The sequence below is a fragment of the Ambystoma mexicanum genome, chromosome 9 (assembly GCF_040938575.1).
Source record: "Ambystoma mexicanum isolate Mex_15411 chromosome 9, UKY_AmexF1_1, whole genome shotgun sequence".
NCBI lineage: Eukaryota > Metazoa > Chordata > Amphibia > Caudata > Ambystomatidae > Ambystoma > Ambystoma mexicanum.
Genome location: NC_090931.1, coordinates 509323757 through 509395845, shown reverse-complemented (window position 1 = coordinate 509395845; position 72089 = coordinate 509323757).

Below are 72089 nucleotides of genomic sequence, written 5' to 3'. Positions count from 1 at the left end.
TGGTTGCATGGTCGACCAGCACCAGGATAAACCTATTGCCTGAGGATGTTTGCGGGTCAAGGGGACCAACGATGTCGATCCCTACCCTTTCAAATGGTACCCCCACAACTGGGAGCGGTACCAACGGAGCTTGGATTGTCGCGCCAACCTTACCAGACAACTGGCAGGAGGCACAACTCCTGCAGTGACTTTCTACTTGCACCCCCATCTTGGGCCAGTAGAAGTGCATAGATAACCTTTGCTTGGTCCTCTTCATTCCAAGGTGACCAGCAAGGGGAACTTCATGCGCCAACTGCAGGAGGAAGGGTCTAACAGAAAGGGGAACCACCAACCTCCTATGGTCTCCTTCTGTAGACTCTGTGGGCTCACTGTACAGGAGTCCACCTTCCCAATAAATCCGATGCTTCCCAGGAGGTTCACCCTCAAGCTGGGAGCAGGCCTGTCTCCTTAGGCCTTCCAGAGATGGGCACTCACGTTGGCCCTTACTGAAGTCGTCCCTATCAGGACCTCCTTCAACTAACAAGTCTTTTAGTTCAGGATGGTCGTTGGGGTCGAACACTTCAGGCATCGCCACCTCCTCGTCAGGCTCGGGCGATTGACCAACTCCCTCCACCGCAGTGGTAGGCGAGCTTGGGGGAATATTCTCTTTCCCCCGTCGGGACTTGTTGACTCCTTTCGCCTTGGGTTTCCCCTTCGGCTGGGGCGGCGTATTGGACTTGGCCAATGCTGCCCGTGCTTGAGACCGTGTGTAGGGTCTTTCGGCAGTGTCTCCTACGAGCCCTAGAGCTCTGAGATCATTGCCCAACAAGACCTTTCCCGGGACGTTTCTCTGAATGCTCACTGGAATCCTAACTGCTGTACCATTTAAAGTTAGATTAACAGGGATCACGGGAAACATACGGAGGGGGCCGTCAGCCAACTTAGTGGGCATCAGAGTAGCTCTGGCAACTTCCTCTGAGTCTACCAAGGTAGAATCCACTACAGTTCGACTGCACCCACTATCCCTAAGAGCTGGAGTATCCACTCCATTGATCAGCACACTGTCTTTAAAGTAGTGCTTGGTATTATCCGGAATCCTAGCATACGCCTCTGCGACTTTAGGCTCCCAGGAACCCAGGGACACTAAAACTACCTCAGCCTCTATTCCGCTGGGAAATGAGTCTGAGGAGAAGGATGCTCCTGTAATCTCTTCTTCCTCGTAGGAGGAGAAGGCCAGATTAGCGGAGTGGACCCCCAAAGGTCTAACCTTACAACGGGGATCCCCCTTCACATGGTCAGTTGCTCCACAAGAAAAACAAGCCCCATTGGGTCTGTTTACGTAGGGAGGCTTATTATAACCAGAGTTCTGTTTCGGAGGCGAACCTCCGCTACCCTGTGAGTTCTCGTATTGCTTACCCTTATTTTTCTTTTTGTGGCCCTTATGGGAAGAAGATTTAGCAGATTCCCCACCCTCCATATCTTTGGACTTTTTCCCTTCCTCCTGCTTACCAGGATGAGTTTTGTCCTTATGGGACACTCGATGTGACACCCATAAGTCTGCTGCAATGGCCAGCTTCTTAGGATCTATCTCCTTCGAATCGGCCAAATGCTGCTTAAGCTCCGGGCAAGAAGAAGCAAAAATGTGTTCCAGCATGACCAGATTGATCATGCCTTCGAAGGTAGAAACCTTATAACCTTCAACCCAGCCAGTTAAGTTTTTCAGGGACTCAGCTACATACGACACCCAAGTACCACCTTCCTTTTTCTTATACTCTCTAAACCTTTTCAAATATTGGGTCGGAGTCTTCCCAAACTTTAAAATGAGAGTCTGCTTCAACATTGCAAAATCAGCGCGCTCAGCCTTCGACATTTCCATAATGGCACTGCAACCAGAATGGGGCAGTCTGCTGAGTAACCATGCAATCTTATCCGCATTATCAACCTCTTGAACCTCGCATGCATACTCAAACGCATTTAACCAGTCCATAATGTCATTTCGTTCCTCATACACACTGAGCAGATCTTTTGGAAACCGTGGATGAGAGGAAGCCCCAGAACCATGTCCAGGACCCTTGGACCCATTTGCGAACTGAAGCTTGGCCAGTTCCAACTGGTGATCCCTGTCTTTTTGTTTTTCTGCCTGGTCGATTTTCAGTTTGGCTATGCTGAATTCAAGCTCCTGCTGCCTAAACCGCAGCTCTTGCTTCTTGAATTCAAGCATAGCCTCCCCATCAACACTGGCAGAGGAAACGTTAGACATTACATCCTCCCTGTCCTCGTGGTCGTGATGGATCAGTGCAGCGGCAGAACCGTCGGTTCTGCCAGTGAGAGCAGCCCCACCACCTTCTGCACTGTCCTCGGAAGTTATAGCGTCAAGCTGCGCTTCTTGCCACGCCACGATTCTCTGGATCATTTCCAATTTAGTGCCTTGAGAGGAAACCCCTCTCTCCGCACACATCTTCTTCAATGTTTCAGATTTCGAAGCATTTAAGGTTAATAAAGTATTCGTTTCCATACTGTTGATAGGACTATGGCCTTTTTAACGTTATATTCAATACTTTACTGCGTGTCCTGGTTGGAATAACCTGAAAACGCCTCAGCTCGTGCGCAACACTGGATACCTTCAGTCGTATCCCACCGCTGTACACCAATTTGTTAAGACGGATTTCTGAACTCTGTCCTGGTGGCGCAGAGGTTCAGAAGGCCAACCTAATTACTTGGAACAGGGTAACCTCTGGACAAGCCAGACCAATCAAGGTAGCGATCGCGGCGGTCAAGACTAGGTCTCAAGAGGGGTGAGGGTGACTGAAAGCCCGCAATGAGCACACAAAGCAAGAGCGCTTACAAACTACTCCAAACAGTTGTTTATATCAAAAATAGATACACATTTATTATAAGGCCTTGAAACTAATAACCACAGTAAAAGCAGCAATATACAACGATATTAAACCAACACATACACTATCCACCCAATATATATACAGAATACACAGTTTCACAGCATTAGCAGCACGAAATATGTTATCCACCTGCAGGGGAAGGAAAACAGGCAGTGCGAACCAATGCGTGTGATATGTCCGCCTTCTGAGGCCCCTAACTAGATGGTAGTCCAATCCCTACGAAGAGTGGAGCCTAGCGCTCAAAAGTACCTGCACACGCCGGTGCCAATGGGCAGAAGGTGAAGCTCTTCGGAGGACGTTGAACAGCTCTGTAGGGAGCTCTAATGAAGGAGAACACGGTCCGCGACTCTAGCGCAGCCTCCACTGTGAGGCAGAAGCAGGGCGCGAGTACGGACAAGGGGTGCTGTATTCACAGCGGGGAAAAGCAAGAGGCACTGCAGGAGGGCGACCAGATCCTAGCTAATCTACTCACCGGTCCCCGAAGCAAGCAGGCCCGAGCTCCTCCTCGATAGATGCAGCTTCTGGCAGGTTCTGAAGAGCAGGGAACGTCTCGTCGTCGTGCAGAGTAAAAAGACGTCCCGATCGAAGAAACAAGCACAGTTTTGTCGCCACGGCAGGGCAACGGAACGGCCGGGTGTATTCAAGCCAAACGAGCACCGCTCACCTCTAGCTTAGGGTTGCTAAGCAAACGAAGAGTGTGAGCGTGCCTCGGACTCAGAATACCACCCAACCTGTCGGCGATTACAGAGCAGGCCTCCTTAGTAAGCTGGTCAGTCAACTGGATGGCCCAGAGACACTTCCGAAGGCTTACGGCAGGAGTTGATGAAGGTGCCGGGAATAGCTGGTCCTGCTATTCCAATAGGTCGAAGCGCCAGTACAGGCCTTCTTGTTCGATCTTAGGTGGAAAGGGCTTCACCGGACGACAGCAATGAGGAGCAGAAGTTCTTCAGGGGGTCACCAGCGATTCCTCGGTCCAGCCTCGTGTTCGCAGGATACTTGGCTCCTGTATCCCTGGGTTCGTAAGAACTCAGGAGATCGACATGGTAGTGGTGTTTCCAGCTCCCTCTTATCCACGGTTCCCTTCGCGCCAAAACGGAGGGGAGCCAATGGGAGATCCGCTCATCAACACCCATACCATACGTGGACCAATCACGGACCACAGTGGTCCCAGGCATTCACACCACCCTAGACTCTCTGGCACCCAGGATGTGTATTGGGACCAGACAGCCCATCCCACATCCTGGGGGCACTCAAACGACATGTAGAAGCCCGCGAACGCAACCGTGTTTCGCGGGAAACTACATGCCCAAATAAGGAAGGCCCCGGGTCGCCTGACCCGGGGGAAGGTAAAGGGAGCAAGACGGACAGTGGACTAGACAAAGGAGCCTCGTGGTCCGGCCATTTTGTGTAGCCGGGCCACCCTTTTGTGTTCGCGGCAAAAACGTGCTCAGAACGGCAAAAGGAGCTCAAAATAAACCAAATGATCGCTGCCACCAGCCCAGTCCCTGAATGACTTGCACCGATCCAAAAACCATCCTACAAGAGTGTCTAGGGTCTGTAGAAGGCTAGAGACCCAAGAGAGCTGTAACTTAGCTTACAGTGCCCTCTTGTGTCGTGTTGCACTAAAATGGCGACACGATAAAAGAAACTACGGGAAACAGCGTTCCCCGGTACTGACTGTCTTAAGGGCATGTCAGTTTCCCCGTAAGAAAGGAGCGAAAGCCCAGAGGAGTACAGCAGAAGGCTGCACTTCTCTGGCAAAGTCAAGAAAACAGGTTGAAAACAATAGCAAAAAGTTTAGGGGTTGCCACATGGAAGGAAAGTTCCCTACAATAACGAAATCTTTCCTAACAAACATGAGATGTGATATCCAACTCCTTCCCATTCCAATTCTGAGACCCGTCCTATAGCATGAGATATGATATCCAAGTCCTTCCCATTCCAATCCTGAGACCCTTCCTATAACATGAGATGTGATATCCAACTCCTTCCCATTCCAACCTGAGACCCTTCCTATAGCATGAGATGGGATATCCAACTCCTTCCAAATCCAATACTGATACCCTTCCGATAGCATGAGATGTGATATCCCAATGCTTCTACCAAACCTGAGACCCATACTATGGCATGAGATGTGATATCAAACTCCTTCCCCTTCCAAACCTGAGACCCTCCCTTTAGCATGAGATGTGATATCCAACTCCTTCCCATTCCAATCCCGAGACCCTTCTGATAGCATGAGATGTGATATCTCAATGCCTCTAATACCAAACCTGAGATCCTACCTCTAACATGAAATGTGATATCCATCTCCTTCGCTTTCCAAACCTGAGACCCTGCCTATAGCATGAGATGTGATATCCAAGTCCTTCCCAATCCAATCCTGAGACCCTTCCTATAGCATGTGATGTGATATCTCAATGCTTATACCAAACCTGAGACCCTTCCTATGGCATGAGATGTCATATACAACTCCTTCCCATTCCAATCCTGAGACCCTTCCTATAGCATGAGATGTGATATCTCAATGCTTATACCAAGCCTGAGACCCTTCCTATAGCATGAGATGTGATATCCAACTTCTTCCCATTCCAATCCTGAGACCCTTCCTATAACATGAGATTTGATGTCTCAATGCTTCTAATACCAAACCTGAGATCTTTCCTATAACATGAGATGTGATATCCAACTCCTTCCCATTCCAATTCTGAGACCCGTCCTATAGCATGAGATATGATATCCAAGTCCTTCCCATTCCAATCCTGAGACCCTTCCTATAACATGAGATGTGATATCCAACTCCTTCCCATTCCAACCTGAGACCCTTCCTATAGCATGAGATGGGATATCCAACTCCTTCCAAATCCAATACTGATACCCTTCCGATAGCATGAGATGTGATATCCCAATGCTTCTACCAAACCTGAGACCCATACTATGGCATGAGATGTGATATCAAACTCCTTCCCCTTCCAAACCTGAGACCCTCCCTTTAGCATGAGATGTGATATCCAACTCCTTCCCATTCCAATCCCGAGACCCTTCTGATAGCATGAGATGTGATATCTCAATGCCTCTAATACCAAACCTGAGATCCTACCTCTAACATGAAATGTGATATCCATCTCCTTCGCTTTCCAAACCTGAGACCCTGCCTATAGCATGAGATGGGATATCCAACTCCTTCCAAATCCAATACTGATACCCTTCCGATAGCATGAGATGTGATATCCCAATGCTTCTACCAAACCTGAGACCCATACTATGGCATGAGATGTGATATCAAACTCCTTCCCCTTCCAAACCTGAGACCCTCCCTTTAGCATGAGATGTGATATCCAACTCCTTCCCATTCCAATCCTGAGACCCTTCTGATAGCACGAGATGTGATATCTCAATGCCTCTAATACCAAACCTGAGATCCTACCTCTAACATGAAATGTGATATCCAACTCCTTCCCTTTCCAAACCTGAGACCCTGCCTATAGCATGAGATGTGATATCCAAGTCCTTCCCATTCCAATCCTGAGAACCTTCCTATAGCATGTGATGTGATATCTCAATGCTTATACCAAACCTGAGACCCTTCCTATGGCATGAGATGTCTTATACAACTCCTTCCCATTCCAATCCTGAGACCCTTCCTATAGCATTATATGTGATATCTCAATGCTTATACCAAACCTGAGACCCTTCCTATAGCATGAGATGTGATATCCAACTTCTTCCCATTCCAATCCTGAGACCCTTCCTATAACATGAGATTTGATGTCTCAATGCTTCTAATACCAAACCTGAGATCTTTCCTATAACATGAGATGTGATATCCAACTCCTTCCCATTCCAATTCTGAGATCCGTCCTATAGCATGAGATATGATATCCAAGTCCTTCCCATTCCAATCCTGAGACCCTTCCTATAACATGAGATGTGATATCCAACTCCTTCCCATTCCAACCTGAGACCCTTCCTATAGCATGAGATGGGATATCCAACTCCTTCCAAATCCAATACTGATACCCTTCCGATAGCATGAGATGTGATATCCCAATGCTTCTACCAAACCTGAGACCCATACTATGGCATGAGATGTGATATCAAACTCCTTCCCCTTCCAAACCTGAGACCCTCCCTTTAGCATGAGATGTGATATCCAACTCCTTCCCATTCCAATCCCGAGACCCTTCTGATAGCATGAGATGTGATATCTCAATGCCTCTAATACCAAACCTGAGATCCTACCTCTAACATGAAATGTGATATCCATCTCCTTCGCTTTCCAAACCTGAGACCCTGCCTATAGCATGAGATGTGATATCCAAGTCCTTCCCAATCCAATCCTGAGACCCTTCCTATAGCATGTGATGTGATATCTCAATGCTTATACCAAACCTGAGACCCTTCCTATGGCATGAGATGTCATATACAACTCCTTCCTATTCCAATCCTGAGACCCTTCCTATAGCATGAGATGTGATATCTCAATGCTTATACCAAGCCTGAGACCCTTCCTATAGCATGAGATGTGATATCCAACTTCTTCCCATTCCAATCCTGAGACCCTTCCTATAACATGAGATTTGATGTCTCAATGCTTCTAATACCAAACCTGAGATCTTTCCTATAACATGAGATGTGATATCCAACTCCTTCCCATTCCAATTCTGAGACCCGTCCTATAGCATGAGATATGATATCCAAGTCCTTCCCATTCCAATCCTGAGACCCTTCCTATAACATGAGATGTGATATCCAACTCCTTCCCATTCCAACCTGAGACCCTTCCTATAGCATGAGATGGGATATCCAACTCCTTCCAAATCCAATACTGATACCCTTCCGATAGCATGAGATGTGATATCCCAATGCTTCTACCAAACCTGAGACCCATACTATGGCATGAGATGTGATATCAAACTCCTTCCCCTTCCAAACCTGAGACCCTCCCTTTAGCATGAGATGTGATATCCAACTCCTTCCCATTCCAATCCCGAGACCCTTCTGATAGCATGAGATGTGATATCTCAATGCCTCTAATACCAAACCTGAGATCCTACCTCTAACATGAAATGTGATATCCATCTCCTTCGCTTTCCAAACCTGAGACCCTGCCTATAGCATGAGATGTGATATCCAAGTCCTTCCCAATCCAATCCTGAGACCCTTCCTATAGCATGTGATGTGATATCTCAATGCTTATACCAAACCTGAGACCCTTCCTATGGCATGAGATGTCATATACAACTCCTTCCCATTCCAATCCTGAGACCCTTCCTATAGCATGAGATGTGATATCTCAATGCTTATACCAAGCCTGAGACCCTTCCTATAGCATGAGATGTGATATCCAACTTTTTGACATTCCAATCCTGAGACCCTTCCTATAACATGAGATTTGATGTCTCAATGCTTCTAATACCAAACCTGAGATCTTTCCTATAACATGAGATGTGATATCCAACTCCTTCCCATTCCAATTCTGAGACCCGTCCTATAGCATGAGATATGATATCCAAGTCCTTCCCATTCCAATCCTGAGACCCTTCCTATAACATGAGATGTGATATCCAACTCCTTCCCATTCCAACCTGAGACCCTTCCTATAGCATGAGATGGGATATCCAACTCCTTCCAAATCCAATACTGATACCCTTCCGATAGCATGAGATGTGATATCCCAATGCTTCTACCAAACCTGAGACCCATACTATGGCATGAGATGTGATATCAAACTCCTTCCCCTTCCAAACCTGAGACCCTCCCTTTAGCATGAGATGTGATATCCAACTCCTTCCCATTCCAATCCTGAGACCCTTCTGATAGCATGAGATGTGATATCTCAATGCCTCTAATACCAAACCTGAGATCCTACCTCTAACATGAAATGTGATATCCAACTCCTTCCCTTTCCAAACCTGAGACCCTGCCTATAGCATGAGATGTGATATCCAAGTCCTTCCCATTCCAATCCTGAGACCCTTCCTATAGCATGTGATGTGATATCTCAATGCTTATACCAAACCTGAGACCCTTCCTATGGCATGAGATGTCATATACAACTCCTTCCCATTCCAATCCTGAGACCCTTCCTATAGCATGAGATGTGATATCTCAATGCTTATACCAAACCTGAGACCCTTCCTATAACATGAGATGGGATATCCAACTCCTTCCCATTCCAATCCTGAGCCACTTCCGATAGCAGAGTTGTGATATCTCAATGCTTCTACCAAACCTGAGACCCTTCCTATAACATGAGATGTGATATCCAAATCATTCCCATTCCAATCCTGAGACCCTTCCGATACCATGAGATGTGATATCTCAATGCTTCTAATACCAAATCTGAGATCCTTCCTATAGTATATTTGATATCCAACTCCTTCCCATTCCAAACATGAGACCCTTCCTATAGCAAGAATGTAATATCCAACTCCTACCCATTCCAATCCTGAGACCATTCCTATAGCATGAGATGTGATATATAAATGCTTCTAATACCAAACCTGAGACCCGTCCTATAACATGAGATGTGATATCCAAATCCTTCCCCTTCCAAACCTGAGACCCTTCCTTTAGCATGAGATGTGATATCCAGCTCCTCCCATTCCAATCCTGAGACCCTTCCGATAGCATGAGATGTGATATCTCAATGCTTCTAATACCAAATCTGAGATCCTTCATATAGCATGAGATGTGATATCCAACTTCTTCCCATTCTAATCCTGAGACCCTTCCTATAACATGAGATGTGATGTCTCAATGCTTCTAATACCAAACCTGAGATATTTCCTATAACATGAGATGTGATATCCAACTCCTTCCCATTGCAATTCTGAGACCCTTCCTATAGCATGCGATATGATATCCAAGTCCTTCCCATTCCAATCCTGAGACCCTTCCTATAACATGAGATGTGATATCCAACTCCTTCCCATTCCAACCTGAGACCCTTCCTATAGCATGAGATGGGATATCCAACTCCTTCCAAATCCAATACTGATACCCTTTCGATAGCATGAGATGTGATATCCCAATGCTTCTACCAAACCTGAGACCCATACTATAGCATGAGATGTGATATAAAACTCCTTCCCCTTCCAAACCTGAGACCCTCCCTTTAGCATGAGATGTGATATCTAACTCCTTCCCATTCCAATCCTGAGACCCTTCTGATAGCACGAGATGTGATATCTCAATGCCTCTAATACCAAACCTGAGATCCTACCTCTAATATGAAATGTGATATCCAACTCCTTCCCTTTCCAAACCTGAGACCCTGCCTATAGCATGAGATGTGATATCCAAGTCCTTCCCATTCCAATCATGAGACCCTTCCTACAGCATGTGATGTGATATCTCAATGCTTATACCAAACCTGAGACCCTTCCTATGGCATGAGATGTCATATACAACTCCTTCCCATTCCAATCCTGAGACCCTTCCTATAGCATGAGATGTGATATCTCAATGCTTATACCAAACCTGAGACCCTTCCTATAGCATGAGATGTGATATCCAACTTCTTCCCATTCCAATCCTGAGACCCTTCCTATAACATGAGATTTGATGTCTCAATGCTTCTAATACCAAATCTGAGATCTTTCCTATAACATGAGATGTGATATCCAACTCCTTCCCATTCCAATTCTGAGACCCGTCCTATAGCATGAGATATGATATCCAAGTCCTTCCCATTCCAATCCTGAGACCCTTCCTATAACATGAGATGTGATATCCAACTCCTTCCCATTCCAACCTGAGACCCTTCCTATAGCATGAGATGGGATATCCAACTCCTTCCAAATCCAATACTGATACCCTTCCGATAGCATGAGATGTGATATCCCAATGCTTCTACCAAACCTGAGACCCATACTATGGCCTGAGATGTGATATCAAACTCCTTCCCCTTCCAAACCTGAGACCCTCCCTTTAGCATGAGATGTGATATCCAACTCCTTCCCATTCCAATCCTGAGACCCTTCTGATAGCACGAGATGTGATATCTCAATGCCTCTAATACCAAACCTGAGATCCTACCTCTAACATGAAATGTGATATCCAACTCCTTCCCTTTCCAAACCTGAGACCCTACCTATAGCATGAGATGTGATGTCCAAGTCCATCCCATTCCAATCCTTAGACCCTTCCTACAGCATGCGATGTGATATCTCAATGATTCTAATACCAAACCAGAGACCCGTCCTATAACATGAGATGGGATATCCAACTCCTTCCCATTCCAATCCTGAGCCACTTCCGATAGCAGAGATGTGATATCTCAATGCTTATACCAAACCTGAGACCCTTCCTATAACATGAGATGTGATATCCAAATCATTCCCATTCCAATCCTGAGACCCTTCCGATAGCATGAGATGTGATATCTCAATGCTTCTAATACCAAACCTGAGATCCTTCCTATAGCATATGTGATATCCAACTCCTTCCCATTCCAAACATGAGACCCTTCCTATAGCAAGAATGTAATATCCAACTCCTACCCATTCCAATCCTGAGACCATTCCTATAGCATGAGATGTGATATATCAATGCTTCTAATACCAAACCTGAGACCCTTCCTATGACATGAGATATGATATCCAAATCCTTCCCATTCCAATCCTGAGACCCTTCCGATAGCATGAGATGTGATATCTCAATGTTTCTAATACCAAATCTGAGATCCTTCCTATAGTATATTTGATATCCAACTCCTTCCCATTCCAAACATGATACCCTTCCTATAGCAAGAATGTAATATCCAACTCCTACCCATTCCAATCCTGAGACCATTCCTATAGCATGAGATGTGATATATCAATGCTTCTAATACCAAACCTGAGACCCTTCCTATGACACGAGATATGATATCCAAATCCTTCCCATTCCAATCCTGAGACCCTTCCGATAGCATGAGATGTGATATCTCAATGCTTCTAATACCAAATCTGAGATCCTTCCTATAGCATGAGATGTGATATCCAACTTCTTCCCATTCCAATCCTGAGACCCTTCCTATAACATGAGATGTGATGTCTCAATGCTTCTAATACCAAACCTGAGATCTTTCCTATAACATGAGATGTGATATCCAACTCCTTCCCATTGCAATTCTGAGACCCTCCCTATAGCATGAGAGTTGACATCCAAGTCCTTCCCATTCCAATCCTGAGACCCTTCCGATAGCAGAGATGTGATATCTCAATGCTTATACCAAACCTGAGACCCATACTATGGCATGAGATGTGATATCAAACTTCTTCCCATTCCAATCCTGAGACCCTTCCTATAGCTTGAGATGTGTTATCCAACTCCTTCCCATTCCAATTCTGAGACCCTTCCTATACCATGAGACTTGATATCTCAATGCTTCTAATACCAAACCTGAGACCCGTCCTATAACATGAGATGTGATATCCAAATCCTTCCCCTTCCAAACCTTAGACCCTTCCTATATCATGAGATGTGATATCCAACTCCTTCCCATTCCAATCCTGAGACCCTTCCGATATCATGAGATTTTTTATCTCAATGCTTCTAATATCAAACTTGAGACCCTGCCTATAGCATGAGATTTGACATCCAAGTCCTTCCCATTCCAATCCTTAGACCCTTCCGATAGCAGAGATGTGATATCCCAATGCTTCTACCAAACCTGAGACCCATACTATGGCATGAGATGTGATATCAAACTTCTTCCCATTCCAATCCTGAGACCCTTCCTATAGCTTGAGATGTGTTATCCAACTCCTTCCCATTCCAATTCTGAGACCCTTCCTATACCATGAGACTTGATATCTCAATGCTTCTAATACCAAACCTGAAACCCGTCCTATAACATGAGATGTGATATCCAAATCCTTCCCCTTCCAAACCTTAGACCCTTCCTATATCATGAGATGTGATATCCAACTCCTTCCCATTCCAATCCTGAGACCCTTCCGATATCATGAGATTTGTTATCTAAATGCTTCTAATATCAAACTTGAGACCCTCCCTATAGCATGAGATTTGACATCCAAGTCCTTCCCATTCCAATCCTGAGACCCTTCCGATAGCAGAGATGTGATATCTCAATGCTTATACCAAACCTGAGACCCTTCCTATGGCCTGAGATGTCATATACAACTCCTTCCCATTCCAATCCTGAGACCCTTCCTATAGCATGAGATGTGATATCTCAATGCTTATACCAAATCTGAGACCCTTCCTATAGCATGAGATGTGATATCCAACTCCTTCTCATTCCAATCCTGAGACTCTTCCTATAGCATGAGAAGTGATATCTCCATGCGTATAAAAAACCTGAGACCCTTCCTATAGCATGAGATGTGATATCCAAATCCGTCCCATTCCAATCCTTAGACCCTTCCTACAGCATGCGATGTGATATCTCAATGATTCTAATACCAAACCAGAGACCCGTCCTATAACATGAGATGGGATATCCAACTCCTTCCCATTCCAATCCTGAGCCACTTCCGATAGCAGAGATGTGATATCTCAATGCTTATACCAAACCTGAGACCCTTCCTATAACATGAGATGTGATATCCAAATCATTCCCATTCCAATCCTGAGGCCCTTCCGATAGCATGAGATGTGATATCTCAATGCTTCTAATACCAAACCTGAGATCCTTCCTATAGCATATGTGATATCCAACTCCTTCCCATTCCAAACATGGGACCCTTCCTATAGCAAGAATGTAATATCCAACTCCGACCCATTCCAATCCTGAGACCATTCCTATAGCATGAGATGTGATATATCAATGCTTATAATACCAAACCTGAGATCCTTCCTATGACATGAGATGTGATATCCAAATCCTTCCCATTCCAATCCTGAGACCCTTCCGATAGCATGAGATGTGATATCTCAATGCTTATACCAAACCTGAGACTCTTCCTATAGCATGAGATGTGATATCCAACTTCTTCCCATTCCAATCCTGAGACCCTTCCTATAACATGAGATGTGATGTCTCAATGCTTCTAATACCAAACCTGAGATATTTCCTATAACATGAGATGTGATATCCAACTCCTTCCCATTCCAATTCTGAGACCCTTCCTATAGCAGGAGATATGATATCCAAGTCCTTCCCATTCCAATCCTGCGACCCTTCCTATAACATGAGATGTGATATCCAATTCCTTCCCATTCCAACCTGAGACCCTTCCTATAGCATGAGATGGGATATCCAACTCCTTCCAAATCCAATACTGATACCCTTCCGATAGCATGAGATGTGATATCCCAATGCTTGTACCAAACCCGAGACCCATACTATGGCATGAGATGTGATATCAAACTCCTTCCCATTCCAATCCTGAGACCCTTCCTATAGCTTGAGATGTGATATCCAACTCCTTCCCATTCCAATTCTGAGACCCTTCCTATTCCATGAGACTTGATATCTCATTGCTTCTAATACCAAACCTGAGACCCGTCCTATAACATGAGATGTGATATCCAAATCCTTCAACTTCCAAACCTTAGACCCTTCCTTTATCATGAGATGTGATATCCAACTCCTTCCCATTCCAATCCTGAGACCCTTCCGATATCATGAGATGTGACATCTCGATGCTTCTAATATCAAACTTGAGACCCTCCCTATAGCATGAGATGTGATATCCAAGACCTTCCCATTCCAATCCTGAGACCCTTCCTATAGCATGAGAAGTGATATCTCAATGCTTCTAATACCAAACCTGAGATCCTTCCTATAACATGAGATGTGATATCCAACTCCTTCCCATTCCAATCCTGAGACACTTCCTATAGCATGAGATGTGATATCTCACTGCTTATACCAAACCTGAGACCCTTCCTATAGCATGAGATGTGATATCCAATCCTTCCCATTCCAATCCTGAGACCCTTCCTATAACATGAGATGTGATATCTCAATGCTTCTAATATCAAACTTGAGACCCTCCCTATAGCATGAGATGTGATATCCAAGTCCTTCCCATTCCAATCCTGAGACACTTCCTATAGCATGAGATGTGATATCTCAATGCTTCTAATACCAAACCTGAGACTCTTCCTATAACATGAGATGGGATATCCAACTCCTTCCCATTCCAATCCTGAGACCCTTTCGATTGCAGAGATGTGATATCTCAATGCTTATACCAAACCTGAGACCCTTCCTACGGCATGAGATGTCATATACAACTCCTTCCCATTCCAATCCTGAGACCCTTCCTATAACATGTGATGTGATATCTCAATGCTTATACCAAACCTGAGACCCTTCCTATAGCATGAGATGTGATATCCAACTCCTTCCCATTCCAATCCTGAGACCCTTCCTATAGCATGAGATGTGATATCTCAATGCTTCTAATACCAAACCTGAGACTCTTCCTATAACATGAGATGGGATATCCAACTCCTTCCCATTCCAATCCTGAGACCCTTTCGATTGCAGAGATGTGATATCTCAATGCTTATACCAAACCTGAGACCCTTCCTACGGCATGAGATGTCATATACAATCCTTCCCATTCCAAACCTGAGACCCTTCCTATAACATGAGATGTGATATCTCAATGCTTATACCAAACCTGAGACCCTTCCTATAGCATGAGATGTGATATCCAACTCCTTCCCATTCCAATCCTGAGACCCTTCCTATAGCATGAGATGTGATGTCTCAATGCTTCTAATACCAAACCTGAGATCCTTCCTATAACATGAGATGTGATAACCAACTCCTTCCATTCCAATCCAGAGACCCTTCCTATAGCATGAGATGTGATATCTCAATGCTTATACCAAACCTGAGACCCTTCCTATAGCATGAGATGTGATATCCAACTCCTTCCCATTCCAATTCTGAGACCCTTCCTATAGCATGAGATGTGATATCTCAATGCCTCTAATACCAAACCTGAGATCCTTCCTCTAACATGAAATGTGATATCCAACTCCTTCCCTTTCCAAACCTGAGAGCCTAACTATAGCATGAGAAGTGATATCCAGATCCTTCCCATTCCAATCCTTAGACCCTTCCTACAGCATGCAATATGATATCTCAATGATTCTAATAACAAACCTGAGACCCGTCCTATAACATGAGATGGGATATCCAACTCCTTCCCATTCCAATCCTGAGACACTTCCGATAGCAGAGATATGATATCTCAATGCTTATACCAAACCTGAGACCCTTCCTATATCATGACATGTGATATCCAACTCCTTCCAGTTCCAAACCTGAGACCCTTCCTATAGCATATGTGATATCCAACTCCTTCCCATTCCAAACATGAGACCCTTCCTATAGCAAGAATGTAATATCCAACTCCTTCCCATTCCAATCCTGAGACCATTCCTATAGCATGAGATGTGATATTGCAATGCTTCTAATACCAAACCTGAGATTCTTCCTATGACATGAGATGTGATATCCAATTCCTTCCCATTCCAAACCTGAGACCCTTCCTACAGCATGCAATGTGAAATCTCAATGCTTCTAATACCAAACCTGAGACCAGTCCTATAACATGAGATGGGATATCCAACTCCTTCCCCTTCCAAACCTGAGACCCTTCCTATAGCATGAGATGTGATATCCAACTCCTTCCCAACCCAATCCTGAGACACTTCCGATTGCAGAGATGTGATATCTCAATGCTTATACCAAACCTGAGACTCTTCCTATAACATGAGATGTGTTATCCAACTCCTTCCCATTCCAATCCTGAGACCCTTATGATAGCATGAGATGTGATATCTCAATGCCTCTAATACCAAACCTGAGATACTTCGGTAGCATGAGATGTGATATCTCAATGCTTCTAATACCAAACCTGAGATCCTTCCTATAACATGAGATATGATATCCAAATCATTCCCATTTCAATCCTGAGACCCTTCCGATAGCATGAGATGTTATATCTCAATGCTTCTAATACCAAACCTGAGATCCTTCATATAGCATATGTGATATCCAACTCCTTCCCATTCCAAACATGAGAACCTTCCTATAGCAAGAATGTAATATCCAATTCCTACCCATTCCAATCCTGAGACCATACCTATAGCATGAGATGTTATATCTCAATGCTTATACCAAACCTGAGACCCTTCCTATAGCATGAGATGTGATATCCAACTTCTTCCCATTCCAAACCTGAGACCCTTCCTATAACATGAGATGTGATGTCTCAATGCTTCTAATACCAAACCTGAGATCTTTCCTATAACATATGTGATATCCAACTGCTTCCCATTCCAATTCTGAGACCCTTCCATGAGATATGATATCCAAGTCCTTCCCATTCCAATCCTGAGACCCTTTCTATAACATGAGATGTGATATCCAACTCCTTCCCATTCCAACCTGAGACCCTTCCTATAGCACGAGATGGGATATCCAACTCCTCCCAAATCCAATACTGATACCCTTCCGATAGTATGAGATGTCATATTCCAATGCTTCTACCAAAACTGAGACCCATACTATGGCATGAGATGTGATATCAAACTCCTTCCCATTCCAATCCTGAGACCCTTCCTATACCATGAGACTTGATATCTCAATGCTTCTAATACCAATCCTGAGACCCTTCCTATAGCATGAGATGTGATATCAAACTCCTTCCCATTCCAATCCTGAGATAGCTTGAGATGTGATATCCAACTCCTTCCCATTCCAATTCTGAGACCCTTCCTATACCATGAGACTTGATATCTCAATGCTTCTAATACCAAACCTGAAACCCGTCCTATAACATGAGATGTGATATCCAAATCCTTCCCCTTCCAATCCTGAGACCCTTCCGATATCATGAGATTTGTTATCTAAATGCTTCTAATATCAAACTTGAGACCCTCCCTATAGCATGAGATTTGACATCCAAGTCCTTCCCATTCCAATCCTGAGACCCTTCCGATAGCAGAGATGTGATATCTCAATGCTTATACCAAACCTGAGACCCTTCCTATGGCCTGAGATGTCATATACAACTCCTTCCCATTCCAATCCTGAGACCCTTCCTATAGCATGAGATGTGATATCTCAATGCTTATACCAAATCTGAGACCCTTCCTATAGCATGAGATGTGATATCCAACTCCTTCTCATTCCAATCCTGAGACTCTTCCTATAGCATGAGAAGTGATATCTCCATGCGTATAAAAAACCTGAGACCCTTCCTATAGCATGAGATGTGATATCCAAATCCGTCCCATTCCAATCCTTAGACCCTTCCTACAGCATGCGATGTGATATCTCAATGATTCTAATACCAAACCAGAGACCCGTCCTATAACATGAGATGGGATATCCAACTCCTTCCCATTCAAATCCTGAGCCACTTCCGATAGCAGAGATGTGATATCTCAATGCTTATACCAAACCTGAGACCCTTCCTATAACATGAGATGTGATATCCAAATCATTCCCATTCCAATCCTGAGACCCTTCCGATAGCATGAGATGTGATATCTCAATGCTTCTAATACCAAACCTGAGATCCTTCCTATAGCATATGTGATATCCAACTCCTTCCCATTCCAAACATGGGACCCTTCCTATAGCAAGAATGTAATATCCAACTCCTACCCATTCCAATCCTGAGACCATTCCTATAGCATGAGATGTGATATATCAATGCTTATAATACCAATCCTGAGATCCTTCCTATGACATGAGATGTGATATCCAAATCCTTCCCATTCCAATCCTGAGACCCTTCCGATAGCATGAGATGTGATATCTCAATGCTTATACCAAACCTGAGACTCTTCCTATAGCATGAGATGTGATATCCAACTTCTTCCCATTCCAATCCTGAGACCCTTCCTATAACATGAGATGTGATGACTCAATGCTTCTAATACCAAACCTGAGATCTTTCCTATAACATGAGATGTGATATCCAACTCCTTCCCATTCCAATTCTGAGACCCTTCCTATAGCATGAGATATGATATCCAAGTCCTTCCCATTCCCATCCTGCGACCCTTCCTATAACATGAGATGTGATATCCAATTCCTTCCCATTCCAACCTGAGACCCTTCCTATAGCATGAGATGGGATATCCAACTCCTTCCAAATCCAATACTGATACCCTTCCGATAGCATGAGATGTGATATCCCAATGCTTCTACCAAACCCGAGACCCATACTATGGCATGAGATGTGATATCAAACTCCTTCCCATTCCAATCCTGAGACCCTTCCTATAGCTTGAGATGTGATATCCAACTCCTTCCCATTCCAATTCTGAGACCCTTCCTATTCCATGAGACTTGATATCTCAATGCTTCTAATACCAAACCTGAGACCCGTCCTATAACATGAGATGTGATATCCAAATCCTTCAACTTCCAAACCTTAGACCCTTCCTTTATCATGAGATGTGATATCCAACTCCTTCCCATTCCAATCCTGAGACCCTTCCTATAGCATGAGATGTGATATCAAACTCCTTCCCATTCCAATCCTGAGATAGCTTGAGATGTGATATCCAACTCCTTCCCATTCCAATCCCGAGACCCTTCCTATACCATGAGATGTGATATCTCAATGCTTCTAATAAAAAACCTGAGACCCGTCCTAAAACATGAGATGTGACATCCAAATCCTTCCCCTTCCAAACCTGAGACCCTTCCTATAGCATGAGATGTGATATCCAACTCATTCCCATTCCAATCCTGAGACCCTTCCTAAACCATGAGATGTGATATCTCAATGCTTCTAATACCAAACCTGAGACCCGTCCTAAAACATGAGATGTGAGATCCAAATCCTTCCCCTTCCAAACCTGAGACCTTTCCTTTAGCATGAGATGTGATATCCAACTGCTTCCCATCCCAATCCTGAGACCCTTCCGATAGCATGAGATGTGATACCTCAATGCTTCTAATATCAAACCTGAGAACTTCCCTATAGCATGACATGTGATATCGAACTTCCCATTTCAATCCTGAGACTCAGACCTCCCCGTCTAACCTTCTCACCACTCCTAGCTCCCGGATTGATCATGCACTCCTGCTGTCTCTTCTCTCCCTTCTTATGCTTCCTTTCCTCTCTACTTCCTCATCTGCCCTAGGTCAGTCTCCTTCTACACCTCCACAGGGATTACTGATTTGTACCCCTACCCACTCTCAACTCTCACTCAGTGTCAAACACTCATCTGACATCTGCCATTTTCTGGAAAAACCCGACCTTGATGTCCTTGGTCTAACCGAGACATGGTTGACGGCCAGCGCTGTCTCGAGCTTTGACACTTTCCTCCCCAATGACAAGTTCCTCTCCATGCCCAGATCCAACCGTTCTTGAGGGGGAGTATCCTTGATTCCTGTAGTAAATTGCTTTCCTTTGCAGGCCGACTCCTCTCACGAATGCTTTGTCTGCATGCATGCTCTCTTTCCTGGCAATTCTCTCACCCTGGCTATTTGCCTACCCGCTTCCTCTCTCAGTGGATGGACTTCTCCATCCTAGCCTCCTACCACTCAACTCCGCCTACTTGGAGAATTCAACATGAACCTGTATGCTTCCTGACCTGGACTTTTACGAGATCTGCAACTCATGTCGCTGGCCCTACACACTGCAGGGAATACTCAGGATTTTCTGATCTCAGACCTCCCCCTCTGTAACCCTCTCAACAATCCTCTCCCGTGGTGATCAATTTCTCATCTCCAAAGAAGGCTAACTACCAGCTGTTCCTCCTCATAGGAGTTCTCCCTTTCTGTCCCTGCTCCCTGCACCGTTTCGCGTTGCAAGCACTCGCTTCCCAGCTCTCTGGTTTAGAAGCGTGTTTCCTGCCTTCTCTCCTCTTCCCGCTGCCTTCAAATCAACAAATGAGCTTCAAAAGATACACGGTGCTCAGAATGCTTTATAACACCCATTATTCAAGATATAGCTGTAACTCGCTAGACATATTGAAAAGTGCTAAAAACTAGCAAAATAGCTAGAAAATGTCCTTTCCTCGCGTTTTGGTAAAAGCGAATTCTGGTGGGTTCCCATGTTGTATGTACTGTGTCCGTGCGTTTGTTGTCGATTCCTGAAGTTTTTAACCACTGTTCTCCCATACTAGGGGGTGGGGGGTCAACATCTACTGTTCACAGGCTGAATGTATACGGCTGAAATCTTCACTGCACTATCAGCTTTCCTGACTGTTTTGGAACGTGTATTTGCCATCTGTTAATACAGTCGGCCTGTGTTCATCGTCCCTTCTAGTTTACAGGCTGCACTCCCCTGGTGATCACATTCTCCTCTCCAGAGCAGGCTAACTACCAGCTGCTCCTCATAGGCGTTCATCCTTTCTGCCACTGCTCCCTGCACCGTTTCGCGTTGCATGTACTCGCTTCCCAGCTCTCGTTTAGATGCGTGTTCCCTGCCTTCTCTCCTCTTCCTACAGCCTTCCAATGAGCTCCACAAGATAGTGTTCAGAATGCTTTATAACACCCATTATTCAACATATAGCTGTAAACCGCTAGACGCATTGAAACGTGCTAAAAACTAGCAAAAACAGCTAGAAAATGTACTTCCCTCCTAGCTACCGGATTGATCATGCACTCCTGCTGTCTCTTCTCTCCGTTCTTATGCTTCCTTTCCTCTCTCCTTCATCTGCCCTAGGTCAGGCTCCTTCTACATCTCGGCAGGCATTACTGATTTGTACCCCCTACCCATTCTCAACTCTCACTCAGTGTCAAACACTCATCTGACATCTGCCATTTCCTGGAAGAACCCGACCTTGATGTCCTTGGTCTAACCGAGACATGGTTGACGGCCAGCGCTGTCTCGAGCTTTGACACTTTCCTCCCTGATGACAAGTTCCTCTCCATGCCCAGATCCAACCGTTCTTGAGGGGGAGTATCCTTGATTCCTGTAGTAAATTGCTTTCCTTTGCAGGCCGACTCCTCTCACGAATGCTTTGTCTGCATGCATGCTCTCTTTCCTGGCAATTCTCTCACCCTGGCTATTTGCCTACCCGCTTCCTCTCTCAGTGGATGGACTTCTCCATCCTAGCCTCCTACCACTCAACTCCGCCTACTTGGAGAATTCAACATGAACCTGTATGCTTCCTGACCTGGACTTTTACGAGATCTGCAACTCATGTCGCTGGCCCTACACACTGCAGGGAATACTCAGGATTTTCTGATCTCAGACCTCCCCCTCTGTAACCCTCTCAACAATCCTCTCCCGTGGTGATCAATTTCTCATCTCCAAAGAAGGCTAACTACCAGCTGTTCCTCCTCATAGGAGTTCTCCCTTTCTGTCCCTGCTCCCTGCACCGTTTCGCGTTGCAAGCACTCGCTTCCCAGATCTCTGGTTTAGAAGCGTGTCTCCTGCCTTCTCTCCTCTTCCCGCTGCCTTCAAATCAACAAATGAGCTTCAAAAGATACACGGTGCTCAGAATGCTTTATAACACCCATTATTCAAGATATAGCTGTAACTCGCTAGACATATTGAAAAGTGCTAAAAACTAGCAAAAATAGCTAGAAAATGTCCTTTCCTCGCGTTTTGGTAAATGCGAATTCTGGTGGGGTCCCATGTTGTATGTACTGTGTCCGTGCGTTTGTTGTCGAATCCTGAAGTTTTTATCCACTGTTCTCCCATACTAGGGGGTGGGGTGTCAACATCTACTGTTCACAGGCTGAATGTATACGGCTGAAATCTTCACTGCACTATCAGATTTCCTGACTGTTTTGGAACGTGTATTTGCCATCTGTTAATACAGTCGGCCTGTGTTCATCGTCCCTTCTAGTTTACAGGCTGCACTCCCCTGGTGATCACATTCTCCTCTCCAGAGCAGGCTAACTACCAGCTGCTCCTCATAGGCGTTCATCCTTTCTGCCACTGCTCCCTGCACCGTTTCGCGTTGCATGTACTCGCTTCCCAGCTCTCGTTTAGATGCGTGTTCCCTGCCTTCTCTCCTCTTCCTACAGCCTTCCAATGAGCTCCACAAGATAGTGTTCAGAATGCTTTATAACACCCATTATTCAACATATAGCCGTAAACCGCTAGACGCATTGAAACGTGCTAAAAACTAGCAAAAACAGCTAGAAAATGTACTTCCCTCGCGTTTTGGTATATGCAGGGTACACGCGTCTAAACCAGAGATCAGGGAAGTGAGCATTTCAGTAGTATACATTCCGCCTGTGAACAACACATTTTAATCCTCCCTTGTATGGGAGAAGAGTGGTTCAAAAGAAGAGGATTCGACTGAACAAACGCACGAACAGAGTACAAAATGGGAATCCACCAGAATTCGCATTTACCAAAACGCGAGGAAAGTACATTTTCTAGCTGTTTTTGCTAGTTTTTAGCACCTTTCAATACGTCTAGCGGGTTACGGCTATATGTTGAATAATGGGTGTTATAAAGCATTCTGAACACTATCTTGTGGAGCTCATTGGAAGGCTGTAGGAAGAGGAGAGAACTGAGGGAACACGCATCTAAACCAGAGAGCTGGGAAGCGAGTACATGCAACGCGAAACGGTGCAGGGAGCAGGGACAGAAAGGATGAACGCCTCTGAGGAGGAGCAGCTGGTAGTTAGCCTGCTCTGGAGAGGAGAATGTGATCACCAGGGGAGTGCAGCCTGTAAACTAGAAGGGAGATATCTCAATGCTTATACCAATTCTGAGACCCTTCCTATAGCATGAGATGTGATATCCAACTCATTCCCATTCCAATCCTGAGACCCTTCCTATAGCATGAGATGTGATATCAAACTACGTCCCATTCCAATCCTGAGATAGCTTGAGATGTGATATCCAACTCCTTCCCATTCCAATCCCGAGAACCTTATTATACCATGAGGTGTGATATCTCAATGCTTCTAATACCAAACCTGAGACCCGTCCTAAAACATGAGATGTGAGATCCAAATCCTTCCCCTTCCAAACCTGAGACCTTTCCTTTAGCATGAGATGTGATATCCAACTGCTTCCCATTCCAATCTGAGACCCTTCCGATAGCATGAGATGTGATATCTCAATGCTTCTAATATCAAACCTGAGAACCTCCCTATAGCATGAGATGTGATATCCCAATGCTTCTAATACCAATCCTGAGACCCTTCCTATAGCATGACATGTGATATCGAACTTCCCATTTCAATCCTGAGACTCAGACCTCCCCGTCTAACCTTCTCACCACTCCTAGCTCCCGGATTGATCATGCACTCCTGCTGTCTCTTCTCTCCGTTCTTATGCTTCCTTTCCTCTCTCCTTCTTCATCTGCCCTAGGTCAGGCTCCTTCTACATCTCGGCAGGGATTACTGATTTGTACCTCTACCCATTCTCAACTCTCACTCAGTGTCAAACACTCATCTGACATCTGCCATTTCCTGGAAGAACCCGACCTTGATGTCCTTGGTCTAACCGAGACATGGTTGACGGCCAGCGCTGTCTCGAGCTTTGACACTTTCCTCCCTGATGACAAGTTCCTCTCCATGCCCATATCCAACCGTTCTTGAGGGGGAGTATCCTTGATTCCTGTAGTAAATTGCTTTCCTTTGCAGGCCGACTCCTCTCACGAATGCGTCTGCATGCATGCTCTCTTTCCTGGCAATTCTCTCACCCTGGCTATTTGCCTACCCGCTTCCTCTCTCAGTGGATGGACTTTTCCATCCTAGCCTCCTACCACTCAACTCCGCCTACTTGGAGAATTCAACATGAACCTGTATGCTTCCTGACCTGGAATTTTACGAGATCTGCAACTCATGTCGCTGGCCCTACACACTGCAGGGAATACTCAGGATTTTCTGATCTCAGACCTCCCCCTCTGTAACCCTCTCAACAATCCTCTCCTGTGGTGATCAATTTCTCATCTCCAAAGATGGCTAACTACCAGCTGTTCCTCCTCAGAGGAGTTCTCCCTTTCTGTCCCTGCTCCCTGCACCGTTTCGCGTTGCAAGCACTCGCTTCCCAGCTCTCTCGTTTAGACGCGTTTTTCTGCCTTCTCTCCTCTTCCCGCTGCCTTCAAATCAACAAATGAGCTTCAAAAGATACACGGTGCTCAGAATGCTTTATAACACCCATTATTCAAGATATAGCTGTAACTCGCTAGACATATTGAAAAGTGCTAAAAACTAGCAAAAATAGCTAGAAAATGTCCTTTCCTCGCGTTTTGGTAAATGCGAATTCTGGTGGGTTCCCATGTTGTATGTACTGTGCCCGTGCGTTTGTTGTCGAATCCTGAAGTTTTTAACCACTGTTCTCCCATACTAGGGGGTGGGGGGTCAACATCTACTGTTCACAGGCTGAATGTATATGGCTGAAATCTTCACTGCACTATCAGCTTTCCTGACTGTTTTGGAACGTGTATTTGCCATCTGTTAATACAGTCGGCCTGTGTTCATCGTCCCTTGTAGTTTACAGGCTGCACTCCCCTGGTGATCACATTCTCCTCTCCAGAGCAGGCTAACTACCAGTTGCTCCTCATAGGCGTTCCTCCTTTCTGTCCCTGCTCCCCGCACCGTTTCGCGTTGCATGTACTCGCTTCCCAGCTCTCGTTTAGATGCGTGTTCCCTGCCTTCTCTCCTCTTCCTACAGCCTTCCAATGAGCTCCACAAGATACAGTGTTCAGAATGCTTTATAACACCCATTATTCAACATATAGCTGTAAACCGCTAGACGTATTGAAACGTGCTAAAAACTAGCAAAAACAGCTAGAAAATGTACTTCCCTCGCGTTTTGGTATATGCAGGGTACACGCGTCTAAACCAGAGAGCAGGGAAGTGAGCATTTCAGTAGTATACATTCCGCCTGTGAACAACACATTTTAATCCTCCCTGTATGGGAGTAGAGTGGTTCAAAAGAACAGGATTCGACTGAACAAACGCACGAACAGAGTACAAAATGGAAATCCACCAGAATTCGCATTTACCAAAACGCGAGGAAAGTACATTTTCTAGCTGTTTTTGCTAGTTTTTAGCACGTTTCAATACGTCTAGCGGTTTACAGCTATATGTTGAATAATGGGTGTTATAAAGCATTCTCTTGTGGAGCTCATTGGAAGGCTGTAGGAAGAGGAGAGAACTGAGGCAACACGCATCTAAACCAGAGAGCTGGGAAGCGAGTACATGCAACGCGAAACGGTGCAGGGAGCAGGGACAGAAAGGATGAATGCCTATGAGGAGGAGCAGCTGGTAGTTAGCCTGCTCTGGAGAGGAGACTGTGATCACCAGGGGAGTGCAGCCTGTAAACTAGAAGGGACGATGAACACAGGGCGACTGCATTAACAGATGGCAAATACACGTTCCAAAACAGTCAGGAAAGCTGATAATGCAGTGTAGATTTCAGCCGTATACATTTAGCCTGTGAACAGTAGATGTTGACCCCCCACCCCCTAGTATGGGAGAACAGTGGTTAAAAACTTCAGGATTCGACAACAAACGCACGGACACAGTACATACAACATGGGAACCCACCAGAATTCGCATTTACAAAAACGCAAGGGAAGTACATTTTCTAGCTATTTTTGCTAGTTTTTAGCACGTTTCAATATGTCTAGCGTGTTACAGCTATGTGTTGAATAATGGGGTTATAAAGCATTCTGAACACTGTATCTTGTGGAGCTCATTGGAAGGCTGTAGGTAGAGGAGAGAAGGCAGGGAACACGCATCTAAACCAGAGATCTGGGAAGCGAATACCTGCATCGCGAAACGGTGCAGGGGGCAGGGACAAAAAGGAGGAACGCCTCTGGTAGCCTGCTCTGGAGAGGAGAATGTGATCACCAGGGGAGTGCAGCCTGTAAATTAAAAGGGACGATGACCACAGGGCGACTGCATTAACAGATGGCAAATATACGTTCCAAAACAGTCAGGAAAGCTGATAATGCCTTGAAGATTTCAGCCGTATACATTCAGCCTGTGAACAGTAGATTTTGACGCCCCCCTAGTATGGGAGAACAGTGATTAAAAACTTCAGGATTCGACAACAAACGCAGGGACACAGTTCATACATGGGAACGCATCAGAATTCGCATTTACAAAAACGCGAGGAAAGTACATTTGCTAGCTGTTTTTGCTAGTTTACAGCACGTTTCAATACGTCTAGAGGGTTACGGCTATATGTTGAATAATGGGTGTTATAAAGCTTTCTGAGCACTGTGTATCTTGTGGAGCTCATTTGTTGATTTGAAGGCAGCGGGAAGAGGAGAGAAGGCTTGGAACACGCTTCCAAACAAGAGAGCTGGGAAGCGAGTATTTGCAACGCGAAACCGCAGGGAGCAGGGACAGAAAAGAACGCCTCTGAAAACCGCGTCTAGACCAGAGAGCTGGGAAGCGAGTGTTTGCAACGCGAAACGGTGCAGGGGGCAGGGACAGAAAGGAAGAAGGCCTCTGAGAAGGAACAGCGTCTAAACCAGAGAGCAGGGAAGCGAGTGTTTGCAACGCGAAACGGTGCAGGGAGCACGGACAGAAAGGGAGAACTCCTCTGAGGACGAACAGCTGGTAGTTAGCCTTCTTTGGAGATGAGAACTTGATCACCACGGGAGAGGATTGTTGAGAGGGTTACAGAGGGGGAGGTCTGAGATCAGAAAATCCTGAGTATTCCCTGCAGTGTGTAGGGCCAGCGACATGAACAGTTGCAGATCTCGTAAAAGTCCAGGTCAGGAAGCATACAGGTTCATGTTGAATTCTCCAAGTAGGCGGAGTTGAGTGGTAGGAGGCTGGGATGGAGAAGTCCATCCACTGAGAGAGGAAGGGGGTAGGCAAATAGCCTCGGTGAGAGAATGGCCAGGAAAGAGAGAATGCATGCAGAGAAGGCATTCGTGAGAGGAGTCGGCCTGCAAAGGAAAGCAATTTACTACAGGAATCAAGGATACTCCCCCTCAAGAACGGTTGGATCTGGGCATGGAGAGGAACTTGTCATCAGGGAGGAAAGTGTCTAAGCTCAAGACAGCGCTGGCCGTCAACCATGTCTCGGTTAGACCAAGGACATCCAGGTCGGGTTCTTCCAGGAAATGGCAGATGATGAGTGTTTGAAACTGAGTGAGAGTTGAGAGAGGGGAGGGGTACAAATCAGTAATCCCTGCAGAGGTGTTGAAGGAGCCTGACCTAGGGCAGATGAGGAAGGAGAGAGGAAAGGAAGCAGAAGAAGGGAGAGAAGAGACAGCAGGAATGCATGATCAATCCGGGAGCTAGGAGTGGTGAGAAGGTTAGACAGGGAGGTCTGAGTCTCAGGATTGGAATGGGAAGTTCGATATCACATGTCGTGCTATAGGAAGGGTCTCAGGATTGGTATTAGAAGCATTGGGATATCACATCTCATGCTATCGGAAGAGTCTCAGTATTGGAATGGGAAGGAGTTGGATATATCTCTTGTTATACGGAGTGTTAAGACGGATTTCTGAACTCTGTCCTGGTGGCGCAGAAGTTCAGAAGGCCAACCTAATTACTTGGAACAGGGTAACCTCTGGACAAGCCAGACCAATCAAGGTAGCGATCGCGGCGGTCAAGACTAGGTCTCAAGAGGGGTGAGGGTGACTGAAAGCCCGCAATGGGCACACAAAGCAAGAGCGCTTACAAACTACTCCAAACAGTTGTTATATCAAAAATAGATACACATTTATTTTAAGGCCTTTAAAATAATGACCGTAGCAAGAAAATCACAATATCACAATATTAAACCAACACATACCATATCATCACAATATATATACAAAATACACAGTCGCAAGCATTTAAAGCACGAAATATGTAGTCCACCTGAAAGGAAAGGAACACAGGCAGTGCGATAACGCTTTAGACTCAGTTCGCCTTCAGAGGTACCTAACTAGATGGAAGTCCGAGCCCTGCGAAGAGTGGAGCCTTGTGCTCAAAGTACCTGCCACGCCGGTGCCAACGGGCAAAAGGGGAAGCTCTTCGGAGGAAGTCAGGCAGTTCGGGTTAGTGCACAGCAGAAGGAGAACAGGTTCCGCAACTCAAGCGCAGCATCCACAGCGGGCAGAAGCAGAGCGCGAGTACGGCCAAAAGGGTGCTGTTTTTACACAGCAGGGAAAAGCAATGGGATACTGCAGGAGGGCGACCAGATCCTAGCTAAACTACTCACCGGTTCCCGAAGCAAGCAGACCCAGGCTTCTCCACGTTAGTTTCAGCAGCTGGCAGGTTCAGAAGAGCAGGGAACGCCTCGTAGTCGTGTAGAGCAAAAAGACGTCCCAATCGACGAAACCAGCACAGTTTTGTTGCCGCAGCAGGACAACGGAGCGGCTGTGTGTATTGAAGCCAAATGTACACTCCTCCCTTCAGACCTGGGGACGCCAAGCGTACGAAGCGTGGGAGAGTGACAAGGACTCGAAATACAACACAACCTGGCGGCAGTTGCAGAGCAGGACTCCCTTGTAAGCTGGTCAGTCAACTGGATGGCCCAGAGACACTTCCGAAGGCTTACTTGGCAGGAGATGATGAAGTCGCCTGGAATAGCTGTTCCTGCTATTCCAAAGGTCGAAGCACCAGTACAGCACCTTCTGGTTCGATCCAAGGAGGAAAGGGTTTCACAGGACGACAGCAGTGCAAAGGAGGATTCCTTCAGCGGGTCACCAGCGATTCCTCGGTCCAGCCTCTTGGTTGCAGGATACTTGGCTCCTGTATTCCTTCGTTCGTGAGAACTCAGGAGATCGACATGGTAGTGGTGTTTCCAGCTCCCTCTTATCCACGGTTCCCTTCACGCCAAAATGGAGGGGAGCCAATGGGAGATCCGCTCATCAACACACACACCATACGTGGACCAATCACGGACCACGGTGGTCCCAGGCATTCACACCACCCCAGACTCTCTGGCACCCAGGATGTGTATTGGGACCAGACATCCCAGCCCACACCCTGGAGGCACACAATCGACATGTAGAAACCCGCGAAAGCAACCACGTTTCGCGGGAAAGTACATGCCCAAATAAGGAAGGCCCCGGGTCGCCCGACCTGGGGAAGGTGAAGGGAACAAGACGGTCAGTGGACAAGACAAAGGAGCCTCGTGGTCTGGCCATTTTGGAGAGCCAGGCCACCATTTTGGGTTCAGGGCAAAAACGTGCTCAGAACGCCAAAAGGAGCTCAAAATAAACAAAACGATCGCTGCCACCATTCGAGTCCCTGAATGACTTGCACCGATCAAATACCATCCTAAAAGAGTATCTAGGGTCTGTAGAAGGCTAGAGACCCAAGAGAGCTGTAACTTAGCTTACAGTGCCCTCTTGTGTCATGTTGCACTAAAGCCGCAACACGATAAAAGAAACTACGGGAAACAGCGTTCCCCGGTACTGACTGTCTTAAGGGCATGTCAGTTTCCCCGTAAGAAAGGAGCGAAAGCCCAGAGAAGTGCGGCAGAAGGCTGTACTTCTCTGGCAAAGTCAAGAACAAGGTTAAAAACAATAGCAAAAAGTTTAGGGGTTGCCACATGGAAGGAAAATTCCCTACAATTACGAAATCTTTCCTAACACTCGCCCCTCCCAGACTATGGACAGGGGGAACTAATCCACCCCTGGATGAGTCTCTTGTTCAGGTCGGTAAAACATTCTGGACAACCCATCAGCATTGCTATGTTGGACACCTGGCCTATGCTCAATAGTGAAGTCGAAGCCTTGTAGACTTATGGACCACCTAAGCAACTTTGGATTCTCCCCCTTCATGTTCATTAGCCACTTTAACGGCTTATGGTCAGTCTGCACAGTGAAGTGGGTCCCATAGAGGTAGGGCCTCAGCTTCCTTAGGGCCCACACAACAGAGAAACATTCTTTCTCTACCGTGGACCATCTGAGCTCTCTGTCCTTAAGCTGGCGACTAATAAAACCGATAGGGTGTTCCTTACCCTTCTCATCTACTTGTGATAGTACAGCTCCTATCCCAGTGTCAGAGGCATCCGTCTGCACGATAAAAGGTCTTTGATAATCAGGGGCCCTGAGCACAGGCGCCTGGCACAAGGAGTCTTTTAAGCCATTGAAGGCCTTCTCACACTCGTCAGTCCAAGTTACCTTCTTGGGTTTCTTCGGAGTTGTGAGGGCAGTCAGAGGAGCAGCTATGGTGCCATAGTCTGCCACAAAATTGCGATAATAACCCGTGAGTCCTAAGAAGGCTCTCACTTGGGTTTGCGTAGTGGGGGTAGGCCAGTCTTGTACTGCTTGTACTTTACTGGGTAGAGGCTGTATCCTCCCTCCATCTACTTCATGTCCAAGGTAAACCACTGAGCCTTGTCCAATCTGGCATTTACTAGCCTTTATGGTCAAGTGGGCTTTCTGAAGAGCCTGGAGCACAATCCTGAGGTGTTTCACATGGTCTTCCCAGGTGGCACTGAAAACTGCTATATCGTCCAGATATGCAAGACAGAATTCGTCCAACCCATTCAACACATGATTCACAAGCCTCTGGAAAGTGGCAGGTGCATTCTTCAACCCGAACGGCATTACCCGGAATTGGTAAAGGCCGTCTGGAGTAGAAAATGCTGTCTTCTCCTCGGCATGTTCTTCTAAAGCTATTTGCCAATAGCCAGCAGTGAGGTCAAACGTGCTGAGGTACTTGGAGGCACCCAAAGTATCCACCAGCTCATCTGTTTGAGGCAAGGGGTGTGCATCTGTCTTGGTGACAGCATTCAGAGCCCTGTAATCCACGCAGAACCTCAATTCAGAAGTGGCTGCCTTTGGAACCAAAACCACAGGGCTGGACCAAGGACTACTAGAGGGTTCAATCATCCCAAGGTCTAACATCTTGTTGACCTCGGTCTTAATATAAGACCATACTTTGTCTGACATCCTGTATCCCCTACTTATGGTAGGTACACTGTCTCCTGTGTCAATGTTATGTTTGCACCAAGGTGTCAAACCAGGCGACTGTGAAAACAGGGGAGAAAACTGCCTAAGCAAACTTTTCACCTCAGCCTGCTGATCAGAAGTCAGGTGAGGGGCCACTCGGACACCCTCAAAGGAGCTATCTGAAGGACCGCTTTGGAACAGGTCGGGGAGAGGTTCCGACTCCTCTTCCTCAACATCTGAAGCCAGTAGCAGTGCTGCGATTTCGACTCTTGGGACGAAAGCCTTCAGCCTATTCACGTGAAACACTTTTGGAGCCTGTCCAGGCCTTCCAAGGTCCACTAAATAGTTAACCTCACCCAGGGGCTCCACCACTGTGTAAGGGCCTGACCATTTGTCCTGTAAAGCTCAAGGCCTTATGGGATTCATGATCAGGACTTGCTGACCAGGTGTAAAGTTGATGAGGGAAGCTTTCTGGTCGTACCAATGTTTCACCAGCGCTTGTCCTGCCTTCAATTTATCACTAGCCAAGCCCATCAGAGGTACCATCCGTTTTCTGAGCCCTAGCACATAATCAACTACGTTGGTAGTAACAGGGGGAGTGGGCATCTCCCATCCCTCTTTGACGATGGCTAAGGGTCCCCGTACGGGATGACCGAACAGAAGTTCGAAGGGGCTGAAGCCAACACCCTCCTGTGGTACCTCTCGGTAGGCAAACAGTAAGCATGGTAAAAGAATATCCCATTTTCTTCTCTGAGGTTCCTCCAGAGCCCCAATCATGCTCTTTAATGTTCTGTTGAAACGTTCCACCAGACCATTGGTCTGGTGGTGGTATGCAGAAGAGAACTTGTAGGTGACCCCACATTATTTCCACATAGCCTGCATATACTTCGACATAAAGTTGCTGCCACGATCCGACACAACTTCTTTAGGGAAGCCAACCCTAGTAAATATGCCAAGTAAAGCTTTTGCAACTGACTTGGCAGTTACAGTTTTCAATGGGATGGCCTCAGGATATCTGGTTGCATGGTCGACCAGCACCAGGATAAACCTATTGCCCGAGGATGTTTGCGGGTCAAGGGGACCAACGATGCCGATCCCTACCCTTTCAAACGGTACCCCCACAACTGGGAGCGGTACCAACGGAGCTTGGATTGTCGCGCCAACCTTACCAGACAACTGGCAGGAGGCACAACTCCTGCAGTGACTTTCTACTTGCACCCCCATCTTGGGCCAGTAGAAGTGCATGGATAACCTTTGCTTGGTCCTCTTCATACCAAGGTGACCAGCAAGGGGAACTTCATGCGCCAACTGCAGGAGGAAGGGCCTAACAGCAAGGGGAACCACCAACCTCCTATGATCTCCTTCTGTAGACTCTGTGGGCTCACTATACAGGAGTCCACCTTCCCAATAAATCCTATGCGTCCCAGGAGGTTCACCCTCAAGCTGGGAGCAGGCCTGTCTCCTTAGGCCTTCCAGAGATGGGCACTCACGTTGGCCTTTACTGAATTCGTCCCTATCAGGACCTCCTTCAACTAACAAGTCTTTTAGTTCAGGATGATCGTTGGGGTCAAATACTTCAGGCATCGCCACCTCCTCGTCAGGCCCGGGTGATTGACCAACTTCCTCCACCGCAGTGGTAGGCGAGCTCGGGGGAATATTCTCTTTCCCTCGTCTTGACTTGTCGACTCCTTTCGCCTTGGGTTTCCCCTTCGGCTGGGGCGGCGTATTGGTCTTGGCCAATGCTGCCCGTGCTTGAGACTGTGTGTAGGGTCTTTCGGCAGTGTCTCCTACGATCCCTAACGCTCTGAGATCATTACCTAACAAGACCTTACCCGGGACGTTTCTCTGAATGCTCACTGGAATCCTTACTGCTGTACCATTTAAAGTAAGATTTACAGGTATTACTGGGAACATACGGAGTGGGCCGTCAGCCAACTTAGTGGGCATCAGAGTAGCTCTGGCAACTTCCTCTGAGTCTACCAAGGTAGAATCCACTACAGTGCGACTGCACCCACTATCCCTAAGAGCTGGAGTATCTACTCCATTGATCAGCACACTGTCTTTAAAGTAGTGCTTGGTATTATCCGGAATCCTAGCATAAGCCTCTGCGACTTTAGGCTCCCAGGAATCCAGGGAAACTAAAACTACCCCAGCCTCTATCCCGCTGGGAAATGAGTCTGAGGAGAAGGATGCTCCTGTAATCTCTTCTTCCTCGTAGGAGGAGAAGGCCAGATTAGCGGAGTGGACCCCCAAAGGTCTAACCTTACACCGGGGATCCCCCTTCACGTGGTCAGTTTCTCCACAAGCAAAACAAGATCCATTGGGTCTGTTTACATAGGGAGGCTTATTGTAACCAGAGTTCTGTTTCGGAGGCTGACCTCCACTACCCTGTGAGTTCTCTTGTGTCTTACCCTTATTTTTCTTTTAGTGGCCCTTAGGAGAGGAAGATGTATCAGATTCTCCACCCTCCTTATCTTTGGACTTTATCCCTTCCTCCTGCTTACCAGGATGAGTTTTGTCCTTATGGGACACTCGATGTGACACCCATAAGTCGGCTGCAATGGCCAGCTTCTTAGGATCTATCTCCTTCGAATCGGCCAAATGCTGCTTAATCTCCGGGCAAGAAGATGCAAAAATGTGTTCCAGCATGACAAGATTTATCATGCCTTCGAAGGTAGAAACCTTATAACCTTCGACCCAGCCAGTTAAGTTTTTCAAGGACTCAGTGACATAAGATACCCAAGTACCACCTTCCTTTTTCTTATACTCTCTGAAGCGTTTCAAATATTGGGCCGGAGTCTTCCCAAACTTTAAAATGAGAGTTTGCTTTAACATTGCGAAATCAGCTCGCTCAGCCTTTGACATTTCCATAATGGCACTACAGCCAGAATGGGGCAGTCTGCTGAGTAACCAGGCAATCTTATCAGCATTGTCAAGTTGTTGAACTACGCATGCATACTCAAACACATTCAGCCAGTCCATAATGTCATTCCTTTCCTCATATACACTGAGCAGATCTTTCAGAAACCGTGGATGAGAGGAGGCCCCAGACCCATGTCCAGGACCCTTGGACCCATTTGCAAACTGAAGCTTGGCCAGTTCCAACTGGTGATCCCTGTCTTTTTGTTTTTCTGCCTGTTCGATTTTTAGTTTGGCTATGCTGAATTCAAGCTCCTTCTGCCTAAACCGCAGCTCTTGCTTCTTGAATTCAAGCATAGCCTCCCCATCAGCACTGGCAGAGGAAACATTAGACATCTCATCCTCCCTGTCCTCGTGGTCGCGGTGGATCAGTGCAGCGGCAGAACCGTCGGTTCTACCAGTGAGAGCAGCCCCACCTCCTTCCGCACTGTCCTCAGAAGTTATAGCGTCAAGCTGCGCTTCTTGCCACGCCACGATTCTTTGGATCATTTCCAATTTCGTGCCTTGAGAGGAAACACCTCTCTCAGCACACATCTTTTTCAATGTTTCTGATTTGGAAGCATTTAAAGTTAACAAGGTATTTGTTTACATACTGTTAGATAGGACTATGGCCTTTTTAAAGTTATACTACAACAATTCACTACGTGTCCTGGTTGGAATAACCTGAAATGCCTTAGTTCGTGCGCAACACTGGATACCTTCAGTCGTATCCCACCGCTGTACACCAATTTGTTAAGACGGATTTCTGAACTCTGTCCTGGTGGCGCAGAAGTTCAGAAGGCCAACCTAATTACTTGGAACAGGGTAACCTCTGGACGAGCCAGACCAATCAAGGTAGCGATGACGGCGGTCAAGACTAGGTCTCAAGAGGGGTGAGGGTGACTGAAAGCCCGCAATGAGCACACAAGCCTCGTGGTCACCATTTTGGCCACCATTTTGGGTTAAGCGCGAGAAACGCGGTTAGAACGCCAAAAGGAGCTCAAAACACAAGAAACGATCGCTGCCACCATTCCCGTCCCTGAATCACTTGCACCGATCAGATACAATCCTAAACGAGTATTTAGGGCCTGTAGAAGGCTAGAGACCCAAGAGAGCTGTAACTTAGCTTACAGTGCCCTCTTGTTTAATGTTGCACGAAAGCCGCAACATGGTAAAAGAAACTACGGGAAACAGCGTTCCCCGGTACTGACTGTCTTAAGGGCATGTCAGTTTCCCCGTAAGAAAGGAGCGAAAGCCCAGAGGAGTGCGGCAGAAGGCTGCACTTCTCTGGCAAAGTCAAGAACAAGGTGAAAAACAACAGCAAAAAGTTTAGGGGTTGCCACATGGAAGGAAAATTACCTACAATTACGAAATCTTTCCTAACAGAAGCATTGAGATATCACATTTCATGCTATAGGAAGAGTCTCAGGGTTGGAATGGGAAGGAGTTGGATATCACATCTCATGCTAAAGGAAGGGTCTCAGGATTGGAATTGGAAGGAGTTGGATATCACATCTCATGCTAAAGGAAGGGTCTCAGGTTTGATAGAAGCATTGAGATATCACATCTCATTCTATAGGAAGGAACTCAGGATTGGAATGGGAAGGAGTTGGATATCACATCTCATGCCATAGGAAGGGTCATCAGGTTTGGTATAAGCATTGAGATATCACATCTCTGCTATCGGAAGGGTCTCAGGATAGGAATGGGAAGGACTTAGATATCACATCTCATACTATAGGGAGGGTCTCCGTTTTGATATTAGAAGCATTGAGATATCACATCTCATGCCATAGGAAGGGTCACAGGTTTGGTATAAGCATTGAGATATCACATCTCTGCTATAGGAAGGGTCTCAGGTTTGGAAGGGGAAGGATTTGGATATCACATCTCATGTTATAGGACCGGTCTCAGGTTTGGTATTAGAAGCATTGAAATATCAAGTCTCATGGTATAGGACGGGTCTCAGAATTGGAATGGGAAGGAGTTGGATATCACATCTCAAGCTATAGGAAGGGTCTCAGGATTGGAATGGGAAGGAGTTTGATATCACATCTCATGCCATGGTATGGGTCTCAGGTTTTGTAGAGGCATTGGGATATCACATCTCATGCTATCGGAAGGGTATCAGGATTGGATTTGGAAGGAGTTGGATATCCCATCTCATGCTATAGGAAGGGTCTCAGGTTTGATAGAAGCAAAGGTTTAGAATGGGAAGGAGTTGGATATCACATCTCATGTTATAGGAAGGGTCTCAGTATTGGAATGGGAAGGAGTTGGATATCACATCTCATGCTAAAGGAAGGGTCTCAGGTTTGATAGAAGCAAAGGTTTGGAATGGGAAAGAGTTGGATATCACATCTCATTATAGGAAAAGTCTCAGGATTTGACTGGGAAGGATTTGGGTATCACATCTCTTGCTATAGGAAGGTCTCAGGTTTTTTATTAGAAACATTGAGATATCACATCTCATGCTATAGGAAGGGTTTCAGGATTGGAATGGGAAGGATTTGGATATCACATCTCATGCTAAAGGAAGGGTCTCAGGTTTGGAAGGGGAAGGATTTGGATATCATATCTCATGTTATAGGACTGGTCCCAGGTTTGGTATTAGAAGCATTGAGATATCACATCTCATGCTATAGGAAGAGTCTCAGGATTGGAATGGGAAGGAGTTGGATATCACGTCTCATGTTATAGGAAGGGTCTCAGGATTGGAATGGGAAGGAGTTGGATATCACATCTCATGCTAAAGGAAGGGTCTTAGGTTTGATAGAAGCATTGAGATATAACATCTCATGTTATAGGAAGGAACTCAGGATTGAAATGGGAAGGAGTTGGATATCACATCTCATGCCATAGGAAGGGTCATCAGGTTTGGTATAAGCATCGAGATATCACATCTCTGCTATCGGAAGGGTCTCAGGATAGGAATGGGAACGACTTAGATATCACATCTCATACTATAAGGAGGGTCTCAGTTTTGATATTAGAAGCATTGAGATATCATCTCATGCTATCGGAAGGGTCTCAGGATTGGAATGGGATGGAGTTGGATATCACATCTCAAGCTATCTCAGGATTGGAATGGGAAGGAGTTTGATATCACATCTCAAGCTATAGGAAAGGTCTCAGGTTTGGAAGGGGAAGGATTAGGATCTCACATCTCATGTTTTAGGACGGGTCTCAGGTTTGGTATTAGAAGCATTGAGATATCACATCTCATGGTATAGGAAGGGTCTCAGGATTGGAATGGGAAGGAGTTGGATATCACATCTCAAGCTATCTCAGGATTGGAATGGGAAGGAGTTTGATATCACATCTCAAGCTATAGGAAGGGTCTCAGGTTTGGAAAGGGAAGGATCTGGATTTCACATCTCATGTTATAGGATGGTTCTCATGTTTGGTTTTCGAAGCATTGAGATATCACATCTCATGCTATCGGAAGGGTCTCAGGTTTAGAAAGGGAAGGATTTGGATTTCACATGTTATAGGATGGTTCTCAGGTTTGGTTTTAGAAGCATTAAGATAAAACATCTCATGCTATAGGAAGGGCCTCAGGTTTGGAATGGGAAGGAGTTGGATATGACATCTCATGCTAAAGGAAAGGTCTCAGGTTTGGAAGGGGAAGGATTTGGATCTCACATCTCATGTTTTAGGACGGGTCTCAGGTTTGGTATTAGAAGCATTGAGATATCACATCACATGGTATAGGAAGGGTCTCAGGATTGGAATGGGAAGGAGTTGGATATCACATTGAATGGGAAGGAGTTTGATATCACATCTGAAGCTATAGGAAGGGTCTCAGGTTTGGAAAGGGAATGATTTGGATTTCACATCTCATGTTATAGGATGGTTCTCACGTTTGGTTTTAGAAGCATTGAGATATCACATCTCATGCTATAGGAAGAGTCTCAGGATTGGAATGGGAAGGAGTTGGATATCACATCTCATGCTAAAGGAAGGGTCTCAGGTTTGATAGAAGCAAAGGTTTGGAATGGGAAGGAGTTGGATATCACGTCTCATGTTATAGGAAGGGTCTCAGTATTGGAATGGGAAGGAGTTGGATATCACATCTCATGCTAAAGGAAGGGTCTCAGGTTTGATAGAAGCAAAGGTTTGGAATGGGAAGGATTTTGATATCACACCTCATGTTATAGGAAGGATCTCAGGTTTGGTATTAGAAGCATTGAGATATCACATCTCATGCTATAGGAAGGGTCTCAGGATTGGAATCGGAAGGAGTTGTATATGACATCTCATGCCATAGGAAGGGTCACAGGTTTGGTATAAGCATTGAGATATCACATCTCTGCTATAGGAAGGGTCTCAGGTTTGGAAGGGGAAGGATTTGGATATCACATCTCATGTTATAGGACCGGTCTCAGGTTTGGTATTAGAAGCATTGAAATATCAAGTCTCATGGTATAGGACGGGTCTCAGAATTGGAATGGGAAGGAGTTGGATATCACATCTCAAGCTATAGGAAGGGTCTCAGGATTGGAATGGGAAGGAGTTTGATATCACATCTCATGCCATGGTATGGGTCTCAGGTTTTGTAGAGGCATTGGGATATCACATCTCATGCTATCGGAAGGGTATCAGGATTGGATTTGGAAGGAGTTGGATATCCCATCTCATGCTATAGGAAGGGTCTCAGGTTTGATAGAAGCAAAGGTTTAGAATGGGAAGGAGTTGGATATCACGTCTCATGTTATAGGAAGGGTCTCAGTATTGGAATGGGAAGGAGTTGGATATCACATCTCATGCTAAAGGAAGGGTCTCAGGTTTGATAGAAGCAAAGGTTTGGAATGGGAAGGAGTTTGATATCACACCTCATGTTATAGGAAGGATCTCAGGTTTGGTATTTGAAGCATTGAGATATCACATCTCATGCTATAGGAAGGGTCTCAGGATTGGAATCGGAAGGAGTTGTATATGACATCTCATGCCATAGGAAGGGTCACAGGTTTGGTATAAGCATTGAGATATCACATCTCTGCTATAGGAAGGGTCTCAGGTTTGGAAGGGGAAGGATTTGGATATCACATCTCATGTTATAGGACCGGTCTCAGGTTTGGTATTAGAAGCATTGAGATATCACATCACATGGTATAGGAAGGGTCTCAGGATTGGAATGGGAAGGAGTTGGATATCACATTGAATGGGAAGGAGTTTGATATCACATCTGAAGCTATAGGAAGGGTCTCAGGTTTGGAAAGGGAATGATTTGGATTTCACATCTCATGTTATAGGATGGTTCTCACGTTTGGTTTTAGAAGCATTGAGATATCACATCTCATGCTATAGGAAGAGTCTCAGGATTGGAATGGGAAGGAGTTGGATATCACATCTCATGCTAAAGGAAGGGTCTCAGGTTTGATAGAAGCAAAGGTTTGGAATGGGAAGGAGTTGGATATCACGTCTCATGTTATAGGAAGGGTCTCAGTATTGGAATGGGAAGGAGTTGGATATCACATCTCATGCTAAAGGAAGGGTCTCAGGTTTGATAGAAGCAACGGTTTGGAATGGGAAGGAGTTTGATATCACACCTCATGTTATAGGAAGGATCTCAGGTTTGGTATTAGAAGCATTGAGATATCACATCTCATGCTATAGGAAGGGTCTCAGGATTGGAATCGGAAGGAGTTGTATATGACATCTCATGCCATAGGAAGGGTCACAGGTTTGGTATAAGCATTGAGATATCACATCTCTGCTATAGGAAGGGTCTCAGGTTTGGAAGGGGAAGGATTTGGATATCACATCTCATGTTATAGGACCGGTTTCAGGTTTGGTATTAGAAGCATTGAAATATCAAGTCTCATGGTATAGGACGGGTCTCAGAATTGGAATGGGAAGGAGTTGGATATCACATCTCAAGCTATAGGAAGGGTCTCAGGATTGGAATGGGAAGGAGTTTGATATCACATCTCATGCACATGGTATGGGTCTCAGGTTTTGTAGAGGCATTGGGATATCACATCTCATGCTATCGGAAGGGTATCAGGATTGGATTTGGAAGGAGTTGGATATCCCATCACATGCTATAGGAAGGGTCTCAGGTTTGATAGAAGCAAAGGTTTAGAATGGGAAGGAGTTGGATATCACGTCTCATGTTATAGGAAGGGTCTCAGTATTGGAATGGGAAGGAGTTGGATATCACATCTCATGCTAAAGGAAGGGTCTCAGGTTTGATAGAAGCAAAGGTTTGGAATGGGAAGTAGTTTGATATCACACCTCATGTTATAGGAAGGATCTCAGGTTTGGTATTAGAAGCATTGAGATATCACATCTCATGCTATAGGAAGGGTCTCAGGATTGGAATCGGAAGGAGTTGTATATGACATCTCATGCCATAGGAAGGGTCACAGGTTTGGTATAAGCATTGAGATATCACATCTCTGCTATAGGAAGGGTCTCAGGTTTGGAAGGGGAAGGATTTGGATATCACATCTCATGTTATAGGACCGGTCTCAGGTTTGGTATTAGAAGCATTGAAATATCAAGTCTCATGGTATAGGACGGGTCTCAGAATTGGAATGGGAAGGAGTTGGATATCACATCTCAAGCTATAGGAAGGGTCTCAGGATTGGAATGGGAAGGAGTTTGATATCACATCTCATGCCATGGTATGGGTCTCAGGTTTTGTAGAGGCATTGGGATATCACATCTCATGCTATCGGAAGGGTATCAGGATTGGATTTGCAAGGAGTTGGATATCCCATCTTATGCTATAGGAAGGGTCTAAGGTTGGATGGGAAGGAGTTGGATATCACATCTCATGTTATAGGAAGGGTCTCAGGATGGGAATGGGAAGGACTTGGATATAACATCTCATTCTATAGGAAGGCTCTCAGGGTTGGAAGGGGAAGGAGTTGGATATCACATTTCATGTTAGAGGTAGGATCTCAGGTTTGGTATTAGAGGCATTGAGATGTCACATCTCATGCTATCAGAAGGGTCTCAGGATTGGAATGGGAAGGAGTTGGATATCACATCTCATGCTAAAGGGAGGGTCTAAGGTTTGGAAGGGGAAGGATTTGGATATCACATCTCATGTTATAGGAAGGATCTCAGGTTTGGTATTAGAAGCATTGAGATATCACATCTCATGCTATCGGAAGGGTCTCAGGTTTGGTATAAGCATTGAGATATCACATCTCTGCTATCGGAAGGGTCTCAGGATTGGAATGGGAAGGTCTTGGATATCACATCTCATGTTATTGGAAGGGTCTCAGGTTTGGTATTAGAAGCAATGAGATATCACATCTCATGCTATAGGAAGGGTCTCAGGAATGGCATGGGAAGGACTTGGATATCACATCTCATGATAAAGGAAGGGTCTAAGGTTTGGAAGGGGAAGGATTTGGATATCACATCTCATGTTATTGGACCGGTCTCAGGTTTGGTATTAGAAGCATTGAGATATCAAGTCTCATGGTATAGGACGGGAGTTTGATATCACATCTCATGCCATGGTATGGGTCTCAGGTTTTGTAGAAGCATTGGGATATCACATCTAATGGAAGGGTATCAGGATTGGATTTGGAAGGAGTTGCATATCCCATCTCATGCTATAGGAAGGGTCTCAGGTTGGAATGGGAAGGAGTTGGATATCACATCTCATGTTATAGGAACGATCTCAGGATTGGAATGGGAAGGACTTGGATATCACATCTCATGCTGTAGGAAGGCTCTCAGGTTTGGTATTAGAAGCATTGAGATGTCACATCTCATGCTATAGGAAGGGTCTCAGGATTGGAATGGGAAGGAGTTGGATATCACATCTGATGCTAAAGGAAGGGTGTCAGTTTTGGTAGAAGCATTGAGATATCACATCTCATGCTATAGGAAGGGTCTCAGGATTGGAATAGGAAGGAGTTGGATATCACATCTCATGCTAAAGGGAGGGTCTCACGTTTGGAAGGGGAAGGATTTGGATATCACATCTCATGTTATAGGAAGGATCTCAGGTTTGGTTTTAGAAGCATTGAGATATCACATCTCATGGTATAGGAAGGGTCTCAGGATTGGTATAAGCATTGAGATATCACATCTCTGCTATCGGAAGTGTCTCAGGATTGGAATGGGAAGGAGTTTGCTCTCAGGTTTGGAAACGGAAGGAGTTGGATATCAAATTTCATGTTAGAGGAAGGATCTCAGGTTTGGTATAAGCATTGAGATATCACATCTCATGCTATAGGAAGGGTCTCAGCATTGGAATGGGAAGGAGTTGGATATCACATCTCATGTTATAGGAAGGATCTCAGGTTTGGTATTAGAAGCATTGAGACATCACATCTCATGCTATAGGAAGGGTCTCAGGATTGGAATGGGAAGGAGTTGGATATCACATCTCATGCTATAGGAAGGGTCTCAGGTTTGGTATAAGCATTGAGATATCACATCTCATGCTATAGGAAGGGTCTCAGGATTTGAATGGGAAGGAGTTGGATATCACATCTGATGCTAAAGGAAGGGTCTCAGTTATGGTATAAGCATTGAGATATCACATCTCTGCTATCGGAAGGGTCTCAGGATTGGAAAGGGAAGGACTTAGATGTCACATCTCATGCTATAGGGAGGGTCTCAGTTTTGATATTAGAAGCATTGCGATATCACATCTCATGCTATCGGAAGGGTCTCAGGATTGGAATGGGAGGAGCTGGATATCACATCTCATGCTAAAGGAAGGGTCTCAGGTTTGGAAGGGGAAGGATTTGGATAGCACATCTCATGTTATAGGACGGGTCTCAGGTTTGGTATTAGAAGCATTGAGATATCACATCTCATGCTATAGGAAGTGTCTCAGGATTGGAATGGGAAGGAGTTGGATATCACATCTCATGCTACAGGAAGGGTTTCAGGTTTGGTAGAAGCATTGAGATATCACATCTCATGCTATAGGAAGAGTCTCAGATTTGGGAAGGGAAGGATTTGGATTTCACATCTCATGTTATAGGATGGTTCTCATGTTTGGTTTTTGAAGCATTGAGATATCACATCTCATGCTATCGGAAGGGTCTCAGGTTTGGAATGGGAAGGAGTTGGATATCACATTTCATGTTATAGGAAGGATCTCAGGTTTGGTATTAGAAGCATTGAGATATCACATCTCATGCTACAGGAAGGGTCTCAGGATTGGAATGGGAAGGAGTTGGATATCACATCTCATGCTAAAGGAAAGGTCTCAGCTTTGGAAGGGGAAGGATTTGGATCTCACATCTCATGTTTTAGGACAGGTCTCAAGTTTGGTATTAGAAGCATTGAGATATCACATCTCATGGTATAATAAGGGTCTCAGGATTGAAATGGGAAGGAGTTGGATATCACATCTCAAGCTATCTCAGGATTGGAATGGGAAGGAGTTTGATATCACATCTCAAGCTATAGGAAGGGTCTCATGTTTGGGAAGGGAAGGATTTGGATTTCACATCTCATGTTATAGGATGGTTCTCATGTTTGGTTTTAGAAGCATTGAGATATCACATCTCATGCTATCGGAAGGGTCTCAGGTTTGGAATGGGAAGGAGTTGGATATCACATCTCATGCCATAGGAAGGGTCATCAGGTTTGGTATAAGCATTGAGATATCACATCTCTGCTATCGGAAGGGTCTCAGGATAGGAATGGGAAGGACTTAGATATCACATCTCATAGTATAGGGAGGGTCTCAGTTTTGATTTTAGAAGCATTGAGATATCATATCTCATGCTATCAGAAGGGTCTCAGGATTGGAATGGGATGGAGTTGGATATCACATCTCAAGCAATCTCAGGATTGGAATGGGAAGGAGTTTGATATCACATCTCAAGCTATAGGAATGGTCTCAGGTTTGGAAGGGGAAGTATTAGGATCTCACATCTCATCTTTTAGGACGGGTCTCAGGTTTGGTATTAGAAGCATTGAGATATCACATCTCATGGTATAGGAAGGGTCTCAGGATTGGAATGGGAAGGAGTTGGATATCACATCTCAAGCTATCTCAGGATTGGAATGGGAAGGAGTTTGATATCACATCTCAAGCTATAGGAAGGGTCTCAGGTTTGGAAAGGGAAGGATCTGGATTTCACATCTCATGTTATAGGATGGTTCTCATGTTTGGTTTTCGAAGCATTGAGATATCACATCTCATGCTATCGGAAGGGTCTCAGGTTTAGAAAGGGAAGGATTTGGATTTCACATCTTATAGGATGGTTCTCAGGTTTGGTTTTAGAAGCATTAAGATATAACATCGCATGCTATAGGAATGGTCTCAGGTTTGGAATGGGAAGGAGTTGGATATCACTTCTCATGCTAAAGGAAAGGTCTCAGGTTTGGAAGGGGAAGGATTTGGATCTCACATCTCATGTTTTAGGACGGGTCTCAGGATTGGAATGGGAAGGAGTTGTATATCACATCTCATGCTAAAGGAAAGGTCTCAGGTTTGATAGAAGCAAAGGTTTGGAATGGGAAGGAGTTGGATATCACATCTCATGTTATAGGAAGGATCTCAGGATTGGAATGGGAAGGAGTTGGATATCACATCTCATGCTAAAGGAAGGGTCTCAGGTTTGATAGAAGCAAAGGTTTGGAATGGGAAGGAGTTTGATATCACACCTCATGTTATAGGAAGGATCTCAGGTTTGGTATTAGAAGCATTGAGATATCACATCTCATGCTATAGGAAGGGTCTCAGGTTTGGTATAAGCATTGAGATATCCCATCTCATGCTATAGGAAGGGTCTCAGGATTGGAATCAGAAGGAGTTGTATATGACATCTCATGCCATAGGAAGGGTCACATGTTTGGTATACGCATTGAGATATCACATCTCTGCTATAGGAAGGGTCTAAGGTTTGGAAGGGGAAGGATTTGGATATCACATCTCATGTTATAGGACCGGTCTCGGTTTGGTATTAGAAGCATTGAAATATCAAGTCTCATGGTATAGGACGGGTCTCAGAATTGGAATGGGAAGGAGTTGGATATCACATCTCAAGCTATAGGAAGGGTCTCAGGATTGGAATGGGAAGGAGTTTGATATCACATCTCATGCCATGGTATGGGTCTCAGGTTTTGTAGAGGCATTGGGATATCACATCTCATGCTATCGGAAGGGTATCAGGATTGGATTTGGAAGGAGTTGGATATCCCATCTCATGCTATAGGAAGGGTCTAAGGTTGTAATGGGAAGGAGTTATATATCACATCTCATGTTATAGGAAGGGTCTCAGGATTGGAATGGGAAGGACTTGGATATAACATCTCATTCTATAGGAAGGCTCTCAGGGTTGGAAGGGGAAGGAGTTGGATATCACATTTCATGTTAGAGGTAGGATCTCAGGTTTGGTATTAGAGGCATTGAGATATCACATCTCATGCTATCAGAAGGGTCTCAGGATTGGAATGGGAAGGAGTTGGATATCACATCTCATGCTAAAGGGAGGGTCTAAGGTTTGGAAGGGGAAGGATTTGGATATCACATCTCATGTTATAGGAAGGATCTCAGGTTTGGTATTAGAAGCATTGAGATATCACATCTCATGCTATCGGAAGGGTCTCAGGTTTGGTATAAGCATTGAGATATCACATCTCTGCTATCGGAAGGGTCTCAGGATTGGAATGGGAAGGACTTGGATATTACAATTCATGTTATAGGAAAGGTCTCAGGTTTGGTATTAGAAGCATTGCGATATCACATCTCATGCTATAGGAAGGGTTCAGGATTGGAATGCGAAGGACTTGGATATCACATCTCATGTTATAGGAAGGGTCTCAGGTTTGGTATTAGAAGCATTGAGATATCACATCTCATGCTATAGGAAGGGTCTCAGGAATGGCATGGGAAGGACTTGGATATCACATCTCATGATAAAGGAAGGGTCTAAGGTTTGGAAGGGGAAGGATTTGGATATCACATCTCATGTTATTGGACCGGTCTCAGGTTTGGTATTAGAAGCATTGAGATATCAAGTCTCATGGTATAGGACGGGAGTTTGATATCACATCTCATGCCATGGTATGGGTCTCAGGTTTTGTAGAAGCATTGGGATATCACATCTCATGGAAGGGTATCAGGATTGGATTTGGAAGGAGTTGGATATCCCATCTCATGCTATAGGAAGGGTCTCAGGTTGGAATGGGAAGGAGTTGGATATCACATCTCATGTTATAGGAAAGATCTCAGGATTGGAATGGGAAGGACTTGGATATCACATCTCATGCTGTAGGAAGGCTCTCAGGTTTGGTATTAGACGCATTGAGATATCACATCTCATGCTATAGGAAGGGTCTCAGGATTGGAATGGGAATGAGTTGGATATCGCATCTCATGTTATAGGAAGGATCTCAGGTTTGGTATTAGAAGCATTGAGATGTCACATCTCATGCTATAGGAAGGGTCTCAGGATTTGAATGGGAAGGAGTTGGATATCACATCTGATGCTAAAGGAAGGGTCTCAGTTTTGGTAGAAGCATTGAGATATCACATCTCATGCTATAGGAACGGTCTCAGGATTGGAATGGGAAGGAGTTGGATATCACATCTCATGCTAAAGGGAGGGTCTCAGGTTTGGAAGGGGAAGGATTTGGATATCACATCTCATGTTATAGGAAGGATCTCAGGTTTGGTATTAGAAGCATTGAGATATCACATCTGATGCTATAGGAAGGGTCTCAGGATTGGAATGGGAAGGAGTTGGATATCGCATCTCATGTTATAGGAAGGATCTCAGGTTTGGTATTAGAAGCATTGAGATATCACATCACATGCTATAGGAAGGGTCTCAGGATTGGAATGGGAAGGAGTTGGATATCACATCTGATGCTAAAGGAAGGGTCTCAGTTTTGGTAGAAGCATTGAGATATCAAGTCTCATGGTATAGGACGGGTCTCAGAATTGGAATGGGAAGGAGTTGGATATCACATCTCAAGCTATAGGAAGGGTCTCAGGATTGGAATGGGAAGGAGTTTGATATCACATCTCATGCCATGGTATGGGTCTCAGGTTTTGTAGAGGCATTGGGATATCACATCTCATGCTATCGGAAGGGTATCAGGATTGGATTTGGAAGGAGTTGGATATCCCATCTCATGCTATAGGAAGGGTCTAAGGTTGTAATGGGAAGGAGTTGGATATCACATCTCATGTTATAGGAAGGGTCTCAGGATTGGAATGGGAAGGACTTGGATATAACATCTCATTCTATAGGAAGGCTCTCAGGGTTGGAAGGGGAAGGAGTTGGATATCACATTTCATGTTAGAGGTAGGATCTCAGGTTTGGTATTAGAGGCATTGAGATATCACATCTCATGCTATCAGAAGGGTCTCAGGATTGGAATGGGAAGGAGTTGGATATCACATCTCATGCTAAAGGGAGGGTCTAAGGTTTGGAAGGGGAAGGATTTGGATATCACATCTCATGTTATAGGAAGGATCTCAGGTTTGGTATTAGAAACATTGAGATATCACATCTCATGCTATCGGAAGGGTCTCAGGTTTGGTATAAGCATTGAGATATCACATCTCTGCTATCGGAAGGGTCTCAGGATTGGAATGGGAAGGACTTGGATATTACAATTCATGTTATAGGAAAGGTCTCAGGTTTGGTATTAGAAGCATTGAGATATCCCATCTCATGCTATAGGAAGGGTTTCAGGATTGGAATGGGAAGGACTTGGATATCACATCTCATGTTATAGGAAGGGTCTCAGGTTTGGTATTAGAAGCATTGAGATATCACATCTCATGCTATAGGAAGGGTCTCAGGAATGGCATGGGAAGGACTTGGATATCACATCTCATGATAAAGGAAGGGTCTAAGGTTTGGAAGAGGAAGGATTTGGATATCACATCTCATGTTATTGGACCGGTCTCAGGTTTGGTATTAGAAGCATTGAGATATCACATCTCATGCTATCGAAAGGGTCTCAGGATTGGAATGGGAGGAGCTGGATATCACATCTCTTGCTATAGGAAGGGTCTCAGGTTTTTTATTAGAAGCATTGAGATGTCACATCTCATTCTATAGGAAGGGTCTCAGGATTTGAATGGGAAGGAGTTGGATATCACATCTGATGCTAAAGGAAGGGTCTCAGTTTTGGTAGAAGCATTGAGATATCACATCTCTGCTATCGGAAGGGTCTCAGGATTGGAATGGGAAGGACTTAGATATCTCATCTCATGCTATAGGGAGGGTCTCAGTTTTGATATTAGAAGCATTGAGATATCACATCTCATGCTATCGGAAGGGTCTCAGGATTGGAATGGGAAGGAGTTGGATATCACATCTCATTATAAAGGAAGGGTCTCAGGTTTGATAGAAGCAAAGGTTTGGAATGGGAAGGAGTTGGATATCACATCTCAAGCTATAGGAAGGGTCTCAGGATTGGAATGGGAAGGAGTTTGATATCACATCTCATGCCATGGTATGGGTCTCAGGTTTTGTAGAGGCATTGGGATATCACATCTCATGCTATCGGAAGGGTATCAGGATTGGATTTGGAAGGAGTTGGATATCCCATCTCATGCTATAGGAAGGGTCTAAGGTTGGAATGGGAAGGAGTTGGATATCACATCTCATGTTATAGGAAGGGTCTCAGGATTGGAATGGGAAGGAGTTGGATATCACATTTCATGTTAGAGGTAGGATCTCAGGTTTGGTATTAGAGGCATTGAGATATCACATCTCATGCTATCAGAAGGGTCTCAGGATTGGAATGGGAAGGAGTTGGATATCACATCTCATGCTAAAGGGAGGGTCTGAGGTTTGGAAGGGGAAGGATTTGGATATCACATCTCATGTTATAGGAAGGATCTCAGGTTTGGTATTAGAAGCATTGAGATATCACATCTCATGCTATCGGAAGGGTCTCAGGTTTGGTATAAGCATTGAGATATCACATCTCTGCTATCGGAAGGGTCTCAGGATTGGAATGGGAAGGACTTGGATATTACAATTCATGTTATAGGAAAGGTCTCAGGTTTGGTATTAGAAGCATTGAGATATCACATCTCATGCTATAGGAAGGGTTTCAGGATTGGAATGGGAAGGACTTGGATATCACATCTCATGTTATAGGAAGGGTCTCAGGTTTGGTATTAGAAGCATTGAGATATCACATCTCATGCTATAGGAAGGGTCTCAGGAATGGCATGGGAAGGACTTGGATATCACATCTCATGATAAAGGAAGGGTCTAAGGTTTGGAAGGGGAAGGATTTGGATATCACATCTCATGTTATTGGACCGGTCTCAGGTTTGGTATTAGAAGCATTGAGATATCAAGTCTCAAGGTATAGGACGGGAGTTTGATATCACATCTCATGCCATGGTATGGGTCTCAGGTTTTGTAGAAGCATTGGGATATCACATCTCATGGAAGGGTATCAGGATTGGATTTGGAAGGAATTGGATATCCCTTCTCATGCTATAGGAAGGGTCTCAGGTTGGAATGGGAAGGAGTTGGATATCACATCTCATGTTATAGGAAGGATCTCAGGATTGGAATGGGAAGGACTTGGATATCACATCTCATGCTGTAGGAAGGCTCTCAGGTTTGGTATTAAAAGCATTGAGATATCACATCTCATGCTATAGGAAGGGTCTCAGGATTGGAATGGGAAGGAGTTGGATATCACATCTGATGCTAAAGGAAGGGTCTCAGTTTTGGTAGAAGCATTGAGATATCACATCTCATGCTATAGGAAGGGTCTCAGGATTGGAATGGGAAGGAGTTGGATATCACATCTCATGCTATAGGAAGGGTCTCAGGTTTGGTATAAGCATTGAGGTATCACTTCTCATGCTATAGGAATGGTCTCAGGATTGGAATGGGAAGGACTTGGATATCACATCTCATGCTATAGGGAGGGTCTCAGGTTTGGGAAGGGAAGGATTTGGATTTCACATCTCATGTTATAGGATGGTTCTCATGTTTGGTTTTAGAAGCATTGAGATATCACATCTCATGCTATCAGAAGGGTCTCAGGTTTGGAATGGGAAGGAGTTGGATATCACATCTCATGCCATAGGAAGGGTCATCAGGTTTGGTATAAGCATTGAGATATCACATCGCTGCTATCGGAAGGGTCTCAGGATAGGAATGGGAAGGACTTAGATATCACATCTCATACTATAGGGAGGGTCTCAGTTTTGATATTAGAAGCATTGAGATATCATATCTCATGCTATCAGAAGGGTCTCAGGATTGGAAAGGGATGGAGTTGGATATCACATCTCAAGCTATCTCAGGATTGGAATGGGAAGGAGTTTGATATCACATCTCAAGCTATAGGAATGGTCTCAGGTTTGGAAGGGGAAGGATTAGGATCTCACATCTCATGTTTTAGGACAGGTCTCAGGTTTGGTATTAGAAGCATTGAGATATCACATCTCATGGTATAGGAAGGGTCTCAGGATTGGAATGGGAAGGAGTTGGATATCACATCTCAAGCTATCTCAGGATTGGAATGGGAAGGAGTTTGATATCACATCTCAAGCTATAGGAAGGGTCTCAGGTTTGGAAAGGGAAGGATCTGGATTTCACATCTCATGTTATAGGATGGTTCTCATGTTTGGTTTTCGAAGCATTGAGATATCACATCTCATGCTATCGGAAGGGTCTCAATTTTAGAAAGGGAAGGATTTGGATTTCACATGTTATAGGATGGTTCTCAGGTTTGGTTTTAGAAGCATTAAGATATAACATCTCATGCTATAGGAAGGGTCTCAGGTTTGGAATGGGAAGGAGTTGGATATCACTTCTCATGCTAAAGGAAAGGTCTCAGGTTTGGAAGGGGAAGGATTTGGATCTCACATCTCATGTTTTAGGACGGGTCTCAGGATTGGAATGGGAAGGAGTTGGATATCACATCTCATGCTAAAGGAAGGGTCTCAGGTTTGATGGAAGCAAAGGTTTGGAATGGGAAGGAGTTTGATATCACACCTCATGTTATAGGAAGGATCTCAGGTTTGGTATTAGAAGCATTGAGATATCACATCTCATGCTATATGAAGGGTCTCAGGATTGGAATGGGAAGGAGTTGGATATCACATCTCATGCAATAGGAAGGGTCTCAGGTTTGGTATAAGCATTGAGATATCCCATCTCATGCTATAGGAAGGGTCTGAGGATTGGAATCGGAAGGAGTTGTATATGACATCTCATGCCATAGGAAGGGTCACAGGTTTGGTATAAGCATTGAGATATCACATCTCTGCTATAGGAAGGGTCTAAGGTTTGGAAGGGGAAGGATTTGGATATCACATCTCATGTTGTAGGACCGGTCTCAGATTTGGTATTAGAAGCATTGAAATATCAAGTCTCATGGTATAGAACGGGTCTCAGAATTGGAATGGGAAGGAGTTGGATATCACATCTCAAGCTATAGGAAGGGTCTCAGGATTGGAATGGGAAGGAGTTTGATATCACATCTCATGCCATGGAATGGGTCTCAGGTTTTGTAGAGGCATTGGGATATCACATCTCATGCTATCGGAAGGGTATCAGGATTGGATTTGGAAGGCGTTGGATATCCCATCTCATGCTATAGGAAGGGTCTCAGGATTGGAATGGGAAGGAGTTGGATATCACATCTCATGTTATAGGAAGGGTCTCAGGATTGGAATGGGAAGGACTTGGATATAACATCTCATTCTATAGGAAGGATCTCAGGTTTGGTATTAGAAGCATTGAGATATCACATCTCATGCTATCGGAAGGGTCTCAGGTTTGGTATAAACATTGAGATATCACATCTCTGCTATCGGAAGGGTCTCAGGATTGGAATGGGAAGGACTTGGATATTACAATTCATGTTATAGGAAAGGTCTCATGTTTGGTATTAGAAGCATTGAGATATCACATCTCATGCTATAGGAAGGGTTGCAGGATTGGAATGGGAAGGACTTGGATATCACATCTCATGTTATAGGAAGGGTCTCAGGTTTGGTATTAGAAGCATTGAGATATCACATCTCATGCTATAGGAAGGGTCTCAGGAATGGCATGGGAAGGACTTGGATATCACATCTCATGTTATTGGACCGGTCTCAGGTTTGGTATTAGAAGCATTGAGATATCAAGTCTCAAGGTATAGGACGGGAGTTTGATATCACATCTCATGCCATGGTATGGGTCTCAGGTTTTGTAGAAGCATTGGGATATCACATCTCATGGAAGGGTATCAGGATTGGATTTGGAAGGAATTGGATATCCCTTCTCATGCTATAGGAAGGGTCTCAGGTTGGAATGGGAAGGAGTTGGATATCACATCTCATGTTATAGGAAGGATCTCAGGATTGGAATGGGAATGACTTGGATATCACATCTCATGCTGTAGGAAGGCTCTCAGGTTTGGTATTAGAAGCATTGTGATATCACATCTCATGCTATAGGAAGGGTCTCAGGATTGGAATGGGAAGGAGTTGGATATCGCATCTCATGTTATAGGAAGGATCTCAGGTTTGGTATTAGAAGCATTGAGATGTCAAATCTCATGCTATAGGAAGGGTCTCAGGATTGGAATGGGAAGGAGTTGGATATCACATCTCATGCTAAAGGGAGGGTCTCAGGTTTGGAAGGGGAAGGATTTGGATATCACATCTCATGTTATAGGAAGGATCTCAGGTGTGGTATTAGAAGCATTGAGATATCACATCTCATGCTATAGGAAGGGTCTCAGGATTGGAATGGGAATGAGTTGGATATCGCATCTCATGTTATAGAAAGGATCTCAGGTTTGGTATTAGAAGCATTGAGATGTCAAATCTCATGCTATAGGAAGGGTCTCAGGATTTGAATGGGAAGGAGTTGGATATCACATCTGATGCTAAAGGAAGGGTCTCAGTTTTGGTAGAAGCATTGAGATATCACATCTCATGCTATAGGAACGGTCTCAGGATTGGAATGGGAAGGAGTTGGATATCACATCTCATGCTAAAGGGAGGGTCTCAGGTTTGGAAGGGGAAGGATTTGGATATCACATCTCATGTTATAGGAAGGATCTCAGGTTTGGTATTAGAAGCATTGAGATATCACATCTGATGCTATAGGAAGGGTCTCAGGATTGGAATGGGAAGGAGTTGGATATCGCATCTCATGTTATAGGAAGGATCTCAGGTTTGGTATTAGAAGCATTGAGATATCACATCACATGCTATAGGAAGGGTCTCAGGATTGGAATGGGAAGGAGTTGGATATCACATCTGATGCTAAAGGAAGGGTCTCAGTTTTGGTAGAAGCATTGAGATATCACATCTCATGCTATAGGAAGGGTCTCAGGATTGGAATGGGAAGGAGTTGGATATCACATCTCATGCTATAGGAAGGGTCTCAGGTTTGGTAGAAGCATTGAGATATCAAGTCTCATGGTATAGGACGGGTCTCAGAATTGGAATGGGAAGGAGTTGGATATCACATCTCAAGCTATAGGAAGGGTCTCAGGATTGGAATGGGAAGGAGTTTGATATCACATCTCATGCCATGGTATGGGTCTCAGGTTTTGTAGAGGCATTGGGATATCACATCTCATGCTATCGGAAGGGTATCAGGATTGGATTTGGAAGGAGTTGGATATCCCATCTCATGCTATAGGAAGGGTCTAAGGTTGTAATGGGAAGGAGTTGGATATCACATCTCATGTTATAGGAAGGGTCTCAGGATTGGAATGGGAAGGACTTGGATATAACATCTCATTCTATAGGAAGGCTCTCAGGGTTGGAAGGGGAAGGAGTTGGATATCACATTTCATGTTAGAGGTAGGATCTCAGGTTTGGTATTAGAGGCATTGAGATATCACATCTCATGCTATCAGAAGGGTCTCAGGATTGGAATGGGAAGGAGTTGGATATCACATCTCATGCTAAAGGGAGGGTCTAAGGTTTGGAAGGGGAAGGATTTGGATATCACATCTCATGTTATAGGAAGGATCTCAGGTTTGGTATTAGAAGCATTGAGATATCACATCTCATGCTATCGGAAGGGTCTCAGGTTTGGTATAAGCATTGAGATATCACATCTCTGCTATCGGAAGGGTCTCAGGATTGGAATGGGAAGGACTTGGATATTACAATTCATGTTATAGGAAAGGTCTCAGGTTTGGTATTAGAAGCATTGAGATATCCCATCTCATGCTATAGGAAGGGTTTCAGGATTGGAATGGGAAGGACTTGGATATCACATCTCATGTTATAGGAAGGGTCTCAGGTTTGGTATTAGAAGCATTGAGATATCACATCTCATGCTATAGGAAGGGTCTCAGGAATGGCATGGGAAGGACTTGGATATCACATCTCATGATAAAGGAAGGGTCTAAGGTTTGGAAGAGGAAGGATTTGGATATCACATCTCATGTTATTGGACCGGTCTCAGGTTTGGTATTAGAAGCATTGAGATATCACATCTCATGCTATCGAAAGAGTCTCAGGATTGGAATGGGAGGAGCTGGATATCACATCTCTTGCTATAGGAAGGGTCTCAGGTTTTTTATTAGAAGCATTGAGATGTCACATCTCATTCTATAGGAAGGGTCTCAGGATTTGAATGGGAAGGAGTTGGATATCACATCTGATGCTAAAGGAAGGGTCTCAGTTTTGGTAGAAGCATTGAGATATCACATCTCTGCTATCGGAAGGGTCTCAGGATTGGAATGGGAAGGACTTAGATATCTCATCTCATGCTATAGGGAGGGTCTCAGTTTTGATATTAGAAGCATTGAGATATCACATCTCATGCTATCGAAAGGGTCTCAGGATTGGAATGGGAGGAGCTGGATATCACATCTCTTGCTATAGGAAGGGTCTCAGGTTTTTTATTAGAAGCATTGAGATATTACATCTCATGGTATAGGAAGGGTCTCAGGATTGGAATGGGAAGGAATTGGATATTCCTTCTCATGCTATAGGAAGGTTCTCAGGTTGGAATGGGAAGGAGTTGGATATCACATCTCGTCATAGGAAGGGTCTCAAGATTGGAATGGGAAGGATTTGGATATCACATCTCTTGCTATAGGAAGGGTCTCAGGTTTGGTAGAAGCATTGAGATATCAAGTCTCATGGTATAGGACGGGTCTCAGAATTGGAATGGGAAGGAGTTGGATATCACATCTCAAGCTATAGGAAGGGTCTCAGGATTGGAAAGGGAAGGAGTTTGATATCACATCTCATGCCATGGTATGGGTCTCAGGTTTTGTAGAGGCATTGGGATATCACATCTCATGCTATCGGAAGGGTATCAGGATTGGATTTGGAAGGAGTTGGATATCCCATCTCATGCTATAGGAAGGGTCTAAGGTTGTAATGGGAAGGAGTTGGATATCACATCTCATGTTATAGGAAGGGTCTCAGGATTGGAATGGGAAGGACTTGGATATAACATCTCATTCTATAGGAAGGCTCTCAGGGTTGGAAGGGGAAGGAGTTGGATATCACATTTCATGTTAGAGGTAGGATCTCAGGTTTGGTATTAGAGGCATTGAGATATCACATCTCATGCTATCAGAAGGGTCTCAGGATTGGAATGGGAAGGAGTTGGATATCACATCTCATGCTAAAGGGAGGGTCTAAGGTTTGGAAGGGGAAGGATTTGGATATCACATCTCATGTTATAGGAAGGATCTCAGGTTTGGTATTAGAAGCATTGAGATATCACATCTCATGCTATCGGAAGGGTCTCAGGTTTGGTATAAGCATTGAGATATCACATCTCTGCTATCGGAAGGGTCTCAGGATTGGAATGGGAAGGACTTGGATATTACAATTCATGTTATAGGAAAGGTCTCAGGTTTGGTATTAGAAGCATTGAGATATCCCATCTCATGCTATAGGAAGGGTTTCAGGATTGGAATGGGAAGGACTTGGATATCACATCTCATGTTATAGGAAGGGTCTCAGGTTTGGTATTAGAAGCATTGAGATATCACATCTCATGCTATAGGAAGGGTCTCAGGAATGGCATGGGAAGGACTTGGATATCACATCTCATGATAAAGGAAGGGTCTAAGGTTTGGAAGAGGAAGGATTTGGATATCACATCTCATGTTATTGGACCGGTCTCAGGATTGGAAAGGGAAGGAGTTTGATATCACATCTCATGCCATGGTATGGGTCTCAGGTTTTGTAGAGGCATTGGGATATCACATCTCATGCTATCGGAAGGGTATCAGGATTGGATTTGGAAGGAGTTGGATATCCCATCTCATGCTATAGGAAGGGTCTAAGGTTGTAATGGGAAGGAGTTGGATATCACATCTCATGTTATAGGAAGGGTCTCAGGATTGGAATGGGAAGGACTTGGATATAACATCTCATTCTATAGGAAGGCTCTCAGGGTTGGAAGGGGAAGGAGTTGGATATCACATTTCATGTTAGAGGTAGGATCTCAGGTTTGGTATTAGAGGCATTGAGATATCACATCTCATGCTATCAGAAGGGTCTCAGGATTGGAATGGGAAGGAGTTGGATATCACATCTCATGCTAAAGGGAGGGTCTAAGGTTTGGAAGGGGAAGGATTTGGATATCACATCTCATGTTATAGGAAGGATCTCAGGTTTGGTATTAGAAGCATTGAGATATCACATCTCATGCTATCGGAAGGGTCTCAGGTTTGGTATAAGCATTGAGATATCACATCTCTGCTATCGGAAGGGTCTCAGGATTGGAATGGGAAGGACTTGGATATTACAATTCATGTTATAGGAAAGGTCTCAGGTTTGGTATTAGAAGCATTGAGATATCCCATCTCATGCTATAGGAAGGGTTTCAGGATTGGAATGGGAAGGACTTGGATATCACATCTCATGTTATAGGAAGGGTCTCAGGTTTGGTATTAGAAGCATTGAGATATCACATCTCATGCTATAGGAAGGGTCTCAGGAATGGCATGGGAAGGACTTGGATATCACATCTCATGATAAAGGAAGGGTCTAAGGTTTGGAAGAGGAAGGATTTGGATATCACATCTCATGTTATTGGACCGGTCTCAGGTTTGGTATTAGAAGCATTGAGATATCACATCTCATGCTATCGAAAGGGTCTCAGGATTGGAATGGGAGGAGCTGGATATCACATCTCTTGCTATAGGAAGGGTCTCAGGTTTTTTATTAGAAGCATTGAGATGTCACATCTCATTCTATAGGAAGGGTCTCAGGATTTGAATGGGAAGGAGTTGGATATCACATCTGATGCTAAAGGAAGGGTCTCAGTTTTGGTAGAAGCATTGAGATATCACATCTCTGCTATCGGAAGGGTCTCAGGATTGGAATGGGAAGGACTTAGATATCTCATCTCATGCTATAGGGAGGGTCTCAGTTTTGATATTAGAAGCATTGAGATATCACATCTCATGCTATCGAAAGGGTCTCAGGATTGGAATGGGAGGAGCTGGATATCACATCTCTTGCTATAGGAAGGGTCTCAGGTTTTTTATTAGAAGCATTGAGATATTACATCTCATGGTATAGGAAGGGTCTCAGGATTGGAATGGGAAGGAATTGGATATTCCTTCTCATGCTATAGGAAGGGTCTCAGGTTGGAATGGGAAGGAGTTGGATATCACATCTCGTCATAGGAAGGGTCTCAAGATTGGAATGGGAAGGATTTGGATATCACATCTCTTGCTATAGGAAGGGTCTCAGGTTTGGTAGAAGCATTGAGATATCAAGTCTCATGGTATAGGACGGGTCTCAGAATTGGAATGGGAAGGAGTTGGATATCACATCTCAAGCTATAGGAAGGGTCTCAGGATTGGAATGGGAAGGAGTTTGATATCACATCTCATGCCATGGTATGGGTCTCAGGTTTTGTAGAGGCATTGGGATATCACATCTCATGCTATCGGAAGGGTATCAGGATTGGATTTGGAAGGAGTTGGATATCCCATCTCATGCTATAGGAAGGGTCTAAGGTTGTAATGGGAAGGAGTTGGATATCACATCTCATGTTATAGGAAGGGTCTCAGGATTGGAATGGGAAGGACTTGGATATAACATCTCATTCTATAGGAAGGCTCTCAGGGTTGGAAGGGGAAGGAGTTGGATATCACATTTCATGTTAGAGGTAGGATCTCAGGTTTGGTATTAGAGGCATTGAGATATCACATCTCATGCTATCAGAAGGGTCTCAGGATTGGAATGGGAAGGAGTTGGATATCACATCTCATGCTAAAGGGAGGGTCTAAGGTTTGGAAGGGGAAGGATTTGGATATCACATCTCATGTTATAGGAAGGATCTCAGGTTTGGTATTAGAAGCATTGAGATATCACATCTCATGCTATCGGAAGGGTCTCAGGTTTGGTATAAGCATTGAGATATCACATCTCTGCTATCGGAAGGGTCTCAGGATTGGAATGGGAAGGACTTGGATATTACAATTCATGTTATAGGAAAGGTCTCAGGTTTGGTATTAGAAGCATTGAGATATCCCATCTCATGCTATAGGAAGGGTTTCAGGATTGGAATGGGAAGGACTTGGATATCACATCTCATGTTATAGGAAGGGTCTCAGGTTTGGTATTAGAAGCATTGAGATATCACATCTCATGCTATAGGAAGGGTCTCAGGAATGGCATGGGAAGGACTTGGATATCACATCTCATGATAAAGGAAGGGTCTAAGGTTTGGAAGAGGAAGGATTTGGATATCACATCTCATGTTATTGGACCGGTCTCAGGTTTGGTATTAGAAGCATTGAGATATCACATCTCATGCTATCGAAAGGGTCTCAGGATTGGAATGGGAGGAGCTGGATATCACATCTCTTGCTATAGGAAGGGTCTCAGGTTTTTTATTAGAAGCATTGAGATGTCACATCTCATTCTATAGGAAGGGTCTCAGGATTTGAATGGGAAGGAGTTGGATATCACATCTGATGCTAAAGGAAGGGTCTCAGTTTTGGTAGAAGCATTGAGATATCACATCTCTGCTATCGGAAGGGTCTCAGGATTGGAATGGGAAGGACTTAGATATCTCATCTCATGCTATAGGGAGGGTCTCAGTTTTGATATTAGAAGCATTGAGATATCACATCTCATGCTATCGAAAGGGTCTCAGGATTGGAATGGGAGGAGCTGGATATCACATCTCTTGCTATAGGAAGGGTCTCAGGTTTTTTATTAGAAGCATTGAGATATTACATCTCATGGTATAGGAAGGGTCTCAGGATTGGAATGGGAAGGAATTGGATATTCCTTCTCATGCTATAGGAAGGGTCTCAGGTTGGAATGGGAAGGAGTTGGATATCACATCTCGTCATAGGAAGGGTCTCAAGATTGGAATGGGAAGGATTTGGATATCACATCTCTTGCTATAGGAAGGGTCTCAGGTTTTTTATTAGAAACATTGAGATATCACATCTCATGCTATAGGAAGGGTTTCAGGATTGGAATGGGAAGGATTTGGATATCACATCTCATGCTAAAGGAAGGGTCTCAGGTTTGGAAGGGGAGGGATTTGGATATAATATCTCATATTATAGGACTGGTCCCAGGTTTGGTATTAGAAGCATTGAGATATCACATCTCATGCTATAGGAAGAGTCTCAGGATTGGAATGGGAAGGAGTTGGATATCACGTTTCATGTTATAGGAAGGGTCTCAGGATTGGAATGGGAAGGAGTTGGATATCACATCTCATGCTAAAGGAAGGGTCTCAGGTTTGATAGAAGCATTGAGATATCACATCTCATGCTATAGGAAGGAACTCAGGATTGGAATGGGAAGGAGTTGGATATCACATCTCATGCCATAGGAAGGGTCATCAGGTTTGGTATAAGCATTGAGATATCACATCTCTGCTATCGGAATGGTCTCAGTATAGGAATGGAAAGGACTTAGATATCACATCTCATACTATAGGGAGGGTCTCAGTTTTGATATAAGAAGCATTGAGATATCACATCTCATGCTACCGGAAGGGTCTCAGGATTGGAATGGGATGGGGTTTGATATCACATCTCATGCCATGGTATGGGTCTCTGGTTTTGTAGAAGCATTGGGATATCACATCTCATGCTATCGGAAGGGTATCAGGATTGGATTTGGAAGGGGTTGGATATCCCCTCTCATGCTATAGGAAGGGTCTCAGGTTGGAATGGGAAGGAGTTGGATATCACATCTCATGTTATAGGAAGGATCTCAGGATTGGAATGGGAAGGACTTGGATATCATATCTCATGCTGTAGGAAGGCTCTCAGGTTTGGAAAGGGAAGGAGTTGGATATCACATTTCATGTTAGAGGTAGGATCTCAGGTTTGGTATTAGAGGCATTGAGATATCACATCTCATGCTATCAGAAGGGTATCAGGATTGGAATGGGAAGGAGTTGGATATCACATCTCATGCTAAAGGGAGGGTCTCAGGTTTGGAAGGGGAAGGATTTGAATATCACATCTCATGTTATAGGAAGGATCTCAGGTTTGGTATTAGAAGCATTGAGATATCACATATCATGGTATAATAAGGGTCTCAGGATTGGAATGGGAAGGAGTTTGATATCACATCTCAAGCTATAAGAAGGGTCAAAGGTTTGGGAAGGGAAGGATTTGGATTTCACATCTCATGTTATAGGATGGTTCTCATGTTTGGTTTTAGAAGCATTGAGATATCACATCTCATGCTATAGGAAGGGTCTCAGGATTGGAATGTGAAGGATTTGGATATCACATCTCATGCTAAAGGAAGAGTCTCAGGTTTAATAGAAGCATTGAGATATCACATCTCATGCTATAGGAAGGGTCTCAGGATTGGAATGGGAAGGAGTTGGATATCACATCTCATGCCATAGGAAGGGTCTCAGGTTTGGTATAAGCATTGAGATATCACATCTCTGCTATTGGAAGGGTCTCAGGATTGGATTGGGAAGGAGTTGGATATCCCTTCTCATGCTATAGGAAGGATCTCAGGTTGGAATGGTAAGGAGTTGGATATCACATCTCATGCTAAAGGAAGGGTCTCAGGTTTGGAAGGGGAAGGATTTGGATATCATATCTCATGCTATATGACTGGTCCCAGGTTTGGTATTAGAAGCATTGAGATATCACATCTCATGTTATAGGAAGGGTCTCAGGATTGGAATGGGAAGCAGTTGGATATCACATCTCATGCCATAGGAAGGGTCATCAGGTTTGGTATAAGTATTGAGATATCACATCTCTGCTCTCGGAAGGGTCTCAGGATAGGAATGGGAAGGACTTAGATATCACATCTCATACTATAGGGAGGGTCTCAGTTTTGATATTAGAAGCATTGAGATATCACATCTCATGCTATCGGAAGGGTCTCAGGATTGGAATGTGAAGGATTTGGATATCACATCTCATGCTAAAGGAAGAGTCTCAGGTTTAATAGAAGCATTGAGATACATCTCATGCTATAGGAAGGGTCTCAGGATTGGAATGGGAAGGAGTTGGATATCACATCTCATGCCATAGGAAGGGTCTCAGGTTTGGTATAAGCATTGAGATATCACATCTCTGCTATTGGAAGGGTCTCAGGATTGGATTGGGAAGGAGTTGGATATCCCTTCTCATGCTATAGGAAGGATCTCAGGTTGGAATGGGAAGGAGTTGGATATCACATCTCATGCTAAAGGAAGGGTCTCAGGTTTGGAAGGGGAAGGATTTGGATATCATATCTCATGCTATATGACTGGTCCCAGGTTTGGTATTAGAAGCATTGAGATATCACATCTCATGCTATAGGAAGGATCTCAGGATTGGAATGGGGAGGAGTTGGATATCACGTCTCATGTTATAGGAAGGGTCTCAGGATTGGAATGGGAAGCAGTTGGATATCACATCTCATGCCATAGGAAGGGTCATAAGGTTTGGTATAAGCATTGAGATATCACATCTCTGCTCTCGGAATGGTCTCAGGATAGGAATGGGAAGGACTTAGATATCACATCTCATAGTATAGGGAGGGTCTCAGTTTTGATATTAGAAGCATTAAGATATCACATCTCATGCTATCGGAAGGGTCTCAGGATTGGAATGGGATGGAGTTGGATATCATATCTCAAGCTATCTCAGGATTGGAATGGGAAGGAGTTTGATATCACATCTCAAGCTATAGGAACGGTCTCAGGTTTGGAAGGGGAAGGATTAGGATCTCACATCTCATGTTTTAGGACGGGTCGCAGGTTTGGTATTAGAAGCATTGAGATATCACATCTCATGGTATAGGAAGGGTCTCAGGATTGGAAACGGAAGGATCTGGATTTCACATCTCATGTTATAGGATGGTTCTCATGTTTGGTTTTAGAAGCATTGAGATATCACATATGCTATCGGAAGGGTCTCAGGTTTGGAAAGGGAAGGATTTGGATTTCACATGTTATAGGATGGTTCTCAGGTTTGGTTTTAGAAGCATTAAGATATAAAATCTCATGCTATAGGAAGGGTCTCAGGTTTGGAATGGGAAGGAGTTGGATATCACATCTCATGCTAAAGGAAAGGTCTCAGGTTTGGAAGGGGAAGGATTTGTATCTCACATCTCATGTTTTAGGACGGGTCTCAGGTTTCGTATTAGAAGCATTGAGATATCACATCTCTGCTATCGGAAGGGTCTCAGGATTGGATTGGGAAGGAGTTGGATATCCCTTCTCATGCTATAGGAAGGATCTCAGGTTGGAATGGGAAGGAGTTGGATATCACATCTCATGTTATAGGAAGGGTCTCAAGATTGGAATGGGAAGGATTTTGATATTACATCTCTTGCTATAGGAAGGGTCTCGGGTTTTTTATTAGAAGCATTGAGATATCACATCTCATGCTATAGGAAGGGTTTCAGGATTGGAATGGGAAGGATTTGGATATCACATCTCATGCTAAAGGAAGGGTCTCAGGTTTGGTATAAGCATTGAGATATCACATCTCTGCTATCGGAATGGTCTCAGGATAGGAATGGGAAGGACTTAGATATCACATCTCATACTATAGGGAGGGTCTCAGTTTTGATATAAGAAGCATTAAGATATCACATCTCATGCTACCGGAAGGGTCTCAGGATTGGAATGGGATGGAGTTTGATATCACATCTCATGCCATGGTATGGGTCTCAGGTTTTGTAGAAGCATTGGGATATCACATCTCATGCTATCGGAAGGGTATCAGGATTGGATTTGGAAGGAGTTGGATATCCCCTCTCATGCTATAGGAAGGGTCTCAGGTTGGAATGGGAAGGAGTTGGATATCACATCTCATGTTATAGGAAGGATCTCAGGATCTCAGGATTGGAATGGGAAGGACTTGGATATCATATCTCATGCTGTAGGAAGGCTCTCAGGTTTGGAAAGGGAAGGAGTTGGATATCACATTTCATGTTAGAGGTAGGATCTCAGGTTTGGTATTAGAGGCATTGAGATATCACATCTCATGCTATCAGAAGGGTATCAGGATTGGAATGGGAAGGAGTTGGATATCACATCTCATGCTAGAGGGAGGGTCTCAGGTTTGGAAGGGGAAGGATTTGAATATCACATCTCATGTTATAGGAAGGATCTCAGGTTTGGTATAAGAAGCATTGAGATATCACATATCATGGTATAATAAGGGTCTCAGGATTGGAATGGGAACGAGTTTGATATCACATCTCAAGCTATAAGAAGGGTCTCAGGTTTGGGAAGGGAAGGATTTGGATTTCACATCTCATGTTATAGGATGGTTCTCATGTTTGGTTTTAGAAGCATTGAGATATCACATCTCATGCTATAGGAAGGGTCTCAGGATTGGAATGTGAAGGATTTGGATATCACATCTCATGCTAAAGGAAGAGTCTCAGGTTTAATAGAAACATTGAGATATCACATCTCATGCTATAGGAAGGGTCTCAGGATTGGAATGGGAAGGAGTTGGATATCACATCTCATGCCATAGGAAGGGTCTCAGGTTTGGTATAAGCATTGAGATATCACATCTCTGCTATTGGAAGGGTCTGAGGATTGGATTGGGAAGGAGTTGGATATCCCTTCTCATGCTATAGGAAGGATCTCAGGTTGGAATGGTAAGGAGTTGGATTCACATCTCATGCGAAAGGAAGGGTCTCAGGTTTGGAAGGGGAAGGATTTGGAGATCATATCTCATGCTATATGACTGGTCCCAGGTGTGCTATTAGAAGCATTGAGATATCACATCTCATGTTATAGGAAGGGTCTCAGGATTGGAATGGGAAGCAGTTGGATATCACATCTCATGCCATAGGAAGGGTCATCAGGTTTGGTATAAGCATTGAGATATCACATTTCTGCTCTCGGAAGGGTCTCAGGATAGGAATGGCAAGGACTTAGATATCACATCTCATACTATAGGGAGGGTCTCAGTTTTGATATTAGAAGCATTGAGATATCACATCTCATGCTATCGGAAGGGTCTCAGGATTGGAATGTGAAGGATTTGGATATCACATCTGATGCTAAAGGAAGAGTCTCAGGATTAATAGAAGCATTGAGATACATCTCATAGGAAGGGTCTCAAGATTGGAATGGGAAGGATTTGGATATTACATCTCTTGCTATAGGAAGGGTCTCAGGTTTTTTATTAGAAACATTGAGATATCACATCTCATGCTATAGGAAGGGTTTCAGGATTGGAATGGGAAGGATTTGGATATCACATCTCATGCTAAAGGAAGGGTCTCAGGTTTGGAAGGGGAAGGATTTGGATACCATATCTCATGTTATAGGACGGGTCCCAGGTTTGGTATTAGAAGCATTGAGATATCACATCTCATGGTATAGGAAGGGTCTCAGGATTGGAATGGGAAGGAGTTGGATATCCCTTCTCATGCTATAGGAAGGGTCTCAGGTTGGAATGGGAAAGAGTTGGATATCACATCTCATTATAGGAAGGGTCTCAGGATTTGACTGGGAAGGATTTGGATATCACATCTCTTGCTATAGAAAGGTCTCAGGTTTTTTATTAGAAACATTGAGATATCACATCTCATGCTATAGGAAGGGTTTCAGGATTGGAATGGGAAGGATTTGGATATCACATCTCATGCTAAAGGAAGGGTCTCAGGTTTGGAAGGGGAAGGGTTTGGATATCATATCTCATGTTATAGGACTGGTCCCAGGTTTGGTATTAGAAGCATTGAGATATCACATCTCATGCTATAGGAAGAGTCTCAGGATTGGAATGGGAAGGAGTTGGATATCACGTCTCATGTTATAGGAAGGGTCTCAGGATTGGAATGGGAAGGAGTTGGATATCACATCTCATGCTAAAGGAAAGGTCTTAGGTTTGATAGAAGCATTGAGATATAACATCTCATGTTATAGGAAGGAACTCAGGATTGAAATGGGAAGGAGTTGGATATCACATCTCATGCCATAGGAAGGGTCATCAGGTTTGGTATAAGCATTGAGATATCACATCTCTGCTATCGGAAGGGTCTCAGGATAGGAATGGGAAGGACTTAGATATCACATCTCATACTATAGGGAGGGTCTCAGTTTTGATATTAGAAGCATTGAGATATCATATCTCATGCTATCGGAAGGGTCTCAGGATTGGAATGGGATGGAGTTGGATATCACATCTCAAGCTATGTCAGGATTGGAATGGGAAGGAGTTTGATATCACATCTCAAGCTATAGGAAAGGTCTCAGGTTTGGAAGGGGAAGGATTAGGATCTCACATCTCATGTTATAGGATGGTTCTCATGTTTGGTTTTCGAAGCATTGAGAGATCACATCTCATGCTATCGGAAGGGTCTCAGGTTTAGAAAGAGAAGGATTTGGATTTCACATGTTATAGGATGGTTCTCAGGTTTGGTTTTAGAAGCATTAAGATATAACATCTCATGCTATAGGAAGGGCCTCAGGTTTGGAATGGGAAGGAGTTAGATATGACATCTCATGCTAAAGAAAAGGTCTCAGGTTTGGAAGGGGAAGGATTTGGATCTCACATCTCATGTTTTAGGACGGGTCTCAGGTTTGGTATTAGAAGCATTGAGATATCACATCTCATGGTATAGGAAGGGTCTCAGGATTGGAATGGGAAGGAGTTGGATATCACATTGAATGGGAAGGAGTTTGATATCACATCTGAAGCTATAGGAAGGGTCTCAGGTTTGGAAAGGGAATGATTTAGATTTCACATCTCATGTTATAGGATGGTTCTCATGTTTGGTTTTAGAAGCATTGAGATATCACATCTCATGCTATAGGAAGAGTCTCAGGATTGGAATGGGAAGGAGTTGGATATCACATCTCATGCTAAAGGAAGGGTCTCAGGTTTGATAGAAGCAAAGGTTTGGAATGGGAAGGATTTGGATATCACGTCTCATGTTATAGGAAGGGTCTCAGTATTGGAATGGGAAGGAGTTGGATATCACATCTCATGCTAAAGGAAGGGTCTCAGGTTTGATAGAAGCAAAGGTTTGGAATGGGAAGGAGTTTGATATCACACCTCATGTTATAGGAAGGATCTCAGGTTTGGTATTTGAAGCATTGAGATATCACATCTCATGCTATATGAAGGGTCTCAGGATTGGAATGGGAAGGAGTTGGATATCACATCTCATGCTATAGGAAGGGTCTCAGGTTTGGTATAAGCATTGAGATATCCCATCTCATGCTATAGGAAGGGTCTCAGGATTGGAATCGGAAGGAGTTGTATATGACATCTCATGCCATAGGAAGGGTCACAGGTTTGGTATAAGCATTGAGATATCACATCTCTGCTATAGGAAGGGTCTCAGGTTTGGAAGGGGGAGGATTTGGATATCACATCTCATGTTATAGGACCGGTCTCAGGTTTGGTATTAGAAGCATTGAAATATCAAGTCTCATGGTATAGGACGGGTCTCAGAATTGGAACGGGAAGGAGTTGGATATCACATCTCAAGCTATAGGAAGGGTCTCAGGATTGGAATGGGAAGGAGTTTGATATCACATCTCATGCCATGGTATGGGTCTGAGGTTTTGTAGAGGCATTGGGATATCACATCTCATGCTATCGGAAGGGTATCAGGATTGGATTTGGAAGGAGTTGGATATCCCATCTCATGCTATAGGAAGGGTCTAAGGTTGGAATGGGAAGGAGTTGGATATCACATCTCATGTTATAGGAAGGGTCTCAGGATTGGAATGGGAAGGACTTTGATATAACATCTCATTCTATAGGAAGGCTCTCAGGGTTGGAAGGGGAAGGAGTTGGATATCACATTTCATGTTAGAGGTAGGATCTCAGGTTTGGTATTAGAGGCATTGAGATGTCACATCTCATGCTATCAGAAGGGTCTCAGGATTGGAATGGGAAGGAGTTGGATATCACATCTCATGCTAAAGGGAGGGTCTAAGGTTTGGAAGGGGAAGGATTTGGATATCACATCTCATGTTATAGGAAGGATCTCAGGTTTGGTATTAGAAGCATTGAGATATCACATCTCATGCTATCGGAAGGGTCTCAGGTTTGGTATAAGCATTGAGATATCACATCTCTGCTATCGGAAGGGTCTCAGGTTGGAATGGGAAGGAGTTGGATATCACATCTCATGTTATAGGAAGGGTCTCAGGATTGGAATGGGAAGGACTTGGATATCACATCTCATGCTGTAGGAAGGCTCTCAGGTTTGGTATTAGAAGCATTGAGATATCACATCTCATGGAATGGTATCAGGATTGGATTTGGAAGGAGTTGGATATCCCATCTCATGCTATAGGAAGGGTCTCAGGTTGGAATGGGAAGGAGTTGGATATCACATCTCATGTTATAGGAAGGGTCTCAGGATTGGAATGGGAAGGACTTGGATATCACATCTCATGCTGTAGGAAGGCTCTCAGGTTTGGTATTAGAAGCATTGAGATATCACATCTCATGCTATCGGAAGGGTCTCAGGTTTGGTATAAGCATTGACATATCACATCTTTGCTATCGGAAGGGTCTCAGGATTGGAATGGGAAGGACTTGGATATTACAATTCATGTTATAGGAAAGGTCTCAGGTTTGGTAATAGAAGCATTGAGATATCACATCTCATGCTATAGGAAGGGTTTCAGAATTGGAATGGGAAGGACTTGGATATCACATCTCATGTTATTGGAAGGGTCTCAGGAATGGCATGGGAAGGACTTGGATATCACATCTCATGATAAAGGAAGGGTCTAAGGTTTGGAAGGGGAAGGATTTGGATATCACATCTCATGTTATTGGACCGGTCTCGGGTTTGGTATTAGAAGCATTGAGATATCAAGTCTCATGGTATAGGACGTGAGTTTGATATCACATCTCATGCCATGGTATGGGTCTCAGGATTTGTAGAAGCATTGGGATATCACATCTCATGGAAGGGTATCAGGGTTGGATTTGGAACGAGTTGGATATCCCATCTCATGCTATAGGAAGGGTCTCAGGTTGGAATGGGAAGGAGTTGGATATCACATCTCATGCTATAGGAAGGGTCTCAGGATTGGAATGGGAAGGAGTTGGATATCACATCTGATGCTATAGGAAGGGTCTCAGGTTGGAATGGGAAGGAGTTGGATATCACATCTGATGCTAAAGGAAGGGTCTCAGTTTTGGTAGAAGCATTGAGATACCACATCTTATGCTATAGGAAGGGTCTCAGGATTGGAATGGGAAGGAGTTGGATATCACATCTCATGCTAAAGGGAGGGTCTCAGGTTTGGAAGGGGAAGGATTTGGATATCACATCTCATGTTATAGGAAAGGTCTCAGGTTTGGTTTTAGAAGTATTGAGATATCACATCTCATGCTATAGGAAGGGTCTCGGGATTGGAATGGGAAGGAGTTGGATATCGCATCTCATGTTATAGGAAGGATCTCAGGTTTGGTATTAGAAGCATTGAGATATCACATCTCATGCTATAGGAAGGGTCTCAGGATTGGAATGGGAAGGAGTTGGATATCACATCTGATGCTAAAGGAAGGGTCTCAGTTTTGGTAGAAGCATTGAGATATCACATCCCATGCTATAGGAAGGGTCTCAGGATTGGAATGGGAAGGAGTTGGATATCACATCTCATGCTATAGGAAGGGTCTCAGGTTTGGTATAAGCATTGAGGTATCACTTCTCATGCTATAGGAAGGGTCTCAGGATTGGAATGGGAAGGACTTGGATATCACATCTCATGCTAAAGGAAGGGTCTCAGGTTTGGTATAAGCATTGAGATATCACATCTCTGCTATCGGAATGGTCTCAGGATAGGAATGGGAAGGACTTAGATATCACATCTCATACTATAGGGAGGGTCTCAGTTTTGATATAAGAAGCATTAAGATATCACATCTCATGCTACCGGAAGGGTCTCAGGATTGGAATGGGATGGAGTTTGATATCACATCTCATGCCATGGTATGGGTCTCAGGTTTTGTAGAAGCATTGGGATATCACATCTCATGCTATCGGAAGGGTATCAGGATTGGATTTGGAAGGAGTTGGATATCCCCTCTCATGCTATAGGAAGGGTCTCAGGTTGGAATGGGAAGGAGTTGGATATCACATCTCATGTTATAGGAAGGATCTCAGGATCTCAGGATTGGAATGGGAAGGACTTGGATATCATATCTCATGCTGTAGGAAGGCTCTCAGGTTTGGAAAGGGAAGGAGTTGGATATCACATTTCATGTTAGAGGTAGGATCTCAGGTTTGGTATTAGAGGCATTGAGATATCACATCTCATGCTATCAGAAGGGTATCAGGATTGGAATGGGAAGGAGTTGGATATCACATCTCATGCTAAAGGGAGGGTCTCAGGTTTGGAAGGGGAAGGATTTGAATATCACATCTCATGTTATAGGAAGGATCTCAGGTTTGGTATAAGAATCATTGAGATATCACATATCATGGTATAATAAGGGTCTCAGGATTGGAATGGGAACGAGTTTGATATCACATCTCAAGCTATAAGAAGGGTCTCAGGTTTGGGAAGGGAAGGATTTGGATTTCACATCTCATGTTATAGGATGGTTCTCATGTTTGGTTTTAGAAGCATTGAGATATCACATCTCATGCTATAGGAAGGGTCTCAGGATTGGAATGTGAAGGATTTGGATATCACATCTCATGCTAAAGGAAGAGTCTCAGGATTGGAATGGGAAGGAGTTGGATATCACATCTCATGCCATAGGAAGGGTCTCAGGTTTGGTATAAGCATTGAGATATCACATCTCTGCTATTGGAAGGGTCTGAGGATTGGATTGGGAAGGAGTTGGATATCCCTTCTCATGCTATAGGAAGGATCTCAGGTTGGAATGGTAAGGAGTTGGATTCACATCTCATGCGAAAGGAAGGGTCTCAGGTTTGGAAGGGGAAGGATTTGGAGATCATATCTCATGCTATATGACTGGTCCCAGGTGTGCTATTAGAAGCATTGAGATATCACATCTCATGTTATAGGAAGGGTCTCAGGATTGGAATGGGAAGCAGTTGGATATCACATCTCATGCCATAGGAAGGGTCATCAGGTTTGGTATAAGCATTGAGATATCACATTTCTGCTCTCGGAAGGGTCTCAGGATAGGAATGGCAAGGACTTAGATATCACATCTCATACTATAGGGAGGGTCTCAGTTTTGATATTAGAAGCATTGAGATATCACATCTCATGCTATCGGAAGGGTCTCAGGATTGGAATGTGAAGGATTTGGATATCACATCTGATGCTAAAGGAAGAGTCTCAGGATTAATAGAAGCATTGAGATACATCTCATAGGAAGGGTCTCAAGATTGGAATGGGAAGGATTTGGATATTACATCTCTTGCTATAGGAAGGGTCTCAGGTTTTTTATTAGAAACATTGAGATATCACATCTCATGCTATAGGAAGGGTTTCAGGATTGGAATGGGAAGGATTTGGATATCACATCTCATGCTAAAGGAAGGGTCTCAGGTTTGGAAGGGGAAGGATTTGGATACCATATCTCATGTTATAGGACGGGTCCCAGGTTTGGTATTAGAAGCATTGAGATATCACATCTCATGGTATAGGAAGGGTCTCAGGATTGGAATGGGAAGGAGTTGGATATCCCTTCTCATGCTATAGGAAGGGTCTCAGGTTGGAATGGGAAAGAGTTGGATATCACATCTCATTATAGGAAGGGTCTCAGGATTTGACTGGGAAGGATTTGGATATCACATCTCTTGCTATAGAAAGGTCTCAGGTTTTTTATTAGAAACATTGAGATATCACATCTCATGCTATAGGAAGGGTTTCAGGATTGGAATGGGAAGGATTTGGATATCACATCTCATGCTAAAGGAAGGGTCTCAGGTTTGGAAGGGGAAGGGTTTGGATATCATATCTCATGTTATAGGACTGGTCCCAGGTTTGGTATTAGAAGCATTGAGATATCACATCTCATGCTATAGGAAGAGTCTCAGGATTGGAATGGGAAGGAGTTGGATATCACGTCTCATGTTATAGGAAGGGTCTCAGGATTGGAATGGGAAGGAGTTGGATATCACATCTCATGCTAAAGGAAAGGTCTTAGGTTTGATAGAAGCATTGAGATATAACATCTCATGTTATAGGAAGGAACTCAGGATTGAAATGGGAAGGAGTTGGATATCACATCTCATGCCATAGGAAGGGTCATCAGGTTTGGTATAAGCATTGAGATATCACATCTCTGCTATCGGAA